Source organism: Pipistrellus kuhlii, unplaced genomic scaffold, assembly GCF_014108245.1.
Source record: "Pipistrellus kuhlii isolate mPipKuh1 unplaced genomic scaffold, mPipKuh1.p scaffold_m20_p_5, whole genome shotgun sequence".
NCBI classification, from domain to species: domain Eukaryota; kingdom Metazoa; phylum Chordata; class Mammalia; order Chiroptera; family Vespertilionidae; genus Pipistrellus; species Pipistrellus kuhlii.
The window spans coordinates 46820033-46892121 of NW_023425551.1; the positions used below are offsets into that span (position 1 = coordinate 46820033).

Genomic DNA, 72089 nt, shown 5'->3' on the forward strand with positions numbered 1-72089 from the left:
CTGCTGCCCTATCTGTACAAATATGACTGCTGGTCCTTGATGAATGACTGATTCTGATTGTTTTATACTTACCAGGAATCCCTCCAACTGTCATGGACCCCCTCAATTACAAAGGGGTTGGCTCTACCTTCCTCAAACAATAGTTTTTAAAATAGAAAAGAAGTAATGAGGACAGATGACAAAATTCTAACAAGCAAAGCAATAGTTAGAATTTAATATCATAAAAAAATTATCTTTCTATTATTCAATTCTAGTTTAATTCTGTTTGGTCTGAGAACATACTTGGTCTAATTTCAACTTTGTTAAATTTGTTGATGCTTTGACCTATGGTCCAGAACATAGCAAATCTTGGTGAATATTCTTAGTGTAATTGACTATATGTATTTTGCTCATGTTGATGGAGTGTTTTATAATAGTCAATTAAGTCAAGCTAGTCTTCAGTGTTGTTCAGATCTTCTATATTCTTACTAATTTTCTATCAACTTGTTATATTAATTACTGGAAAAGAACTGTTAAATCTTCTGCTATATTCATAAATTTATTGATTTCTACTTTCAGCTATATCAGTTTTTGTTTTACAGATTTTAAAACTATTATATACCTAAACATTTATCATTATTAATGAATTGACCCTTTTAAAATTATTTCTTAATGAATTGATGCTTTTAAAATGATTTCTCTTTATCACTGGTAATATTATTTGTAATTAAAGCTACTTTGATATTAATATAGCAATTTCAGCTTCCTTTCTATTAGATGTTGTGTGGTGTATTGTTTTTATTCTTTCACTTTGCACCTTTGTTTTTTATTAAGTTTTTTATAAACTGCATAGAATTAGTCTTTTTTTTTTCCAGTTTGAGAATCCCTATCTTTTCATTGGTATGATTATATGGCTTATATTTGGTAGAACCTTTGATGTAGTTGGATTAAAATTTGACATCTTAGTACCATTTTTTATTTTTATTTTTATTTTTTTGGTTTTTATTTTCTTTTTTCTCTATTCCTTTATATTGATCATTTTAAAGATTCCCTTTTCTTTCAACTATTAACGTATTAACTACACCTCTTTGAAGGTTTTATATGCTTTAATAGTTTCCATTGGGTTTTAAATTCAGATGTTTAGCTAAACAAAGAGTCCACTCTCAACTATATTAAGTTTTACATGTGCTCCCAAAATTTTGTGTTATTTTTGTCACACGTTTCACTTTTATATATTTACTTTTATACATTTTGCACAGTACATTGCCACTGCTCTTGTTTTAAATCACCATTTACCTCTTACAGGAAAATAAATTATATTTTTCATCATTTATTTAATTTTTAACACTCTTCTTAATTTACATCCAAATTTCTACCGAGTGTCACATTCCTTCTTCCTGAACAGCATTCCTTGGGATTCATCTCAGCCCAGATCTACTGACAATAAATAGAAAAGTCATTATTTCCCTTTTTTATATGAAAGACTTATTTGTTTATATAGAATTTTGATAGGATGTTTTCCCCCCCATTCAACATTCTTAAAATGTATCTCTTTTTGCCTTCTAGTTTGTATTATGTCTGACCAGAAATCTGCTCTTATTCTTAAATTTGTTCCTCTGTAGGTTGTCTTTTGTTTCTCTAGCTTCCTGAAAGATTTCTTCATTGTCCTTTGTTTCCAGTAGTTTGAATATATTAAATTCATATTTGAATATTTTGTGTATCTGTGTATTTGCTTTTATCCTGCTTCATTTTCTCTGAACTTCTTGGATCTGTCAATTAGAATCTTTGATTAATTTTAGAAAATTCTTGGCCATTATTTCTTAAATATTCTTCTGCCCCATACACTCTCTTCTCTTCTGGGATTCCAATTACATTTGTTAGACTTGCAATTTTGCCCTATTGGTTTTGAATGATCTGTTCTGTTTCTCCCTCCCTCCTCTTTCTCTTCCTGTTTCCTTTGGATTATTAAATTATATAATACTATCAAATCAAAAAGTAAAAACATGGTTTTTATATGGATTGCCAAAATATCTTACCAAAATATAATATTAAACAATGTCAACAACAAAATATTAGTAAACTGGCTTTGTTAAAACTTCATCAATATTGATTATCATTCATTTTAATGCATTTATTTATCAGATATAAACAGTTATATCATTATTAAATTTTTGTTTTATTGAGCCAAATTCTAAATCTCTTTTATTTACTAATGGCATTTCCTTTTATATAAATGGTCTTTTGCACATCTATTCACTGAGTGGGTCTTAATGTTTGTCTTAACATTATTATATACTCTATATAATTTAAATAGTAACCTTTTGTCATATTTGTTAAAAATTATGTTCATTTGGTTAAATATTATTCTTTACTTTTCTATTTTAGAAAATATTTTTAAGGAAGTCTTTCATTTTATAGGATCAAATTTATTGACATTTATTTTTAAATGTATTCTATTGCTTTCAGTTTGATAAGTTACTTTTCTAGAAATTTGATATTTAGTGTTATCTATTGCTTATTTTTTCTGTGTGTGCTTGAATTATTTAGTCATTAATTCACTATATATTTGATACTGTGCAGCAGACACATTGAGCACCATTTTGGGGAGATACCACAGGAAAAAAGATAAGCATGGTCCCTTCCCGGAGGGGCAGATAACTGATCATTGTAAATGCCTGCAGAACACTAAATGTTATTGTCCTATAGGCATTATCTCATCATGCCCTGATTTAATAAAATAATTTTCTCCCTAACATTGACTTTACTTTTTTGAGTCTGATATCAGTTAAAAATACCATTACTCACAATGAAACTATCCGACTCCTCCCTGTCATTTATCCTGCATATACAACCAATCCTGCCAAGTCTTCCTATTTATTTAAAAACATATCTTACAAGCATGTTCCTCCCTCCTAGCCGACATCTTGGGTCCTGTTCTTATCTATTACGGAGCTGATTGCAGTACATACTAGTCTGCAGTAGATTCCTAACTTTTGATTTCTATTCTCTTCCCTATTCAAGATATCTTTCACAGTATTGTCTGATTTATTTCCCTAAGAGTAGAGATCTTGTCATATATTTGTTCTGCTTAGAAATACACAAATAAACAAACAACATACTTGAATGGCTCCCAATTGCCCACAAAGACTAAACTTTTAAAGAAAACACTTAAGGTTCTTCTAAAATGTGGATTCAATTTCCCTTTCCAGCCATGTGTCCCAGCCTCCCTGCGCTACTTCCCCAGTATGAACTTTCACTCCACTGTGGCCCTTCTGAGCTATGTCCCTGTGTGAAGTGATTTGTCAACATTTCTTACGGAGGGGTTAGGGATGTGGGGCAGTATTTTTATCAGGACCTAGCTCCGATGGCATTTTCCCACCTCTCCTAACAATCCTGCCCCCAAACCAGACAACGTGATAGCTCCCTCTTTCACTCTCCTAGGATACTTTGTTGATGTCACCAACAATGGGTTTTAAACAACTGGAGAGTAAGGGTTATATTGATTCATCTGTGTATACCTGGCGTCTAGCTCAGTGCTTGGCACATTAGTAAGAGCTTAATAAATAGAGATGAAATTGATCTAATCCACTTTAATATGTTTGGCTTCTACATTGCAGCCATCTGGAAGCAGAAAAAAATTTAAAGAAAAATTGTCCTAACTTCTATACACAGGCACACTGGAGTCGCAAGACCTGAAGCTGACAAAGAAAACAATCTTACAAGCTCAGTCCTCAGAAGCAGGTGATTGTGGATTGCAGCACAAATAATCATAGCTCTTCATTGTGAAGCTTGTTCATCATAAAATATTAAAGCATACTTTAAATCTTCTGCTCAAGGATTAGAAAAATAAGCTATGTTCTGTTAAATATATACTTTAATGAAAATATCAGGATTTTAAAATTGTACTAATATTGCTTAGGATTGGGTTTAACAAATAAGTGAAATACCAAAATAGCCGTGGCTTTGAATATGGAATCTTGTTTTCCCCCCACATACCCATTCTGACATGGCATCCTGCCGTGGCACATGGAGTCCACAGTGAAAAGGACCGAGGTTCATCTGTCCTACTGCTGTGATTTCAGGGCCTCCTTTTCCAAGGCAGCAAAGCACATCAGTGTGGGAGCCTTAGCAGTTATGAGCACATTCTAAGCCTTTCCCTTTCAGGCATCCTAGAAGGTGCTGTATCATTCCTCCTTACATTTTATTGTCTAGAACTTAGGAAATGATCACACTTAGTTGCAAGGAGGTTGGGTAATGTAGTTTCTATTCTAGGCATTATCAGTCCAGTTAAAGATTGTGAGTCCTAATAACTAAGAAGAAGAAATGAAAGTTGCAAGACAACCAGAGAATTTTTTTTTATATATATTGTATAATTCTTTATTGTTGAAAGTATTACATATGTTCCCTTTTCTCACCCAATGACCCCTTTCAGCCTGCCCCTGCCCTCCAACCAGAGACTTCTTAACCAATATTTTAAGCTTCTTTTTCTGAAGCGATGTGTGGTTTCATAATCTCATCTATACTAATAAAAGGGTAATATGCAAATTGGACAGGATGCCCTCACAGTAATGACCAAACAGCAGGCTGCATAGGGTGACAAGGTCGGCTGGGGGGTTAGTGAGGGATGACCAAATGACTGAACAGCAGGCTGCATGGGGTGACCAGGCTGGCAGGGGGCGCAGTTGAGTGTGACCAGGCTAGCAAGGGAGCAATAAGGGGAGACAGGCCAGCAGCAGGGGGAGGGGAACAGTTAGGGGTGACCAGGCCGGCAACCAGTTTGGCAAACAAGGCAGTAAGGGGCAACCAGGCTGGCAGGGAGGAGCGAGTTGGGAGTGACCAAGCCAGCAAGAGGGGGGTCAGTTAGGAGTGAACAGTTTGGCAAAGGGGGCAGTAAGAAGCAACCAGGCTGGCAGGAGGGGGCAGTTGGGGACAACCAGGTCTGCAGAGGGGTTAATTGGGGTGACCAGATTGGCAAAAGGGGCTGTGAGCATGTACCCCAACCAGGGGTATATTATGAAGCATGTACCCCAACGAGGCCAGTTGGATAGGGAAGTTGGGGGCAGCCAGGCCGGCAGTGGGGGGGAGGGGGGACAGTCAAGGGCGATCAGGCCAGCGGGCAGAGGCAGTTGGGGGTAATCAGGCAGGCAGGCAGGTGAGCAATTAGGAGCCAGTGGTCTGAAATTGTGAGAGGGATGCCCTAGGGATCCCGGATCAGAGAGGGTGCAGGCTGGGCTGAGGGGGAACACCTCACAAATTTTGTGTTCTGGGCCTCTAGTTCTCTAATAATGGCCTATAAAGAAAGCATTGCCATATTTAAAAGATCTGTGCCTCTTCCGCATCAACATTCAACTGCTGAAGTAGAAAACAACTTTGAGAACATCCTTCAGTGACAGTCCGTAAACTGCTTAGTATTAATCCATAAAGAGGTAAGATAAAAAATGGAGAATAAATACTTGAAACTTATAGTAATTTGACATTTCTGTGACATTAAACCTATGATTAGTAAATTCATCTTATTGCTGTGTATAGTCCAGCTTGCTTGACATCTCATTCACTTGGTAGGTCACATATGGCACAAGCTGAGAATATGTCATATATACCACGACTGTGTGTCAGTCCAAAATGGATTGGAAAATTTTAAAACTAGTCCTTTATAGATACTTCAAGAAGCATGGGTCTACATCAATTTAAGGGAAGCACTTGGACCAGAACTTGGGGTTCCTGACTTCTGATCCAGCATCAACTCCCTTGGTCCTTCAGCTGCCATTGATGCTATCAACCTACATCTCTGATCACCTGAGGGGGCTCCAGAACCATTTTTAACAAGAGCTCTAAACTCACTGTGTGTATTCTGAAATCTGATTGGCCATTATGGGCCTAGACTCATCTACACCTGGGTTCCATGGGCCATTTCACCTCCTGCATTTGCCTCTCTTATCCTCAACATCATTCTGGATCCTGCTCCAAACTGCATAAACTATAACCCTAACTCTCATCCAGCTTTGAAAATTTCCATTGCCTCACCTGGCTGGTGTGGCTCAGTGGTTGAGCATCAACCCAGCAACCAAGAGGTTACCAGTTTGATTCCCGGTCAGGGCACATGCCCAGATTTTGGGCTCAGTCTCTAGTAGGGGGCATTCAAGAGGCAGCCAAATCATTATTCTTTCTCATCATTGATGTTTCTATCTCTCTCTTCCTCTCACTCTAAAAATGTCCATTGCCTAAATGGCACCACTGCAATGTTCCCCTTTCTCAAAACACACACACACACACACACACACACACACACACACACACACACAGATGGAGAAAGCAGTTTAGACCCAACCCATTCCCATCTAAAGCAACAGTCAGCAACAGTCATCCTTTACTGGTCTGACAAAGCGTTGAATGATCAATTCAAAGTTATTATTGAATTTTGTGATTGTTCGCACCAGTAGTTTTTAGTGATTTGATAGGAAAGCTCAATTATCAAATTCCCATGTGATTCACATTTCAAATGCTGAAGCAATTACCCAGAACTCAACATTTAAGATGTGAATGGCTGAGCTTTCCTTTAAACACATTTTCTGCCTTTTCTATTTCTTCAGTGTATACCCAGCCCCTGTCTGTCCTTCTACTGGTGAAAAAACTCTTTACAAATTCTCTTTCACCTGGTGAAAGACATATGTCTCATGGTTTGCTGCAATTGGCAATTTAACAAATTGATTTTCAGAGAACTAACCTGAAGCCACCAAGTTCTACCTCCTACTGTAGTTAAATTATGTTTCCATTTACATAGCAAATGATCTTAGCAGCTGGAAGCAAATTCTTTTTTGGAGGGTGGGGGGTGGGGGACAGTCACTATCAAAATTACCAGTTTTATATATACTTAAAGTACCAAATAACATACAAAAAAGCAATCACCTCCATACCACCTCTACCAAAAGTGTCATTTCCTATTGGATTCTTTACTTGTACTGCAACAAAGAGTCACAGCAGTGTGTGCCTGGATGCCCAGGTGGGAGGCAGATAATGCTGATAGTAGAGAGGAGAGAGAATAAAATAAGGCCTCTCTTCACCTTTACCTTTATGAAGCATGTACCCAAATTAAAGCACTTTCAAATATGCTGTCCCATCAAACCACATAATCAGCTAATGTATTTAGGTCCATACCACTCTTTTTCTGTTGAGGGAATGAAGGCTCATAAAAAGTAAAGAACTTCCTCCCAGGTCACACAGACAGTAAGCTTACAGGAAGCAAATTCTCAACTCTTATTCCTTCATTTGGCCCTGACTTCTCCTTAGGTTTTTAAAAATATTTCTGCCTAAAGGAATATCGACCAAATATTTTTACCTAATTGTCCTTTAGATATTATCACTGATTTTACTCTGACCATTCTTTCCCTGCCCTATTAATATACAATAGTTAATTTGTTTTTTGAATTTTCACACAGTTCATTCAGTTATAAATTCTTCTCTGTTGTTGTTAATCCTCACTCAAGGATATTTTCCCATTGATTTTTAGAGACAGTGAAAGGAAGAGTGGGAGAGAGAGAGAAACATCAATGTGACAGAGACAATAGATTGGTTGCCTCCTGCATGTGCCCTGAGACCTTCAACCCAGGTACGTGTCCTTGACCCTCCGGTGCACGGGCCGATGACATACCCACCGGCCAGGACTCAGCTTTAAATTCTTGAAGGTGAAGGCCAGGTCTTCTCTGTGGTCAGAATAGTTTATAGCATATGTCTCCTGGCATTCAATGTATCCCCATTGAGCTCCTCTCTTTGCCTGGAGCCTTTCTTGGGCTCTTTGAATATGGCCAAGGAACATTAACCAATCGTGCAGTTTCTAAGATTCTGGCAAGACTTCTAAAACCTTCTCACACACAAGTGCAGGAATGAGAATAATATGCCCTGCTGTTTTGAACACTAAATGTAACTGTTCTAAGAACAGACAACACAAAGGTTTTTCTAGTCTCTTTGAAGACTAGAAATGCAGATCAATGAGCAGTGTCCATCATCTTTCCTAGCAACTTAAGATTTTGAGTGCTTTTCTCTTAACTATACTTCTCATCTGGAAAATTTGGGTGTACTGGTGTTGAAACAACTATCCTAAATGGTATTACAATATACTGTTCAGTGAGAAGGTAAAATGCAAAAGCGTGTTGGGAAAAGAAGTTAACAGGAAGGCTGCAACCACTTTAGAAGTGTAAAACTCCTTCCACAGGGATATCGGGACACTAAAACTTCCATCAAAGCACATGAAAATGACATCAGTGGTCTGTTATTCCCTCATAAATGGGCCAGACCTGGGCAAAGATATTCAAGCAACATCAGCCTCTGTCAAACACATAAAGTTTGACATCTGTTAAACCATTAAAGATACAAATAAAATGTTAACAAAGACAGAGAAGGAAAGGAGAGTGCTGATAGCAGGTATTAAGACTAAAAGTGAAAGGCCAGATAAGACATGATTAATTCCTGGATTTTGGAATATCACTATAGCTTGTTGGCTAAACCTTCCCAAGTTCCAAGTCACTGAAAATGACTTGTAATGAAAACACTATGGAAATCTGTAATAGATGCATTTAGGGTTTTAACACTGGATGACTGTTTCCACAATGAGTGGATATCCTTTGGCTCTTCACATCCTCATCTTTCTCCAGACACCATGTTTCCATCCCAGGAACTGTAATTCTCCCTGACCTACAAGAGAACTTTGTTTTTGACCCAACTCCATAAGAGCAAAAACGAAATATCAAAATACCAGCCTACAACACTCATCTTAGTTTGTATACCTGACTAAACAGTAGATTCTATTTTCTCTGTCCTTTGAGTCTGAGGCATGCTAGCTTTGGAAATTCCCTTATACAGAAGAGAAGTGTTTCCCTTCAATATTTGTGACAGAGGAAAAGCTAGGTAATCATCAAATAGTTTTGTTTTTATTTCCTGGGGGGGAACAAGAAAAGAAATACTATATTTCCAATTCCTCTGCAGGTATGTAGAGCATTGGGATTGATTTCTGGTCAATAATAGAATGTGAACAGAAAAGTCTCAAGTGTCACTCCCAGGCTGGGTTATTTAGAATGGGTGTGCTCTCCCCAGACATTCTCTCTTCCCATTTTATAGCAAACTTGGAAGCAGGGCCTCCAACGTGCAAGACACAGGCATGTGTGCAGCTAAACAGGAAGTTAAAGTGACATGGAGACAGTATCAGTAGTCAAAGCAACAAGCAAGCCTAGCAACTTGTTGGCATCCAGCAATAGTAGCAGAAGCTCCAGAAGCACCAGTCTGCCAGGGAGGAAGTGCAGGGATCTGTGCCAGCTGTCCAGCCTGAGGCCTGGATGGGCCACAACATAAAGGCCTGCTTGGAGGAGCTCCAGTTTAAGTGAACAGAGAGGACTGAGCTAGAGGCAGAGTTGTAGGCCCAGTGACCCAACTTACTAGTATAGCAGAAACAAGGTAATGCCTTTTTATGAGAATTTACTGTATCCTTCTCCCACCAGGACTATTCTAGAAGACAGCATAATGTTTCTGCCTACAAACTTATTCCAAAATCCATTAAAGCCAGGAGAGAAATTCGGATGCATACACGTTCAAACAGTATAACTATCTTCTCATTCCTTTCCATCTCCCTTTCCCTGAGAGAGATTCAGGGAGTTGTCAAACATGGCCAAGCAAACCAAAGCAGGCCTCTCTGAACCTTTTACCCAACTCCAGGTGAGCTCCATTGCTGGCTACAGAGAACACTGGTCAATACCTACTGTTGACCTTCATTAGATGGGGAAAATTACATTAGAAAAAGCCATCATAAAGCCTGCTTTCCTCCTGCCACATCTGATGCATTTGGTAAGGAAAGAAGCTGGGTATTTGCTCAGGATCATTTGGCTATACCCCACACACAACAAGCACAAGTATAACTGTGTGCATCCTGGCTGACATGGAGACAAGACAGCGGGACTTGACACAGCAGGCCTATGTGTATCAGTCCCATGAAATGGCACAGTGTTAGCCTGCCCTCTTTGTACACCAAACTAATGAATGCTATAAATAACAGGTCAAATTTGATTCACTCAAAAATGTTGGGGTAAAGTGGTGCAAAACACACTATGTCTTTCAGTAACACCAATGTAGACACCATGCCTGCATTTGTGGGGCTTGTGATCTAACAGAGAAGATATGAAATCATTTCTAGCCTTGCTGGCATGGCTCAGTGATGAACATCAACCTATGAGCCAGGAAGTCACCATTCCATCTTAGTTAATCCCCAGTGCAAGGCATGCAGGAGGCAGCCAATCAATGATTCTGATCATTAATGTTTCTAGCTCTCCCTCTCCCTTCCTCTCTGAAATCAATACAGATATATTTTTTAAGAATAGTTTCTAATAATTTTAATGTAAGGTAAGATGTATCACAGCCCTAATATAGGAAGAAATAAAATGCCATGAGGGCTAACTCAGAGAAGGATGAGATTACATTCAGCTGGAAAATGGATTGAGGGTCATAAAATATTGGTGCTCTGTGGCAGGCATCATTGGGATCATCTCATCTAAATACTTTAGGTAGAATCTAAAGATGTTAGGTGGTTGCACAAGATATGGAGTCAACAATTGAACCAACAAAGCCCTGAGTTTCTTCTGACTCCAAGCCTTTGCCTATCCTGCTGTGCTATGCTGCTTCTTGGCAGCTTAGTCATGGGAAGCCTCACCTGAAACAAAGTATCTGCTGTTCTAAATTCTTCCCATTAATGCATAAACATCATAAAGTTTATGACCTTGGGAAGCTTACAATCTAGTATAACAGGTCAAACATGTAAATATCCATCTCCATGTTTCTCTAAGATATAACTAACATTGGAAAATATAGAGACTTAGCTACACTAGATTGATGTTTAATCCATTATCAACCCACAACATTTAGTAGGAGAAGAAGGGTGAGAATTCAGTGGAAAATGATAGCTGAAAGATGGACTTCTAGGAGGGACAAAAGAAGACTTCTAGGAGGCCAGTTACCTTAGGTGGTGAAACCAGGACAAGAACTTGTCTCTATAAAACCTAGAACCACTACTGGGTTCTTTGCAAGTACTTAGTTTAAACGCTCTACACAATAGGTGGCTGGGCAAGGAAAGTGTCACCTTGTATTTAGCTCCTGCCTCAAATCCTCAATATTTATGAGAAGATTGATTTTCTGTAGTGACCTACAAAACTGTAGTGTTCCTGACACGCTCAAAAATAATAGACAGAGATATATCTGCTGCCTCTTAGAACTCATTCATGCCTTGATTCATCTCAATATCAAGGTGTCACCTTCGCTGGTGACTAGGGATGGGACTGCTATACAAAACACCCATGGAGACCTGCAGTCTTGGGCACTGACCTACTGGTTCACAGAAAGGCCCATCTTACCAATACCCTCTTCTGCCTCCAGAAACTTTACTACTTTGGGCAAGTAGGGAAAATAAGTGAGCTTAGAGAGATCTTGTTCATCTAACTGTACTGATAGGTTTTCAAGTCCAAACTTTGGCATTCTCATTTGCTCTGAGGCCCAAAAGTACAAGTGCCCTTGAATGCTGCATGGCTGTGGAAAAGAAGAAAGAAATCTAACATTTGTGTTATTTTAATAACAACAAAAACAACAATAATAGCCGAACACTTAGAAAAAGTTTCTTAGCTTCAGGCTCTGGAATATCCTCTCTATAAGCCTATGGGATAGATTGTCTCCATTTTATAAAGAAAACTAAGTGTCAGAGGCAGAGATTAAGTGCCTGGCCAAGGGTTATAGCATAATGATAAGTAGAAAAGCCAGCAATAAATTCAGGTCTCTGATTCCAGAATTCTCTCTGAACTACCTCTATGAGAGAAGCAGCTCCAGTCTAACTATTGTATAACAAAGTAAAAATATCCCAAGAAGAATATGTAAGTATATTGAGACTTGGCAGAGAGGGGGCAATTGGTCTCCCAAATACAGCAGCATGTAAAACACACCATTGCTGCTGCTGCTATCATCATTATCATCATCGTCATCACCTTAGGGAATGTATTGCTTACTGTATGAAACTAATATGATTTCTCTGTACTAGATGAGGATCATATTTCACCTTTTACTCTTGCTGCTAGGAAGCTCGGAGACAAATTTAAAGTTTCTCTTCAATAACTGTCTAATACTCCACATGCACATCAGAGTCCATTTTTTTCTTCCCATCTTGACTCTGGATTGTGATTTTTTTTTTTTACCCCATCCTCATCTTTTACTCACCATTTCATATGTATTTATTGTATGTATTCTCATGAGACTGCACAAAACTTTGGTGGGATAAAGTAAGGTATACATGATATTCATTTTAAAATAACTTACCTAGGTAGAGCTTTCATCTGTAGCATCACACGGATTCTTTATCCCTTTGAATTCTGTTGCTTAAAAAAAAAAAAAATCTGAAGAAAAATCAAGACACCATCTGGCTGCCTTTAGAAAGGCAGAGGTAATTCAGGTCTTTGATCTATTGCACATGAACTGGGAGACGGAGACGGAGAGAGGACCAAATCTCCCTGACACAGACAATCATTTGCTTTATTAAACAAGTGTCTTGTATTACACACAGGGAGTAGTGCATTATGTGGATGCACCAGGAAAAAAATATATGATGAAAAGTAGATACTGAGCATACTTTAGGTTTTGAAATATTAACGTCACAGCTGTTTCTAATAATTTTTTTCTAACTCAACCTTATTTCCACAACATGTACTAATGTAACTGTAACTGCCCCAAAATGTTTTTCATTTTTTTAAAAATAAAATTTTCTAGAAAATAACTTTGCGACTGAGAGCCTAACCATCTTAGATCATGACCCCATATACAGGTTATTTTGCATTGATTTTTTTTTTTTTTTTTTTTGGTCTACTATGATTCAAGATGGGAACAGATTGAAACAGATGACCTACTGATAAACTTGTGAAAGGTACCTTTCTAGTCAACAACAAATCAAAGCAAAGAGAACCTCACTGATGAGAAAAGTCAAGAAAGTTATTAGGCAAAGTGTCCTGGGATTTTAAATGGAGCAATGGGGGAGAAACGTATTAAACCATTATTTGGGGTGATGATTATGGCAATTGGGAAAACTGAAGTATTTTTTTGTTTGAGGGTTAGTTTACTTTGGGGTTAAGGAATACTTGATTGCAAAGAAAACACATATTACTATTCCTTTCAGGTTCCTCCTTCTAATTACCTTTTATTTCTAATTGTCGCTCTCCCTCCATGGGGATGCCTCCTCTTCCAGATAGTTTTATAATAAGTTTTACAAAGTGTTGGGAGACTTCTTCCTTTATAGACTCTGCAGAGGCTTCACAGAGAGCTTCACAGAGAGGCCGATGTCTTCCCTGGGCCGGTACTGCATGGCTCAGGGTTGGCTCCACGGTGCCCGCAGATCTCCACAATCTATTGAGTACAAGGCTTTCCTTTCAGCCTGGGTTCCTATGATGCTCAGCTCCTGCTCTGGCCCCGGGTTCTGGAGTCTCCCATCCTTGCTGCCCCGCGGCGAGGTGGAGGGATGGGCAACAAACCCAATACAGGGTGCGGAGCCGGCCCAGCGGAGGGGAGAACCGGCGAGGCCATTCCGCCTTAAGCCGCGCTGGGGCCGGCCGCTCGCGGTCCCCATGGGGGCCCCGTGTCTCCCCAGTGTCTCCACCCAGGGCCTGGCCTTTCTGGTCGTCCGCGGCTTGGCGGGCTGAGCGGAACCTAAACGCCCACGAGTTCCCTTCATTGGGGAGGTTTTCGCAGGCCAAGGCCTGAATTACCCCCCAACTTCCGCCCCCAAATCTGGACGGTCAGTGAACAGTCACACAGAGGGATGGTGGTCTCCATCAGCCCCTACTTCCCCCACCGGAATACAACCCCACCACCACCCGGCGGGCGGGCGAGCAGGGCGGGCAAGGACTACGATCCCAGATGCCAGGCGGCGGTGGTTCAGGTCAGAACGTGGGCAGGATCACGAAATAAACACGCAGGAAACAGCGTCTTGAGCGAGCTCCGTTCGCCTCCGCAGTCCCCGGATCCTAAACCGAGCGGGAGGAGGCGGGCGCGGGCTGGGGCCAGAGGCCCGGGTGCGTTTCTTTCCAATTTCCCTTGCTTCCCGCAGAAAAGCAGGGCCTGCGCGCCTCCTCCCCTCCGGGAACTATAGCTCCCCGCCTGGGCTTTTTTACTCATTTGAACCTATTTTTTAAAGAAAATTTTAAAAATATTTTTTATTGATTTTTTTTTACAGAGAGGAAGAGAGAGGGATAGAGTTAGAAACATCGATGAGAGAGAATCATAGATCAGCTGCCTCTTGCACTCTCCCCCCCCCCCCCCCCCCACTGGGGATGGGCCCGAAACCAAGATACATGCCCTTGGCCGGAATCGAATCCGGGACCCCTCAGTGCGCAGGCCGATGCTCTATCCACTGAGCCAAACCGGTTTCGGCTTTAAAGGAATTTTTTAATTAAAATACAGATAAGACGATAATAGCCTTATCTCCCCGAAACTCCATTCCCTCCCCGCTCTCAGGTGGCCACCGAGATGGACATCTCTCCAGAGGAGCGTCTGCACCTGGGCGCGCGCACACACGGCACACACGTCGCGCTCGCAGAGTCTAAGGTCACGGTCGCCTCCCGGGATGCGGCCCAGAACGGCGTGTGCGCGGCGGTGCCGTCTTTATGAGTCCGGGCTGTTTCTGGTGGCTTCTATGGCCGAGGAGCCCGGCGCCAAGCGCTGCGAGCGACGCGGAGTGGCGGGGCTGCGTGCGTCCCGCTCGGCCGGCCCGGGGAGGCGCGGGCGCCCCCCCCCTGATCGGTAACCCTCCACGGGGTCGGCACGGCCGGGGGCAGAGAGGCCTTTTCTGGACAGACGCCCTGGGAGGGGATGTATTTAGTCTTCGCACTTACTGCGCACTTACACCAAAAGGGCTGTTCTTTGCGCTTACCAACAAAAACCCCAGGCTCAGCGGCCCCGCTACCCAATGGCTGCGGAGCCGGAGTCAGACCGCACCTGGCCGCGGCTGGAGACCGGCCCCGAGGCCCGCCACCCCCCGCCCCGCCCTGCGAGACCCGCAGGTCCCGGAGGCGCCGCGAAGGCCAATCCCTTCGGGGAGGCGGGTTCCGATGTGGGGCCGGTGACAGGGGAAGCGACTGTGCCGGCGGGCTCCGGGCTCCGGGCTCCGGGCGGCCACAGCGCCGCCGCAGAAAGCTTCCCAGGGCGCCTTTCTTGATTTCCCGTAAAAAGGATTTAATTCTTAATAGCTGAGACGAATCTCCCTTTCAAGTGACTTGAGCAATCAACCCCCGCTGCACACATCCTCCCCCCACTCCCCCGCCCCCCAAGTTTGCCCTTCTTTGATTTCATTCACACATCTCGCTGGAGAATTCTTGACTGTGGATTAGGGGGTCGCTTAGGCATGGCCAAACCTTTCTCCCCAAGCATGACCCTTCCTTGGATGACTCTGAACCTGGGACTTAGTCCGATCCCCGATCGGATCCCCTCGGCCAATCCCCTACCCCTCCGGGCTGGCGAGCCCAGCCGCTGCGGCACATCCCCGGCTGCCTCCGGCGCGCGACTCTGAGCGCGCAGCTTCCCGAAGCCGCCGCAATGCTGATTTATGCTCCAGCAGCTCTCCAGAACCCCAACGCTTTGGCTAGGTTAATTTTTGTCAATTGTTCCTCGTCACACTAAGATAGTTTGCAGCTTGGGGCGGGTTTTATTTATCACCCCGAACATTTGAAATACAGTCAGACATAAAAATAACTGACTCTGGGACTCTGGCGCAATATTGGAGCCATAGGGGAATAATTTGGCTAACCGACTTGGACGTTTCACCTTCTAAACAGAAATGCAACTCTCAGTCAAATTGTAAATCAGATTGTCTTCGAGAATGGAAAAAAAAAAAAAAAGAAAGAAAGAAAAAGAAAAAGAAAGAAAAGGCACCAAAACCAACGGAAACAAAATGAAAGAAAAACGCAGATATTGACCAAAACAAATTGAGCTCCAGAAACCCAGCCTGGATTTTAATTTTAGGCTTGTGACAACGTAGAGAATGAAAATTCCTAAACCTAAATGTTTTACCAGTCGGCTCCGCCCCAGGGATTCTAGGGTGCCCTTGGAAACCGGACTGATTTATTTATTTCTTTTTATTCTTATTGCTGTTTTTGTTATTAAATAATAATGAATAGTAAATGCTATTTTAGGGTTCCCCCTTGAGAAGCTCTAGTTATAAATGTTAATGAGGGGGGAGCAGAAAGGTCAGGGTGGGAGCTCTGGAAGTGATCTAAAACATGGAAAAGAAGGAAATCAGAAGTTTCCCTGGCATTTTCCTTGTTCTCAGATTTCTGTGAATAGATAATAAAATAATAATAATAATAAAAGAATAAGATAGTCTTATCTGTGCCTCAGGCATCCCTCTCCACCACCTATCCAGAGGCCCGCAATAATGAAAGCTCGGTTTCTTACAGACCCACGTAGACCCAGTGGTCAAAGGCTTGGCCAGGACTTGCCTTCAGTAAGGCAGGAACTGGAGAAAAGAAAATCCACACAGGGGACCACTCAGCAACTGATCACAAGTGGAACTCAAAGCACAACTAAATAAAACATGTCTGGAAAGGGCGCATCTGTTATTAGTTCACATACCCCTTCTCCCAAAGTAAATTATATCCCAGTATAACAAAGCCGAGATAAGCCTTGTGCACTTTTCTGAGCTACCACAGTGGAAATCAGAGGTTGGTTTTCTTGATATGAACCTACAGCGACCTTACCTGTAGGCACCTGTCCCACTCAGGGCATTGAAACAAGTACATATTTGTTTAAACTCCTTTTTGACCAGGACCATTCACATAACTTGCTTCTAACATTTCTCCAAATAAACTGGAACAAGAGAGCTGTGACTCTTAAAACCCACAAATTAAAATTAAATTTAAAGATACCACAGGGGGCTTCAGGTAGAAAATTAGAGGGATTACTTTTAAATAACTTGGAGGTTTAAGGGAAGATACTCTGGTATTTGATAGTACTTGGTATCCATTGATAATAATGAATGTGTAATATTAAATTATGATTGCATTCAAAACATGGTTTCAGGGTACTAAATGAAACAAGATTAAATCTAATATTTTAATGGGGGTATGAAAAAAAAGTAGTGGGACATTTTGTCACGAACAAACTGAACTGGTGAGGTTTTAACATCTGCCTAGTCCAAATCTTCCTTTGGTGGTTTTTACATGGGCCCCAAGCTGGCTTTGCTCAAGTTGACATCTCTGCTTCTTCTCGGGAACTCACTAAATGCAGCACTTTCTGCTGATGGGCAACTCCTGTGTTGTGAGTAATCCTTTGCCAATAGATGGTCTGTTGTCCTTTACAGTATAACCAGCTGGGAAATTAAAAATGTTTGCTTCTCCACATATTTATTTGTATTTGTTGTTGTTTTTTCCCCTCTTTATTTATGACACATACAGATGAGTGCATTCTCTTAGAATCCCAAACCACAAATATCTCCAAAAAAAAGTATATTTCAAAAATTAAATCTACAGATGTAATACATACTGTGAACCCTATAAAATGCGTTTACAATGCTGACTTAAAGAAAGAAATTTATAACTTTCATATGTACCTTCCTTGTGCAATAGGCAACTGCCATATGTTTCCGACTTCCATAATTCAGTTTTTCTTGGACATCTGTAGCAGGTAGTGAGTGCTTCTTAAAGTACATTTTATGTAATTTGAGAAGGAACCCGCACCAAAGACTAAAGGTTAACATAAAAAGCACAGGTCTTTCTAGAAATGCTAGTTATTCTAAATTTACATCACCAATTATGCATAGATTGAGATAGCTTTTTCCCCCTCCCCTTTCTTCAGGTGACTGAATTTGGAAATTCGATAATTCAAAAATGTAGTATTGTTATGCTGAAGATTCTTTACAAGCAACATATCCAAAATGTCTAAAAGTGTTGGTAGAGTAGTTATTATTATTACCATTCTTTGGTCTTTTGCTTGAAGGTTCCCATTTGGCTCTTCTTGAAAACTAGGTTGGAACTATATTCCTGTAAGATTATTTTGAGACAAAGTTTAGAACTTTCATATAGAAAAAGAGGAAAATCCCCTAAGTCTTTCAACTTTTCACTTAACCTTGTTTATGATACATTTCTCAAAGGATGGGAAAGTTTCCACAATAAAAAGTGAAAAAGAAAACCAAGCCAAAAGTCATGTAGAAAAGTTATAGTTTGTTGTCAATAATGTTGTCCAAGTGTTTAGATTCAGGGTTGATTCCCAATGCTAATGTATTTTTCAATTAGCTCCCTTCTTTCTGTGCAGTTACAGTTCTAGCTTTAAATTAATCTGTTAAAAGTCCTTTCATTCTGCTGAAACTGAAATGCCTCATCTGTCAGTACAAAAATATGAATAAATTCCAGCCACATTCTTCATTGTTTATACTTTCAGCAGATTATATAAATGTGCACAGAATTTCCACTGTTTAAGAACTGTTGGTATCTACAGATGTGAAATACGAGAACAGGGCCCAATTTACAGCCAATTAGAGGGTGTAATGATTTTTATAAAAAGCTAAACTCCACCATACCTAGTGATTCTTAAGCGGAGTCTAACTAGGGGCACTTAGTTGCATTTTCAATTCATTTTATTAAACCACTAGACTCAATATCTTGAATATAGGGGAAAACAGCATGAGCTATTGAAATCAAAGAATATGAAGCTGCATATTTTAATATCAATGTAAACATCATATAATATAGCACAAACTATTCAGCTGCTCATTAACTAGTTTGAGAATATTATTTAACTTCTCCATGAATTGTCCCTGTGATTTATGTCCAAGTCGATTTATGCAACATTGGTATCAGCAATGTCCACCTACTCATCTTTGGGTGTTCATTTACATCTGCTGTTAATTTCATTACCCCCTTCAAGGCATCAAGTCGGATCAGGTATTAGTGAGAGCCACAGGTGTGGACTTCTTGGACATTTTTATTGCTAACCTCTAAGCGGGTAGGGCTGTGGGAGGAACGTAGGTAAGTGAATGAGGAACTGAAGGCTTCGGATTTTCACGCACAGGGTGAAAAATAACTGTGATATTATCTGAACTCCGGAGGCAGCGCAGATACTGCTGGAAATTGGACATGAGCAGGGAAAATCATTCGCTCAGCCTAGTGGGGTTTCTTTTGGACAGATTACAGGTTCCTTCCTTACTTCCTCACCGCCCCCAGACTTGGCCAGTTAGAGGCTCCTTCCCTCGCTCCCTTCCTTTCTCTTCCTCCAGTTGGAGCCTTTAAAGGCTGGGAGGAGAGAAGGAGGAAGGCAGGCTCATTTTCAAAGTGGCTCTCCTTTAGCTCTCCCCAAACCCCGCACCTCCCCAAAATCCCGGTGTGAAATGGGCACTGATTGAAAAACCAACACCAGAAGAGAATCTCTTTGGGCCAAAACTGAGTCTGGGCATATGGCACTCCGAAGGGCTCTTCCGTGGTCCACCAGAGAGTGGCAGGGCTCGGGCTCGGTTGCAGCGGATAGGAATCTGGAAGAGACTGATTGTTGGAGGTGGATAATAAGTGGATAATCAACAGTCACCAACACCTGGGAGGTGCTCACGTTGGTGTGTGCAAATGCTCAACAGCAGCCAGCAGCCAGAACTTCGGTTTGGGATCGCCCTCTCCACCGGGCCTGGGCTTGCAGCTGCAGCCAGCAACCAGGCAGGGAGGAGGCCCAGGAGAGCGCAGGCGTCCAGCCCCCCCCCCCCCCCCGCCCCCCGCCGCCGATTTACTCCTGTCGCTTTTGTAAATTTATACAGGTTATAATTTATTATTTTTATTAACCCAGATCAGAGGGAGCTGTGAGAGGAAGACTATGTGAGAACCATAGGAAGAGAACCGGCAAGGGAAGGGGAAGGCAGGGAGGAGAGGGAGCCTAAGCTGGCATGTGTAGCACTGCCCTGAGACTCAGCGCGGAGTGGGCTATCAATAGGATAGAGCTCCTTCCCAGATTAAATTCCAAATAACGCGGCCACACAGGTACCCCTCTCAGTGCTTGGACAGGGTCCTTGCTCACCTCCAGTCTCCCATCTTATTCTGTATTTCTCCCTCTCTTATTACCTTTTAGCTAATAAGAAACGGCTTTTATTTTTTGGGCGTGGGATGAAGTCCCAATCTTGCCTGTTTGGAAATTTCGGGACAACTTGATGCGCTTCAAGTTCGGGGGCCGAAAATAGTCTCTCATGTTTGCCAGGTCTTGAATCTGGGGAATCAGACCTAAAGGTTAAAAACGTTCAAGGCGATTGTCAGGTATATAAGGGGGGGAAAACCTATCTGGAGAATGAAATCCCGACGCCGATGATTTTAGATTTAGAAACAAACAATTTTAAAGAAAATACAAGTAGCCTATGTAAGATAACATGAAGCAGGAAGCTCGCTCGCTCTCTGTCTGAGAAAGCAAATGGGGAGGTGACAGAGAATGCACTTAAAAAAAATCTTTCGAAATTGCCCAATTTTAAACTGCACCAAGAAAGATAAAGAAGAGGAACCGGGGATGCTTAAAAACAAAAATAAACAAACAAAAAAATTCCCCCCACCCTCTCCTTGCTGCCCCAGTTAGTTATCTGGCTGGACATGGATTCCACTAGGTGCCATTCTCCCCGTCTGGGCACGCAAGGCTTTTCTGCCTGTCAGTCCTTTTCGCCCAAGTAGCTGAGACAGACACACTTCGCTAATGTTCTTTCCTGGGTGACTTTTATTTGAAATGGAGCTGGGCTAGTCTTGCCAGAGGCCTGACAGTTTAATTTAGTTTTAATCATTTCCTTAAAGTAGCTCATATTGAGAAAAGACTTTCCCAAAGTGACGGGAGGCGCACGCTCGCTGGTACTCACGCCCTCACTCAAGGTGACACGCGCGCAGGTGCACACGGGCGCCCACACACGTGGACACATGGACACGTGCAAACGCACGCAAGAGCCCAGCTTTTGTCCCGCCAGTTGGCGCCCTGGCTCCGCTTCCTTTGCTCTCTTCACTCGCCATGGCTCGGCCCTTGCACCAGTGCCACGCTTTTGAGAAAACGCCTTGTTAAGTCTATCTCCGCCCGCTTGCCATCCCAGACCTCCCTTCCCTCCCGCTCCGGGAGAGGTTTGACGCCCCCTCTGCGGGAGCGAAGATGGGGTTGCAGGGAGGTCTGAGACCCGCCGCTTCACGGAATAGGGGGCAGCTGGTCCTGCTGGGTCCCGGACCCGGAGCTTAATGCAAGGCCGACCCGACAGCGGCGAGCGACGGGGCGTCTACGTCCCTCAGGTTTCGCCAAGTTCAGCCAGGACCTGGAAGAAGGGAAACCACGCCTTCGCCCTGCCCCCGCGCCGGTGCACACCTGGATCATGTCTAAGGAACACCTTCCGTCAGACATCGCGGCTGTCTGTCTGTGAGGCGTGGCTTTCCAGCTGGTCTTCTATGTGGACACCGTTTCCCCGGTGTTCGCGCGTCCCGGGGTCTGCGCCCTGGCTGCCTCGGATAAAAGCGAAAGAAGCGGCTAAGGCACAGAGCAGGTCTGGGGCCTGAGTGTTCCTGAGAGCATCCTGCGGGCTCCTGCAGCCCCTTCTTTATCCTCTGAGCCGCGGGGAATACAAATACCAAAAGACAAGAACCTATCTACCCAGCTGGCTTCGCCCCTGGAAATCGTGCTGGTCCCTCTCGGACTCGGGTTTCCTTTTCCCCCTACCATGGGGCCGAGTAGGCCTGAGGGGGCCCTGGCGACTCCACCCTTGGACCTCAGCGCCTCCAACTCTCCGAGGCCCCAAAGGAAGATGGGAAGAGCCTGGGTCGCCCAGAGCTTGGGCCTAGAGCGGGGCCATTCGCCCTCACGGGCTGCGGATGCGGCCGCGGACGCCTTAGCCCCGTACAGCTCCTGGGGAGCCCTCTCTGCTCCGTGGGCTGCAGCCTTCCTCCCCGACTTCCAACCCACTCCCATCCCAGGCCCAAGCCCTCCCGGCGTCCTCCTCCGGCCAGGCTTCGGAAACCCAGGCTAACTTTTAACACCCGCCTAGAGCGCCGCCGGGCAAGAAGACGCTGTTGTCCTCTGCAAGGCTTTTTTTTTCTTTTTCTTTTTTTAAACAAATGCAAAAACAGTTGAATCCTCTTCTCAAATCTTAAACCGGGCCTCTTCCTTGCGATTGTCACTGAGTCGTTTTTGACTCGAGGCTGTGGGGCCCCGCCGGGCGCAGAGTAGGTGATGCTCCCGGGCACCTCCTGCTCAGGCTCCCGCTCTCCTGGTTGCCTCTCCCGGTTGCGTTCCTTGAGCTTCCCAAGAAAGATCAAAGTGGCAAAACGACTCCCTGAGTCACTCCACTGAGAGCTGAGAGAGAAGGCAGAGATAATAGGGCAGCAAACGTTTGTGGAGGTTAAATGGAGCAAGGGGAGGGAAAACAACCCTTCCTCTATGTTATATCCAGTGTTTGAGAGTATTATGCATCATTAATTTTATTCCACAAGAGATTTACTCTACTTACATCAAACCCTTTTCTTTGGTTAATCCTGACAAAAAGTCGTGTTGAAACTACAAAACAATTTTACAGGTCTATGTTCAGCATTATTTGTTTTTTTAAAAAAAACACTCTTCTTTTATAAAAATTTTGTTTTAAAGAAATAAGTTTGCTCTTTCAAAGCCTGAAGAGGGAAAATGGCAAATTGTCTAAAGCAGGACAAAAATGAAGCCAGGTTAAATCACAGACACATTTAAAAACTCTGCAATGGGAAATCTGATTGCATTTTAAAAGTCATTCCACTTTGCAAAGTGTTTAAGGGTTTTAAAACTAAGTCCTTATCATTAGAGACATACAGAATTTAAATCTCACGTCCTACGTTTTTAATGATCACGCTTATAAGAAGAGGGAGACTCCTACTTTTACCCACCAGTTCATATGAGGGACTGAGCTTATTTTGTTCTCATAAATAATATAGGATTTAAATACATCTCCCACTCCCTCCCCAAGAAATATCCACCAAGGAAAACATAAACTGGAATGTTTAAATGAGAAGAGATAAGCCTGGTGGATGTGAATTCTCCCTACTCCTGGAAATGTCCAGCTTTGTAGAGATATGACGTGATAAGGGAGTGTGAGGTTTCTTAAACTATCCCTGATAGTTTAACTTGGTGATCATCTCGGTTTCATATCAGAAACCTCAGCGGTTCCAGGTCCCGGGGAGGAAAAGCTGGAGACCGGGGCTTGGACGGGGCTGGTTGCAAGCAGACTGACCAGATCCAGCTCCCAGGGGTTGGCACGTCCGAGCCAGACGGCGGCGCTTTTCACTCGAGGTTTTTTGCAACCTTGTAAGGAAGTGGGCGCGGGCTGCGCGGGGCCGGCGCCTCCCGATTGGCCGGCCTCCCCGGTGATGGACAGGGCCCCGCACTCCGCCCCCGCCGCTTTATTGACACTAATGAGCAAGTTCTTCCCACCGCTCTCCCGGCTGGAAGTGCTGACAGATCAAGGCAACAAATTTCAATTACAATCCCTAATTTGTGTCCGCAGAGTGTTTTTTACCCCTGGTAGTCCTCCTTGGCGCATCATTTGAGGCAGATCTTGGAAAAAGCAGGAAGAGGTGGAAGGGGTGGGAGCGAGAAGGAGTGCATCAGGGAGAGCGAGCTCGAGAGACCGAGGAGGAGAGGAAACTTGGCGGGCGCGCCGCCGGTTCCTCGGATCCCAACAACACGAGCGAGAAAGAAGGAAACGCCAAATTTGTTTTTGTTTTTTTCTTTTCTTTTCTTTCTTTCTTTTTTTTTTTTGCCCGCGGCGGGGAAGGGGGCGGTCAGTGTGCTCGGCCTGCGGGAGGCCTCCGCCGTTGTTCAGATTTTTGGCGGCGGTGGGAGGGAAGGAGAGCGGGTGAGCGTGTGTGCGCCCGCGCGAGTGTATATGAGCGAGGGGCGAGCGGGCGGCGGGCGGCGGGGATGGCCGAGAAGCGGAGGGGCTCGCCGTGCAGCATGCTGAGCCTCAAGGCGCACGCCTTCTCCGTGGAGGCGCTCATCGGCGCGGAGAAGCAGCAGCAGCAGCTCCAGAAGAAGCGGCGGAAGCTGGGCGCCGAGGAGGCAGCCGCGGCGGCGGAGGACGGAGGCTGCGGCCGCGGTGGTGGCGGCGGCGAAAAGGGCTCCCCCGAGGGAGACGAAGGCAATGCTCTGTCGCCGCCGCCGCCGGCTGCCGGGGCGGCCTCCGGGCCCGCCCGCAGCTGCGCTGACCTGGAGCTGAACTGCAGCGCCCGCGGAGGAGCCGCGGGTGAGTCGGCCCTTCCCCACCCAACTTCTCGGCGCGGCGTGGCGCGTCCCCTCCGGGTCCCGCCCGCCCCCACGGCCGCGGGGAACCCCAAATCTGCGAGTTGTGGGCGTGCGCGAGCGCAGGGTTCCTGCGCGCCCGAGGCCACTCCAGCCACTTAACGCACTCGCCGTGGGTGTCGGGGCGCGAAGCCCGCCGCCGCCTGGGTCGATCTCGCCGCCCCCGGACGGCTCACCCCGCGTCCGGCCTCGCCGCTCAGCTCAGGCTGCCGCCCGCCAGGCGGTCCGCGCCCTCGGCGGCCGCTGCTGCTGTCGGCGACGCTCCGCCGTGCAGACCTGCGCTTTGGGCATCTGCCTCCCTGGGGGTGCCTGCCCATGGGTGCTCTTGTTTTCTTTCCTAGCTTTTAGCAGCTTCGAGGTGGAGGGAGCGACGGTATCATCCCCCCAAACCGGAACGAATGCCCCAAACCAGGAAGAGGGCGGTGTATCTGCAAACTGAATGGTTTCCCCGAGGGGTAGCCTAACCTTCCCGGGCCCTTCCTCTCTGGACTCCCGCTGCCAAGCATGGCAAGGGCCGTGGGCTTGCTCTTCGCGCTCTTCTCCTGCCCTGCGCTAGCTGTTTGGCTAGCAAGCTCTGGGCGGCCGGGGAATGTGGCAAGAGCGGAGCAAGAACTATTTCGAAATGTTTCTGGAGGATGATGCCTCCGCCCCAGCCCGAAGCCGGGCGCTTTCGGACGCCTGTTGCAAAGCAAGGCCCCGGCGCTCACCTCCAGGGTCCCGGGCACCCGGCGCTTTGGCGGGGTGCGCGCGCGGGGGGCGCCGGGGATGTCGGGGTTTGCAACTGGGGATCTAAACCCCGGAGTCCATCTCAGGCTCCGCTGGGCACGCATCCCAGACCCCGGTGGCCGCGCGAAGCTTCTTTTGGGGCCTTGGCGGGGCGGACAGAGGTGGGGTGGCCTCGGCCCGCGCGCCTCTCAGGGACTTGGAGGTCAAGAGGGTCCCACAAGAGCGTCCCCTTTGGCGGACAGTGCGGGTGTTGGACAGTAGACCTATTTGTTAGAAGGACCCGACGACGAAGGGAAGGTTTCCCCTTTTCTCCTGGTCCTTCACCTCTCGCCAGCCTCCCTCCCGAGGTCCATCTCCCCATCAAGATTCCTCCGCTCTGGGCCCTCACCGGTTGCCCCTCTCTGCTCTTTGCTGCCCAGGAGGCTGTGAGGATGGCTTCCTGCAGGGCTCTTCCCCACTGGCGTCCCCGGGAGGCTCCCGAAAAGGCTCCCCGGCTCCCGCCCTGGCCAGGCCCGGGACCCCGCTGCCATCGCTGCAGGCCCCGAGGGTGGATCTGCAGGGAGCTGAGCTCTGGAAGCGCTTCCACGAGATCGGCACGGAGATGATCATCACCAAGGCGGGCAGGTAAAGAATGGCCCCTCATGGCACCCCCTGGGTGGGTTAGGAAGTGGGGGTGAGGGGTGTCTCTGGTAAGCATTTCCGTGTAGAGGGGACTAGGCCCTGGGTAGTGGTTCACTTTTGAGACTGGCTTTCCCTACCTACCCAGTCAGCGAGGGGCACAGTCCGGCCGCCCTCTTGCTGGATGCTTGAGGAAATTAAGGTTCGCCGCCAACATGCTAGCGGTTCTATGGATACGCGGCATGCAGGGGAGTTACAGATCCGCGATCATATTTACATCTGTCCAGACTTTTGATTTAGGCTCTAGTTATCGCTTCTGGGACTGTGGGACAGATTACCCCCCCCCCCTTGTCTTTTAACAAGCACAGTTTACCCTTTAGCAAACTAATTTGCTTTTTTCAGATTAGAAATTTACCCGTTGGTTGTTCATCAAAAGATTTCCTTGCAATGTGAGAACGTGGTGGTGTGTTGTGCTATTTTGATATTAGACTACGATGAAAAGTTACTGGAATCGCTAGTAATATATGCTTACTCCTTGAGACATCGGTACCCTTGATTTTGAAAAACCACTTTTGTAGATCCGAAGTTACTCGCAGCTAACATTTCCCCCCCCAATGGTACCCAACACGTTAATCTAAATTTGCTGAAGAACTCTAAAAAAATTTTTGTAAGAAGTTATATCCGTTTTTTTGTTGTTGTTATTGTTGAAAGTGAAATTTGCACAATCCTCAGTAAAATAAATGGATTTTGGGGCCAGATCATAGTAATTTGAAGGAGGCACAGAAATATTTGCATTTTAAAGTTTCAGTTCATTTAGTGCAGTGAAATCTATGAATAATATCTTCCTTAAAAGCACACACCACTCTTTCAGGGAGTACACATGGCAAAAACCTGGATAGCATAAAAGTATCCAAACTTATTAGAAATTACAAAAACATATTTTATTGAATCCATATGCTACCTTCTACATTTTCACAGAGCTATTAGTAATGATCCAAATTCCGTTTTCAACAACACAAAGCAACAGTTGTCTTATAAAGGATGTAGTTAAAGACCTTTACTCTTTATCTTACAGGTGCACTGAAATAACACTGAAACAACCAGCATATTAAACTGCTCTCATGCCTAGTTAGGAATAATGGACTTTCTTTTTTTGTGCAAGTGGTCTTTAATGGCATTGTTATAGGGAAAAAATTGGTAAATATCAGTACTAAAATTCGTGGTATAAGGTAAATTAGCAAAAATTAGATTAACTGGAAGGATCCTAGACATACATCATTAGATGAAAGGTTTTTTTTTTTTTTTAAAGAACTGCTCTATTCATTTTTTAATATACAATAATGTGTTGTATGCCTTGCTGCTGTGACATTTTAAAAAGATAGGTACATTTAGTTTAGCATCTCCTGTGATGCATCTGTGGGAAGCCAAGAGAAATTCAGATTTTCATTTTTCTTAATGAGCAATGTTTTGAGTAAGCATGGTTAAAGGAAAAAGCATTTTCAGGTTATGGTAGGGGAAGGAGTGATTTGGTAAATATACGTTGTGCTTAGTTTCTGCTTTCAATAAAGAAGTTTTACTATACCTTTCAAATTTGGAGCAACTTTTGCACTTCACCTTTACCATGCTGCAGACAGGAAGTCCTGTCTCAATAAAGAACATATTGTTTGGTTATAGCATGGCACATTGGCTCCTTGTGGTTTTTTATAACCCCTTTAAAATTTCACATTATAATACCTTTTATCACTTTCAGAAATTCAAAATTTCTATTTCTACCATTTGGGACATTTTATTATCTGTATTATTAAAGTAAATTTGCTTATTGATTTTTTTTAAAAGTGCTTTCTTTAGTGCCTTGACTCCTTCAATGTATAAAACTATTTTGCTCTTAGCTATACTGACATTTTAGTAAACACAGAGGCAAGTATAAGGTACAACTAATTACATTTAAAAGCCTCAGTTTTGCTATGTCCCCCTGTTCTGATTCTTTGAATTAAATTACCAGAGTGAATGGTATAAATTTGTTCATGAGAAAAATACAGATTCTGGGGATTTCTTTTGCTTATTCATTGTTCATGTGTTATCACAAGCAAAACCCAAACCAAAACCCCTTTTCCTCACTTCCCTTATAAATAGGCGCATGTTTCCAGCAATGAGAGTGAAGATCTCAGGATTAGATCCTCACCAGCAATATTACATTGCCATGGATATTGTGCCAGTGGACAACAAGAGATACAGGTATAGTGATCGGTTGGCTAGAGGAGAATAGGAAAACACGGAGATTTTGCAGGCTATGTCTGTTTGATTTGTGACTATGATGTTTGTTTCCAAAAGCCTGTGGAATTCCCAGAACCATAATCCATTACCTTTCAGATTTAATAGCCCAGAGGATGCCTTCTTTTAGAGTAAATGTGGAAACTTAATTTTTGTTTTGCTTTTTATAGATACAGAACTGTCTTTTAAGTACTGAGGACTTTCAATAGGAGCTAGTTTAGCGATGTTAAACCAAGTGTGTTTTTTATATTGATTCACATTTTTTATTAGAAGTTTGAGAAGAAATGTTAAATTTGTACATCTATGCAATATTTAATGAAGTGTTTTTTTTTCTTTGTGATTTTTATCTTTAAATAAATTCACTTTATCTGATTACATTAAAAATTGTACCTGCTTGGAGGCTTTTCATCTTTGAGGAAGTGATTGAAGATTTTTTTTATAATTTAGAAAAATAAAAACTCATTATGCATTACGATATTGACATCTTTAAATTGGTAATGAATTAATTACATTAGTGGTTTTTTGTTTTTTTTTTTTGCTTGGTAGTTAAAAAAATCTATAGGATTTTGAAAGAGAATATATTTATGCAGGCATCAAGTAAAGTTGGAAAAGATACACATTCTTCAGTATCAAACCAACCTTTCCTCTTTTTCTCCTGAAAGTAAACAAATCAGTAATTTTTAATGATTATGCTTTTTATTTTTCTGTTAAAAATGCTAACATAAAAAAGGAGATTTTTGAATGAGAGACCAGAAATTATTGCTCAAATTTTGTTGTTGTTTGTTTCTGTCTTTTTTTCTTTTATATAAATACCTAGAACATTCAATAAGTTATTAAATGAAATCAGAATTGGTTTTTATCTTTTAAAATTTAGGAGTTGCTTTTTGGAAACAGGTTTATGGTGTCAAAGTATACAGTTTAATTAGTACAGGCACATATGGAATACTAAAAAATGGGTAATAAAAGGGATAGTTTAATTGTTTGTGTTTGTGTATATGTTATATTGCTTTTAATTAACTCATTAGGACATTTTAATAAATTATCTACGGAATGACAGAAGCTAGAAGGCTTTGAAGTTTATTTTTAAAATATACTTGGTTTAAAATTCATATTTGATGTGGGTTTTGTGCTGAGAAAGATAATGTAGTTCTCAATAAGCTTATAAATTATTTCCTTTCTCAACTAAGTTTATCTCATATTTCTTTTTTCAGATCTCTTCCATATATTTTGGATGGTTTGTTTTACATAACTGATTCTTATTATTTTTACATAAAATGCAAGCACAATTTCAAGTGTTAGTATTAAGATACCAAATTTTAAATGATCAAATTGTAAAACATAAATTTGCTTTCACTTGTATTGCTTCCCAAGAAACTTGTTTTTAGCATTTGTATTTAGAATGCTGCACAAAGAATATGTAGCATGTAACACTTCATCTCTTAGTGGATGTGGATTTTTTAACTACTCACTATGTATACTTTTTCAAGGTTTTGATAGAGAATATTACTCTTTATTTTGGTAATAACTCTTTACCCATAGTGCAGGTTTTTAAATTTTTTTGTTTGTTATTGTTTTTGCATTTCCAAGATTTGCATTTGATTTCCCATCTTTTTCAGCACTAATAGAAAAACATTTTCTGGCTTATTCTCTGCTACCAGAGAGTGGTATTTGATCAAGTTAAACACAGTTGTGACTAATTAGAATGTAAAATTAACATTCACAAAAGCCTGTGTGTTTAGGAACTTATTTATTGAAATTACATTATACCAAATAAAGGAAGTTTTTAAAAAAATTGTTCTTAATTATGTGACTTTTTTTTTCCAAGAAAAGGAATTAAAGAATAGAAGGCATATTGAGCTCAAAATAGAGTGAAATAAGTGACCGTAATTGAAACAAGGTCTCACCAGAGATGATATGAAAATGTTTCATCCTATAAAAAAAAATCACATACTACACAGGTAGATTTCTCTGAGACTATTTGTAAATTGTATGTTATATTTTAAAACACAAATGGAAGAAAAACAACAAAGTATGCACAGTAATTTTACTTTCTATATCTTTCTAAGTTAGTCATCGACATACTAGTTCCTAGTTTTTGAATTAGTGTGTTTTAAGTTAACACAAATAATAATCTGAATGTAGGATTACTTGAAACATTGGAATTTAAATGTTTTATTTTTAGAGTCACTATTTTTGATACATATAAACAAACATTATAGAACATTTTGTCTCTTAATTAAAAGAGTAATATTAATTAGATGTCCCATAATTTTCAAAGTTTGATGCATATTTTATTTATTTTATTTTTAAAATATATTTTCTTGATTTTTTTCAGAGAGAAAGGGATAGAGAGTTAGAAACATTGATGAGAGAGAAACATCCATCAGCTGCCTCCTGCACATTCCCTCCTGGGTACCTGCTCGCAACCAAGGTATATGCCCTTGACCAGAATCAAACCTAGGACCCTTGAGTCCACAAGCTGACGCTCTATCCACTGAGCCAAACCAGTTAGGGCTGATGCATATTTTAATTAGTGGTAGTTAATAATTATTTGCAGCATTTTCTTACAACAGGAAAAAAAAAAGAAATATGTAGGAGATAAAATTCTACATTTTATGATTATACAAATTAAAAATTAAACTGAATACTTTATCCTTAATTTATAGTGTGATAGAGTTAGAAAAAATAATTCTAAATGATGTTAGAACTTTTTGCTATGAAAATAAAAGTCACTGAAACTTCTGACAATTTTTTTTTGCCTTTCTGCCATCTATCTTATCAACTTGTACATAAGCCTATAAAAGGGAATAATAAAGAAGCAGGACACTTTTAGGTATAACTCTTAAGTATTTTTGAAATTTACTTAAAAGTGAGCTTTGACAACTTATTAATTTTTCACATCAGTTGACTATCCAGATGAAAAATATCTAACATGAATAAGTGTAATTCGTAAGTGTTAGGATACTTGCATTTTTTGGTGGTGACCATATGCATATTCTCACTAAACTCTTAATACATCACCTTGAGTGGTCAGTAGGCCACTGCCTGCCTCAGGGAGTTTTTTTTTAAAGTTGTCGAAATCTCATTTTAAATGCCTTGGATGTAAACAGCAAATTATTGTATTTTAGACTTAAAAATTTTTGTCTAATTCTGCTGAGTTAGAAATTCTAAGAAAGCAATAGTTCACATGCTATGCCTTGTCACTGCCTTTTAGGTATGTTTACCACAGCTCTAAATGGATGGTGGCTGGAAACGCTGACTCCCCTGTGCCACCCCGGGTGTATATTCATCCAGACTCGCCTGCCTCTGGGGAGACATGGATGAGACAAGTGATCAGCTTCGATAAGCTAAAGCTCACCAACAATGAACTGGATGACCAAGGCCATGTGAGTAGATGGCCTCTAAAATTCGCCACCATTGGATGGCGCACCCATACACATACTGTGCTGGACTGAAGGAAATGAACTTTTCTAAGATCATAGTATTACTCTTCTGGTGGATCAGCATATGCGTAAGCTGTGCAAAATCCAGGCGGTATTTGCATCAGAGACTGTGCCTGTGGCTATCGTATACTATGCAGCATTCAATATATTAAAACAAGATACTATTAATACATTTGTATTAGAACGAAAGAACCCCAGGCAGACTATTTAGCCAAAACATTTGTTTGAAATCCCATGAGGTCCTAATTATTATACTCTGAATATGAATACAGTTGGTTTAACTGGAATAATGATTTATTGTGTCCCCCTGCATCCAGTTCTTTTCCCAGCTGAGGCTCATTGCTTCTCATAATGTCCCATCTGCAAACGCCCAATTGTTTTGTAATGACATCTAATGTGTCAAAATAGTAATTCCTTTTAGTCTTAAAACTGCTGAAATATGGCATGTAAGTCAAAGCCAGCCATCCCAATAATATAGTCATTTTAGCACCTTATTAATTTTTATGTGATATTGTTTATAAGCAAGATTTCTACATTATTATTTTAATAAATAAGTAACTCTGGATATATGCTGATTTCAATTGAAAGATAGCTCTTTCTATTAGGTTTATGTTATTTGAGAGGGGATTGATTGATGCAGAATTAAAATGCCTTTTGATTAGTATTTCATACACAAAATGATGAACCAACTAGTTCATTTCTAAAAGGAGTGACATAAAGATAGCATATTTATGAGCAAATTTCTTAATGCATAAGTGCAAACTGTCATAAACTAGTACTCTGTTTCCCCGAAAATAAGACAGTGTCTTATATTAATTTTGTCTCCCAAAGTTGCGCTAGGTCTTATTTTCAGGGGATGTCTTATCTTTCAGTGTGCTAGGTCTTATTTTCGGAGGATGTCTTATTTTTGGGGAAACACGGTAATACTGTGATGACAGGATATGATTTACAAGTTGCTAGACAATAACTTAAGCAGTGGACCTTAATGAAAGGATTCAAGTACAAATTTCATTGTGGTACAAAGGCAGTATCTAGCTTTTAAGACACATCTGTCTCATTTTGTTGGTGCTTTTGTTTATTGCCTTTTATGATTTAAAACAGAAATAGAAAGGTAGCATGGTTGATTCATTTCTGAATCCAACGTCATGCCCTATATTTTAGTGCATTAATTAATTCCTCTTCTTTTTATTTTTTATTTACACAGTCAAGATATGCCAATTATTTTTCACTTGACTTCAGTCTCACTTAGGGAGCTGACTGATATGTTGCCAGCAAGTCCATTGAAAGATCTTATTTTTTTTTTTTTTGGAATAGGAAATTAAAAATAAATGCCATTATGTGTTACTTGTTTTAAAAAGCTTAAACATGCTCTAAATTTCTTAGTTCAACAGTTTAAGAATATATCTTTTAAAAAGATAATTGGATCTAAAAGCGACATACTGTCATAGATAAGGTACAAACCCCTTTTAATAATTTAATAATTTAAATTATTTTACAATTCTGATGCTTTCAAATCAGATTAGTGGCTTTATATCTAATATTCACCAGCTGTAATACTAGATATAGATCTATTAATTTATATGTTTCTTTTTAATTTTGTAACTTTACTAGACTTTAAAACAATATTCTCCAGAGAAACAGAACTAATAGGATTATATAAATGTGTGTGTATATATAGAGATTTATTTTAAGGAATTGGCTTATGCCATTTTGGAGGCTGGTAGGTTTGAAATCTGCAGGGTACATTGGCAGACTAGAGACCCAGGGAAGAACTGATGATGTAATTCTTGTCTTAAGGCAATCTGAAGAATTCCCTCTTCCTTAGAGACTTCAGTCTTTTTCTCTTAATAGCCTTCAACTGATTGGATAAGGCCAACCTACAATATTGAGGCAATCTGCTTTACTCAAAGTCTACTGATTAAAATGTTAAATTCATCTAAAAAATACCTTCATGGCAACATCCAAAAAGGTGTTTGACCAAATATATAGGTACCGTAGCCTAGCCAAGTTGAAACATAAAATTAATTATCACACAGTATTTGTTTAAAATACAAAACATTACAGCTGAAACCAGTTTGGCTCAATGGATAGAGTGTCAGCCTGCGGACTGAAAGGTCCTGGGTTTGATTCTGGTCAAGGGCATGTACCTTGGTTGTGGGCACATCCCCACGCAAGAGGCAGCTGTCATTGATGTTTCTAACTCTCTGTCCCTCTCTCTTCCTCTATGTAAAAAAATTAATAAAATATATTTTAAAATACAAAACATTACAAATTGAAACTCAGTTGTTTATAATATTTCACTATTAGGAAAAACAAAAACATAGCAGAAAATAGGCAAAATAGTCAGATAAGTGTATCATCTACCAGTGAAATTTTTCTTGTGAAGTTGTGGTAGATATAATACTTTAATAAAGGGAGACAATATGTGTGAGGAACAAGGAAAGAAAGATATATATTTATGCATTTTGGGAGCAAGGAAATTGCCTTGGCAAATGGTAAAAATGTATTGAATCAGTTGATACTAGAAGAGAATGTTGGTTGGAAAATGCTCTTTTCATAAAAACATATTTTTTGAAGGCTTTGTAAGGTCTATATATATAAAAGCCTAAGTATCCATCTGACTGACCATCCTACTGGTAGTTATAGTGCAAATTGACCACTAGGGGGCAGATGCTCAACACAGGAATTACCTTGACACACACTGGCCATTTAAAAAGAAACAGCACCACAGACCTGGCAACAACAAACCAACACTCAGCTTTCCCCAAGTGGGACACAGATCCTGCCACCACCCTGGAGCAACAGCCCACCAAATTGCAGCCCACACTGCCCATGGCTCAAAATGCAGCCAGCCCACAGCCCAGCCCAGCCTGGAAATTGTCACTGTGGGCGTGGTGTAATGACATGTAGCAATGCCCTGCTTCCTCTCCCTAGCAAGTAGCCTCCTTGGAGTTTCTTCAGCTCAAGGACACAACTTGCTTTATAGCCTGGTGCAAACATTTTACATTTTAACCAAATGTCTGTGAAGCGTTTTCCTGTGCCTCATCTCATTTGATCCTCACAGAAGGTCTGTAATAGGTAGATAGGAGATGCAACAGAATTCTATTTTCTTTTCATTAGCCGGAAAATGGAGATTTAGAAAGCTTACAAACTTGACTTCTGTAAAGAAGTAAGAAATGGTGGAACTTGAAAATGATTGCACGTTTTCTCACTGCTCACTTCAAACACTGCTGCAGTTAAATATTTTATTCTGTGATCTACATGCTTTGTGTTGATATTTACTGCTGTGTTGCTGACAATTACCTGAAAGAGAAGTTGGGGTGCTTCACTGGGCTGGAAAAATCAGAAAGCATGTCTAATTAAGCAAGTTAATCTATATATATAAAAGGCTAAGTTGACTTGCACATTCGAGGTTCATATATAGTGAACTTGGTTGATACTTCTATTTCAGAGAAAGGGCAAATCGTGATATTAAAATGTTTCTTCTAATTAGTTTCCTTTCAATGTGCACAAACACTGGGCCAATGGTGTAAGATAAGAAGCCATAGTCTTGGAGCCTAGATGGGGAGAGAAGACCCACACACAAATAATCATGCTGTCAGCTCAGAGAAGTTCAGATGTGTCCTTATACCGCCAGGAGAGACTGAGGAGGCTTCCTGAAGAGAGTGTCTGTTGTGTTTATTTACCCAGTTTTAATGGCCCCAAATGAGTTTAGGTTAGAGATTAGGAATTTGTTTCTTATTCTACTGTTGATGTGACTCTAGCATCATTATGGTAGGACTTTCTAATTCAGAAGTCCCTGTCCTCCTGCAGAGAACTCTCTGCCCTTGTATGGTGGTGAGGAAGTGATACTAATCGCTACCTAATCTAGCTAAAGACTCAAGTGAGAAGTAATTTTCTAATTGGCTTTTTTTTTTTCCTTCTAAATTGCTTTCTGTCCTCCCAGTTCCCAGTTTTATTCTACTAAAGATGTACAAGTGTTCAACACAGTGACCTGAGAACTCCTTGTCGACCTGACACTTTTAGTAAACCAATAGTTACTGTAGGAATCAAATTCGCACAAGGCTGTGACTGGACCTAGGTTTACCTGAGATCTGAGATTAGGTGTCATTGTGGTTTTCCCAAAGTGACTTTTCATCTTTCCAATTGTTTAGAGAGGACCATTGGTAAGAATCTAGAGTGGAAACGTCTCACTGCTCCACAGCTAGTCTTTGAATGTTGTGAAGACTTTATAATCCCTACTTGCTCTTCAGGGAATCTGTAGCCAGCTTTATGTTGGATTGTATATAAACCAAGACTGGTCTACCGCTGTACAGATGTTTAGCATGCTTGGGTGGGGTTATTTCTTTCTTATCATGTGCATGATTCCCTATTCTCCTGAAATTTGCTGTGTAGAGGGAAACGTTTAGATGAGCATTTTCCTGAAGAATTAGAAGACATTTAACAGGTGGATCTTAAACCTCATTAGAAGACATTTAACAGGTACACCTTCCTGCTTTGGCAGGAAGTATGGCCAGGTTGCCACAGCCAGGATACCTGTGAAAGGGTCTGTTTTCCAGCTGCTGAGGATTCAATGATATAGAGGACCCCTACCTCTACGTTTGTCCTCACTATCTTCTCATTTCTGCTTGAGAATGCGGTGAGAAAGCAAGGTATTATAGGGGGAGATTTCTAAGATCTTGATGGAAAGAACTGGTAACAGCTTAGAGATCCAAAGCGTTCATGTCAGTGGGCAAGTCCCTTTGGCTCTCTGAGGCTTAGTTTTCTCATGGGTTATGTTGGAAGCAGAGAATTTTGAGTGAATTAAATGAGCTGGTGAACTTGAAAGTATATATTTCTAAGGAGTGCTTTAGATACAGCTTCAGGCCTGAAACAAAACCAAGGTCGCCTTGTTGTGGAGCTGGCAACTTGGGGTAACGGCATTGACCCCAGCATTTAAAGTGAGCCATTACTTGGGATCACCAAAAATGCAGAGAGCCAGGTTTTTGTTATCTCCCTTCATTGGTACTTTGCTTGACTTATATCAACACTGAATTTAGGTCATCTAGAAAATTTCCAGAGTCAGCAGGTAGTATTTTCCGATTGAGCTGTTTTATAAGGTACAGCGTGGCATGTCTGTCAAACCATAGGCACTTTCATCCCATCAGATCAGAAATAAGTAATATCATGCTTCTTTTGACTCATGCCTTGTGTGTTTAAAATGGGGGGGGGGGGGATGTGTATGAACCTGAGAAGCTGCACTCTGTATTATGGAGATAGGCCCACATGATACCTGTACTAGGTAATGCCAAAAAGAAAAATCCTCCAGCTAAATAGAACAGAGAGCATGGAACATGCAGGTCATATATAATTATTTGAGTTTCAGTGATGGGCATTATCATTGTGTTCTCCTTGTTTATGAGGCCAGTGGTTCTCCTTGCTCTACTTGTTCTATTAAATAAGCAAATTATTAATGACTGCTCATTATTATAAATTTGATAGTTCATTAAAGATCAAATAATGCTATGTTATAAAGAAGAACTGGGGCTTGTTTAGCATTCTCTAAAATTTTCCAGGGATATATTAAATTCCTATAGATAATATTTAAAATTATTTTGCTTAATTAATCTTGAGATTTTTATTGGCAGTTGTCCTTTGATGTGCAAACATAGGCATAGATCAGCTATTTCTGTACCCTTCTTCAGTATACCTCACCTACATCATTTTGATGACTTAGGATAGGATATAGACAAATGAAGTTAAAATGTAGATAGTTATATGAAGAAATCTTCTTGAGAGAACAAAGACTTCATAAAACAGGAACCTTCTTTTCATTGGCCGGTAAACAGAAACTTAAATCAGTTTTCATTTCTTTCATTTCAAGTCAGTTCACTGTAGTCTTCTGAAATTAATTATGCACTTGTTAGTTTTTTTTTTTTTATGTGAAGTAGCTTTCTCCAGTTTTTCTTCTACTCTGGAAGTTGCCAATTATTAGAATTAAGTGTTGCTCCTGAAATTTTCAGATTTTTACTTGACTCATAGACATACATTTTCTCCTTTATTTTATAATTTCTTTTATTTTAAAAATTTCTGGTGGAAAATTGATTTTGTGAGCCCCTAATGGGTTACTGAAAATTGTCTTTTGTTAGACTTGGAAAGAGACTTTCCCAGAGGTTGAGGGGTGTCCCTAGGTGATGCTGAGGGCTGCCATCGCTTCTTCTCCTTTTCTCATACTTATGCTGCCCCCACCCCCTCAGGCATGTCTGTCATCCAGACATTTCCTCCCCTAATAGAAAGGAAATTTTAGGGTAAAAATACAAAACAAAAAACAAAACAAAAATTAACCACTGTGTTGGTTACTCCCAGAGTATAAAGACTTCCTCTTGTGGCAGCAATACACTGTCCCAGGGGAGGGCTCTTTGTGTTTGGGCTAGCCAAAGCTTCTGAATTTGGCTCATTAAACCTATTGAATCCTGAAAACCATGAGGTAGGTCAACCACTGTATTTTTCCAAGACTTTTGTTTAAGCATTTCCCCTCCAAACTCCAACACCCCCGAACCTGAATTCAAATTGTATAGTTTAGGGAAGATAGAGGCTTGTTAACTAAACCCATTAATGAATATAGAATCCCAGCAGCAATTACCTCTTGGGTAAGGCTATTTCTTTACCCCACTTCCTCAACCTTGAAAGCAAGCATATAAAGAAGAAGAAAAAAAATTCACCCATAAACCCATCATTCAGAGATGATCACTGTTCATATCTTGGTGTGGGTCCTTTTTACTGTCTATTTTTATATAGTTTTGATTAGTTTATAAACAATGTGGGTCCTTTTTTATCATTTAAGATTTGAAAGGAAACATTTTATTATGTGGTTTAAAGTGTCCTAAACTGTATTAGTAATAGCTGAATAGAACCATATCCAGTTGTGTTGTCTTTCATTAACCTAACCAATCCACTTATGTGAGTGCTTTATAGTTTTTCTACTGTTGTAAAGAACACATTGCACATCTTTATACATGAAATGCTTTTCTGAATCTTGAATATTTCCTTAGGACAAATTCTCATAAGTGGAATCCCTGGGTAGAAGGTAGTTGGAGTATATTATTAGATTCCTCCAGCAGAGTCTGAGAACACCAGTTGTTCTATCCCCCAGTATCTGGGTTTTGAAAGCCTTGCTGTGATGTAGGAATGGACACCGGGCTCTCTATACAAACCAGAGACTTCGTGAACCACACACAAGGCAGACCTTGGGGTATCCTTAAACGTCCCTTTGTCTTTGAATAGACATGTTGCAGTCATTAGTAGGGGAAGAATGTTCTCTGAAGAAAACCCTGGTGTGAAATATTTGTTTTTTTAGGGGATGGGTATGGTGGAATTTAAATAATCATTTCAATCTCATTTTCAGTTTTATTGGTTTCAATTCTATGTTCCAATTTGGCTCATTAGAAGTAAAATACATATGAATTTATTTTTGTATTTCTAGAAACAGAAAATTTGATGTTAAATACACTGGATTTCACCAAAATAATAATTTTTTTGGTATTTTTATGCACATTTAACAGATGACATCCTAGCTCTCCTACTCCAATTTTGATATACTTTATTAAATTGGCTTTTCTGCATCCTTGGAAATTTTAATTTCCAACTGTGATTTATTTTACATATTAAATATTTAGTCATGGTGTTGAGATTGGGCAGAAGTTCCTGACAAACTTGGCTTTTCTTTCCTTGAAATAGATTATTCTTCATTCTATGCACAAATACCAACCCCGTGTCCATGTCATCCGCAAAGACTGTGGAGATGACCTTTCTCCCATCAAGCCCGTGCCTTCTGGGGAAGGAGTGAAAGCCTTCTCCTTTCCCGAAACTGTGTTCACCACCGTCACAGCCTATCAGAATCAGCAGGTATTGTTCCTAGAATTGGTATCTTTCTACCCTTTCATTTCAATTGTAAATAGAAAGCTAGCTATCCTTTTACTGTACCTATACATTATGAATTGCTATAAAGCATTTGTCATAGTTGATGTCCAGGGTGTGTGTGTGTGTGTGTGTGTGTGTGTATAGTAGTAAAAGTTCTTTATCCATGATTCCTCAAATAAGGCTACTCTACTGAGGATTTTTTTAAGACAAGAATGTGTCTCATGACTGACAGTGTAGGTTTACTTTCCATTTTGTGATATTGAATCATGATATCATAGTAAAATTAGGAAGTGTACGTATTGTCTAGGAAATAGACATGTGGAATATGAAAAATGAATTATATCACAGAGCATGAGATTTGGTAGTTCACCTTATTTTAAAACTACAACCCATGTATAATGAGGAATATTTTAGGAGCATTTAATTTTTATAGTTATTTGGGAATATATACAAATAGGGCAGTTTCTTTCAAGATGCATTTTAATTGTGATAGAAGGTGATGCATATGTTTATAGACTGAGAGATCAGCAATTGTGGAGTAATCCTTTCCTAAATTTGGGAATAAGCTGATAAATGAAATAGTTCTTGTCTGTATGGGTAAGCATACATGTATTTTATTTTTATTTATTTTGTTTTTTTATTATTGTTTTTTATTTTTTTATTTTTATTTTTTAACTTGTATCTTCCTTTTTATTTATTTTATTTTTTATTTTTTAAATATATTTTATTGATTTTTTTGCCCCCCTCCCTCCCTCCCATAAATACCCTCCCTCCCCAGAGTTTTATGTCCATTGGTTGTACTTATATGCAAGTACACAAGTCCTTCGGTTGATCTATTATCTCCCCCAGATCTTCCTCCCCTCCTCACTGTACTATGCTGCCATAAAAAAGAAGGAATTCTCATCATTTGCAGCAACCTGGATGGAATTGGAGAACATCATGCTGAGTGAAATAAGCCAATCAATGAAAGAGAAACACCACATGACCTCACTCATTTGTGGATGATAAAGAACATTATAAACTGATGAACCAAGAGACAGATATAGAGACAGAAAAGCAACAGGCAGACTGTCATATTTTTTAAAAAATATTTTATTGATTTTTTACAGAGAGGAAAAGAGAGGGATAGAGAGTTAGAAACATCGATGAGAGAGAACCATCAATCACCTGCCTCCTGTATACCCCAATTGGGGATGTGCCCCAAACCAAGGTACATGCCCTTGACTGGAATCGAACCTAAGACCCTTCAGTCTGCAGACCGATACTCTATCCACTGAGCCAAACCGGTTTCGGCCATACATGTATTTTTAAGGCTGTGTTAAGTAGGTGGAGAATTCAATTAAACCAATAATTTAATCCATGCAATTCTGGTCAGTTTTTATAAGAAATAGGGATGTAGTTGAGGCTGATGTGGCTTGTGTTACATTTTAAAAAAGAATTTCAGTTGTCAGCAGGATTATTTTAGATCTCCATTTCTCTTTCAATTTCTATACATCTATTAAAAGCTTAAAGCTTTATAATCTCTCTGTTGTGGTTTCTGTTGTTTTAAAGCTCCCGAGGAGATGTGGATCCTGTCCTGTGTGACTTCCTTTAAGTCTGAGAGGCTCATCCACTCTCATCCCTGTGCAGGAACCAGTCCCACTGTGGAGGCTCCCCTGCCCTCTCACACTCTCATTGTCAGGCCTTTCTTGCAGGCTCTTTGGAAGGAACAGGAAATTAACCCTTAGAAGAGCTAGAGACAATTAGGAAGATATTCTGAAGATATGTTAGGTGCAGAAAATGAATATTTTTTAAAGGAAAAATATAATGCATGTGGAGAAAAGAGCAGAGTCATTTCATTTTCTTTCTCTGTTTCTGTTTCTTCCTCAAACACACAAAGATTAGCCGAGTTAAATGTTTTGTGTGTATTTTTCTCCCAGCCTCTGTGATACAATATATGAGAAACAGTGAGCTCTTAGTATATGTTGGTGTCTAATAGCACTTAACAAACGCTGACAAATAGATTGAGAGTGGAAAAATTAAAAGAAGGGAAATTGATAATGATAAAATGCAATCATGTTTATTTTTAAACTTCCTAGCTGCTAGTATTTTGAAGAATTTATGGAAAATTGGTAAGCAGCCTAGCCTGGTGGTTAACAGCATCGGCTCTAAAGCCTGGGGTCCCAGCCCAGTTCTACCACCAAGAAACCTTATGATCACAGGATACTTAAGCCTCAGTTTAAAAGAAAACATAAAATTGGGATAATAACTACATATGAGTTGCTATGAGAATTAAACATAATAATATGCATAAAACTCTTCATATAGCCTACATGGTATACACTCAATAGATGTGATGTCAGTAATAAAAATAACGATGATGTTATTGTGCTATATATCTGCATTTGTTAAGACATGGTACCATTATATAAAGACATGGTACCATTATATAAATACTGTTTTAAATGTATACTTAAATTATTTAGTGTTTTTAAAACATTTAATGAACACAGAATTGAGCTATAATGAATTATAAAGAATTCCTTCAATGAGAGAGTGGCAGACACAATAAATTAATTAGCAAATCCTTGCATTATATAATTTATAATATAGTTTTATAGACATTCTGAAAGCCTTTCATATGGAACTCATATGTCTCAGGTGTTACATAGCTGATTGGAGGCTGGCTGAGAGCACACACAGAACTATATAGGGACATTGAAGATGACTTTCCAAAGATGCCTTTCTTTGCCTTAGTGTCATCCAACAGTGTGTGTTTGTCCTCAACCAAAACTGTACAGTCAGAACTATGTTCATTAACTTTGTATATTCTGCTAAACCAAGGAACAGAGGAAACAAAGCATGATGTGCTTCTTAGAAAATAGGCTGTAAATTCCTCTGGATAAAGTGGAGGTCTGGAAAAAAATAGATGAGATGCTGGTTACTAGTGTTAATTGCAAGATGATACCACAAAAAGTACTTTTAATGGAGATGACTAGACTATTTGTAAACATCCCCCACCCTCCCAAATCTTGGGGTCTGAGCGGGCAAAAAGCTGGTTATGAGTCAACAAGTTATAGAACTGTAGTTAAAATGAAAACATCATTTATTTCTACTACATGAATAAGATGTAATCCCATTAGAACTTTCAAATAGTGGCTTCTGCTGGTTATGTACTCTGGTGAGTTCAGGACTCCATATATAAAATTTTCCAATGAGAGTCATAAAGATGGTTCAAGGAGAGACAGAAAAATAGAGAGGCAGAAAAGTTAATGGGATTTATATTACCTAACTCTGAAGAAGAGAAGAATATGCAGGAGCTCAACAACATACAGGCATACACAGGGCCCTTACATTGAAGTTGGAGGTGAGCTGTTTCCCATCACTACCATTGTCAGAGAAGCAGAATTAAACTGGATCACAGTTAAAGGGAAGAACTTTAGTTCAGAGAGACTGGAAAACAAAGGGCAAGTTATCTCCTTTTCTAGGCACATTAACAGCAAAACAAACTTTATTCACAGTGCTTGAATTAGGGGTGGGGAATGTCTTTCTCACGGGTGATTTCTGAAATTTTCTTCTAGCTTTGCTGCTAAGATAATAAAAATACATGGGAAATGAGAGAGGAACACAATAGAATCATCTGACATTTAATTTCAGAATTACTTGTAGTTCTGCCCTCCTTTTTCATTTTTAATAACCTTATTTGGCATTTATAATAAGATTCAATGTGATTTTTTTTTCTCTTTCTTTCTTCACTCTGCAGATTACTCGCTTGAAGATAGATAGGAATCCATTTGCCAAAGGCTTCCGAGACTCTGGGCGTAACAGGTAGGTCTTAGTGAAGGACATTGTGGCTGTGGTAAATATATTGGATTGTTTTTATTGTTGTCTTTCCATGACAAAATAATTACATTTACTGACATGGTTAGGAAACCATTTCTGATGAGGGTTTCAATGTGTTAATACTATTGAGCCTTGTTTATAAGTTACTTTTTGGGTGCAGTGTTGTGACCTACCCATTCTTAAATGTGTGATGCCGGAGTGAAAATGGGCGATCTTGGCATGGATAGCACATGCTCCTCTGAAGGGGCCTTAAGGAAGGCTGCCCTTACCGGCCCAGGGGCTTCCATATCCAAGTCAGTATCCTCTCTGCGTCTGCTCTTGGTTTACAATCTGCTTAGTGATGTCACAGCTATCTATTGATTCTGCCTTTGGAATATGGCAGGTCTCTTGTTCCCTCCGATTTCCAACTGCTATATGAAACTGCTCCCCATTGCCAAGAGAGCTGATATTCTTTAGTTTCCAAATTTGTCTTGGCTCTGCTGACAGCCACACACTTGTTTATTTTTTCTGTGTCGTGTTTTATGGTGTTTGTACTAAGTGGGAGAGCTACAATAATGAATTCCACTCTATTACTTTTATCAAAAAGCAGATCACCCTAGTCTGTGTGCCAAGAGCTTTTGAATTTATTGATATGATTTTATTCCAGTACAGTTCAGTGCAACGTTTTCTAAAATAACTGTTGATAGTAGTAGAGAGTAATAACAGACTAACGTTCTCCAGATGCCTTTTCAGGGTAAGGCTTTGAGTTAAATGTTTTTAAACGCATTTTGTTTTTCAAAAGGTATTTGAGAAATTTTTATTACTTTACTCCAGAAATTATTCCACTACTCTTTGAAAACTTGGTATTGACAGATTGTGTCTACATGAAGTCAAAATCCCCAATTATCTTATTTTTAGGGACAATTTCATTTAAAATTGTAGAAAGAAGACACTCAGGGAGTAGCCCAGATTTTTAGTTCTTTCAGCTGATTAATTGGGCAAGGCAGGTGTAAAGACATTTTCTCAGAACACACTCAAGTGCTTGCAGACTTGATTTCATCTTTCTATGCAATTGCGTCATTTAAACACCATGCAATATGGGGACTAAAAGGCAACTAAAGTGCTACTTGGAGAGCAGCTTTTAACTTGGTGCAGGGAGATCAAGAAGACTAATAATAGGGCTTCCCTCTGAAATTCGTCACTGTGTGGAAAGATTTGCATGTGTTCCTACGCTCTGATGTGGCTGTATTAAAATTATTCTGTGTTTTTCGATGTCTGTTTCAATGTGGAGAACAACTTTGCTTGGCTTTTGTCATGTTCCATTAGCTCCTAGTGAACTTGGCTTTCCAGAGGAGTTTCTGAAAGTTGAATAGTTTAGAAAGGAAGATGGCTACTGGTATGACTGAAGGGAGCCTTTGGGAGGTCTCCTTTTCTAATTTGACAAATACTTTGGTAGAATCTTCTTGTGGTTTTGGTTCGAGCAGAACAGTATTCATCTAGTTAAGAGTCTTGCATATATTTCAGTTTTGTAATTAATTGTTTTTAAAAGCAGAGAACGCATTTATTAAAATTCACTGAAACTTCAGGAGGGCAGCACTGAGGACTGGAGAGTACACAGCCAGGAACCATGTCCACGTTCTCCAGTAGGCAAACTCTAAGCAAGACCTCACTGCTGTGACCTTACACGGTCGGTTCATTCTTGAAGCAGTAAACTTAAAAATATTTTCAAAGGCATATTTTGGGTAGATTATGATAGTGAATAAACCTACATGTAGAAATGAGATGATAGGCTGCATATGATAAGTTTTCAGAAAGATTTCTATAAACATCAGCATAACGCAAAGGCATCTTTTTTTGTTTTGTTATTGTTTTAAATTTGCTCAGTGAAAAAATCAGTGGCTTTGGTGAAAGCCAACTATTAAGTCTATTGTTTGGTGAGGTCAAACCCTAGGCTTAAGACAGATATTTTCCTTCCCTTTGGTTGTTTCAGGAGTACAGAGGCCAGGCATCCATGGTGCTTATTACTAGTTCTTTCTTGACTCTAAAACTTTTAGAGTTTTTAATGGGTATACATAAAATAATGAATTATGTGTTAACACTTTTTAAATTTTGCTAAAACTTTATTTTGCTTCCAATGTTTAAACAATAGTTTAGTATAGGGCAAACATGTTGAGCCTATACATAGCTTTCTTGGTAGTGAAATGAATAGTTTCACTTTTCTTCTCAGTAAAATTATTTCTTCTGCTTCTCATACTTAAGCTCTTCATTGCTCATTTTTGAAATGTTAAATATCTATAAACCAATATTTCCTACTTAAAAATATTTGATTTTAACATTTTCCATTGATAAATGCAAAAGGCACTTATCAGTTTTAAAGCTTTCTAATTTATGTATTGTTTTCCCTTTTAAGAAAAGAACCTGAGTTATATTTAACAATTGGAGGGTACATTGGTGCTGAGAGCTTTAGGGAGGAGTGATTATATATAATATATTAGAGAAGAAAGCCTATGAGAAAAAGTTCAATATATTTCTTTACTATCCCTGGTTCTGTTGCTGTTGTTACTAATTTTTAATGCAAATTTTATTTTTATTTCCCCCACATATGAAATAAACAAATTAAGCAAGATAAGAAATAAACATGGACTTGTGATTTTTTAAACTTTATAAAACAATTTGCTTTAATTAAAATTATCCCTTCCTAGCTATTTACGGTTGTACAGCCTATTTTATAGGAATCAGTAGCTTCAATCCTTAAAAGCTTTCCTGCAAGACATTTGCTACGTGAAAGAGAATTTATGTGCTGAGAATAGTTTCATTCTTCAGTTAGGCCTTAGGTTTGACCCTATAAAATTTTTTACTCAGGAAGGTACAAAAATTTCTTCTCTTTAAATACTTCAGGAAAAACATAACCATTTTACTAAATAAACTTGGCCATTTGATAGCATAAATTAGGGTGGTGATAAAATGTGGAAATTGTTCAAAGGCATCTTGTATAAATTATCACCTTGGCTACACTCCTGCAGGAGGTGCCTTTTATCTTTTCTTTAACTAGACAGGAAAAGTCTCCATTACTGGAGAAAATGAAGGCTTTAAAAAAAAAAAAAGTCCAGATTCAGCTAATAAATATTTTATAACTGTTTCCTGCAAAATATTTCAAATCCTTTCTGGAACTTGTAGTGTGAAACAGCAGCCTCGAGAAAAATATCAATAGCTCCAAATGAGATCACTTGTAGATATGTCACCTTCAGAACCTCTTTAAAACTTAGGAGGTCAGTGTTTGGGATGATCAATAACTTCTCCCTTCCCCCCCAAGAATTTCTTAGTCTATGGATTTGTATTTGAAGCATAATAAAGTGTACGCTGCTAATGCAAGTAATGCAGTAATGCTCATCTCTATAGTTAAAATATTTTTAAGTCTGGTGGCTTCTCATTAATTATCTCTCAGTGAATCTCCTTTGAGACCACTTCATGACCACTTTGGTATCTTTAATATTTAAAACTATGATTACTGAAACTCATCTATGTGCTAATAAAAAAGCAGCTTTATACAAACCTGTGTCCTAACTTTCAAAAAAAGCTTGTTTTTAGGAAGTCATACAAATTCAGTATTTGTTTAAACTAAATATAGAGTAATCAGCTAACTAGCACCTAGCATTTGATAGTAGAGTATTAAGTGACAGGCAGACTACATACAGGCTGCAAACTCCCCCCCTAATTCATACTTCAATGTACACAGAATGCTGCTCAGTAGAGTGGTCTTGGGTTTGGCTTGTGGTTCAGCCACAGATATGATGTCTGGTTTGGGAAAAATCACTTTAATAGCAAACAACGTTCGAGCCAGGACAGGATTCAAAGCTTTTGTATTCTAATCCTCACTTTGTGGGAAGCTGACATCCAGTGAGGTTAGTGTAATTGCTTAAGGTCACATGGTGAGTTTTAGTGTTTCAGTCTCAATTCACTTCTCCTGACCCTCAACCTAGGCCCTTATCACTGCTCTCTGGCACCCTGATTACAGCTGGAGCCAGAGTCCGCCCTTCTCTCTCAGTGCAGTCCAGGTGAGGTCCATGCAGGCCCGCTCTGTGCCCGGTACTGGCACCTGTGTGGCCCTGGTGATGGCTCTTACAAGTGTTCCCAGAGCAAAATCCCCTGAACCTGTGACCTTAGAGATGAGTCTGGTCCATGTGTGTCTCCTATGAGGATGGTTCATGTATGCGAGCCTGTGCATGTACCACACCACCACCCATCCACACACACACAGCTGGCTTCCATCACTAAGATGAAGTAGTAATGCTCCTATGGAGTCATGACAGAAATCAACAAATTAATGAGTCTGTACCCTGACCACTCCAAAGAAGCAAATTCAATGTGCAAAACCTTAATGGATAATGGCAGGTTATGTGAAATTATTTTATCTGCACACATCACTTACCACTTTTATTGTCTGAAGGGAGGGAGTGTCCTTTAGGCTTATTTCATAGATCCTGACTTAAAGATGCAGGGAAGGCAGATGAGGTAGCACACTGAGTCTAAGCTATTAGAGATGGCCCTATCTTTAATATCTACATTAAACACAGATGACATATGTATATCACATAAAACTGTTTCTAACAATCACAAGAGAGGTCTGAGTATTTGTTTGACACTCACTACAGTAGAGCTATATGTTTCATGAAAAGCACAATGTTATTACATTAATAAATTGCTTAGGGCTGAGGTGGTTGAGGGAAAAGTGGCCAGGTCTTGAGAATGGGCTAGTTAAATGAAGGGCCTCGTTTCCAGAACCTAGAGGACTTAGTTATACGATATAAGGAGGGGAAGACTCTGAATCACTTAAGGTAGGAGATACATACACATATATCTGTAGTTAGAGTAGTTGCTCTTGTTTTAAAATATGCATATATCATGTAAATAGTCCATAATCAACTTGTTCTGTCTTTAAGTGTTCATCCTTTAAGGGTATGTAGGAATTTAAAAATAATGTTTGATGCTAATGCCAGCTCTGTATGCCCTACCGCCCTGTGAGACCACCTTCCTATGATCCTCCTGCATCGTGTGCTGAGATGCCAGTGCTACCCCTCAGACCTCCTGTTGCTGGGCTGAGAACCCACACTGGCTGCCCCAGATGTGATGGAGATCAAGTCCCTGAGAGGGAAATCAGTTTTCTTTGGATGAGTGCTCCTCTAAGCTGGCTGCTGAGGCAACGAGTGATGGACAGAAATGTCTCTTAGGAAAGAGGTGGCTGCACAGGGCATGCTCTGTGGCAGAGACTTCCTCACCAGAGAGAGGAAGTAATGTAACAGGGAAAGGGGGGGTTGGTTCCAGATCACAGCATAGCCTTGGAGTCACATCAGCTAGGATGGCTGGTCTTCACCTCAACTTAGCCCAAGGGGCAGCCTTTTATCCTCCAACGTCGGCTTAATTGTCTAACATTAACAAGACTTCTTGGGTGGTCATCCTCTTGCACGCTAGTGACGGAATGGTAGCCCATCTCTGAAGCATTTCTTTCTGCCTGTGCCAAGCTTCTCACTTGCCAAAGTCCCTACCACGCTATTTTCTGAGCTGCTTATTCCCGAGGAAGACTCCAGTGCTCCTAACTTAGCTTCTTTTGTCCATCCCCATCCTGATCCTTCCATTTAGAATGGGTTTGGAAGCCCTTGTGGAGTCGTATGCATTCTGGAGACCTTCACTACGGACTCTCACCTTTGAAGATATTCCTGGAATTCCCAAGCAAGGTAAATCACAGAGTCTTCCAGTCAAATAAACAGCCAGTTCCTGCCTAGAAGCTCAGGAGCTGAAAAATGAGCAAGTCATTATTCACTGTGGCGACCTCATCACCAGCATCCTCCCGTTACAGGATCCAACTCTCGCTGTGTGGTATGGTGATGGACCAGACAAAACAGCAGTTGTGGTCTTAGGTTAAGTCTTCGATGTCTTAGGCTGTTTACATATTTCATGACCTTCACCTCACCTTAAATCTCTTATTAAAATTAGAGGTGGACTAGGGGGCTCTGGTGCCAGGTACACCGCACTAGAAAGTGCCATTGCTGGTTCTAGTTCAACTTTCCTTGCCAGCGTCTTTCTCTTCTTCCTTCACCAGAGTTGGCTGTAGGCAGGGTTTATGATGAGAAAGCCAGGCACACTGGGGAAGACTTCCCTGGGCTCACTCCTGAGCATTTCTCCCAAGCTCAAGGGTAGTGTTTCCTTAGAAGAAGTGGGCTGGATAGGAATGACACTTCCATGCGCTTCCTTCTCTGCCTGAGGTAGGTAGGACTCAGGCTGTTTACTCCTGATTCTGCCCAGATCCCCAGGGAGAAGTTAGTGTGCTTTGTTTTAGATAATTATCATTGGTTGAATTGGACTTTTAGGTTATTTTGAGAAGCTATATAAAACACTGTTGCTTGTGCAATGACTGTTTTACAACCTGTCCAGTCCATTGGAATTCTTCTCTCCCCTTAAGTTCTGTCAAGTTTGCAAACACCAATGTGCCAGCAAATCCAGAGAGGAGATTCAGTCACCATCACCATTATTGATTGGACGTAGGGTTCACCATCCTCTCTATGTCTCAGGACTATTTGTTTGCTGGCCATCTGTTCTTGTGTTAGCATGTGATTCTCCAACCTGTTCCTGGTTGGAAATGGAAAAGTGTAAAGTTCTGCATAGTACAGTCTTTGACACACTCAAACATTCAGAGGCCAGCTGCAGATGTGTTTGAGGCAAGATGTGCTCTATTCTTGGAATTCCTTCTTTTTCTTGCAAGCAAATATATTGATCCAGAGCAAGCTCTGCTGAAAGAAAAGGTAAAAGCTTGGTTGAAGAGAGCCAATTGTTATACTTTTGGAACAAGACACATAGTAAGATTAAATTTATACTTTATAAAATTGCTTGGGAAAGTCATTATTTATAATATTATAATAAATGAGAAAACTAATTGAGGAAAAAAATGTGAAAATTCTGTGTGGTTGTGTCCTAATATTTCTGAAATAATAATAATTAAAAAAAATACATACTTCCCTGGGGAAGTAACTTGCCATGAAAATATTGAGAGGATCTGTGTTTAAAATATTTCATCAGAGTTCAATCACATTGTAGTTCTCTGGGAGCTGAAACCACCTCCTTTTCATCTTTGTAGCACCCCTTGTAACAAGCAGGGCCTAGCTCCTGTTCATAAAATTGAAAAGAAAAGATGGCTGTGGAGTTACTGCTCTTCACATTTCCCCTTCTCTTGTAGGAACTGCAAGCTCCTCCACCTTGCTCCAAGGCTCTGGGAATGGCGTTGCTGCCACCCACCCTCATCTTTTGTCTGGTTCCCCTTGCTCCTCCCCTGCCTTCCACCTGGGGCCCAATACCAGCCAGCTGTGCAGTCTGGCCCCGGCTGACTACTCCGCCTGCACCCGGTCGGGCCTCACCCTCAACCGATACAGCACATCCCTGGCAGAGACCTACAACAGGCTCACCAACCAGACCAGCGAGACCTTCGCCCCGCCCAGGACTCCCTCCTACGTGGGCGTGAGCAGCAGCGCCTCCGTGAACATGTCGATGGGCGGCGCTGACGGGGACACCTTCAGCTGCCCGCAGACCAGCCTGTCCATGCAGATCTCGGGGATGTCCCCTCAGCTCCAGTACATCATGCCTTCACCCTCCAGCAACGCCTTTGCTGCTAACCAGACCCACCAGGGCTCCTATAACACATTCAGGTTACACAGCCCCTGTGCCTTGTATGGATACAACTTCTCCACGTCCCCCAAACTGGCTGCCAGTCCTGAGAAAATCGTTTCTTCCCAAGGAAGCTTCTTGGGGTCCTCACCCAGTGGGACCATGACTGATCGGCAGATGTTGCCCCCTGTGGAAGGAGTGCACCTGCTTAGCAGTGGGGGCCAGCAGAGTTTCTTTGACTCTAGGACCCTAGGAAGTTTAACTCTGTCATCATCTCAAGTGTCTGCGCATATGGTCTGATGAAATCCTTAAGTCCAATGATACATTAGAATTGATCTAATGTATTTTCTGTCTTTGTTTTCTCTTTTTTTCTTTTTTCTTTTTTTTTTTTAAAAAAAGCAATATGAAAAGAAACTATGAGTAGCTTGTAAAATGTACATATAATAGAAAATGAATGCTCACTGAGTTTTTTTGTTTGTTTTTTTTTACTTATGGTGAGATTGTAATTATCTATGGTATATATGTATACTGTACATAGCATGTAGAGTTTTGAAGTCTACGAAACCACATCATCTTTCTGCCCTCCCTCCCGACTTTATCCAGTTGCACAGAGTATTGACATAAATGTAGTATGTTTAACCAGAGTTCTCAGACTCTTTCAAAAACCAAACAGCAAACTTAAAACTTGGCAATGATACGAACCAGACTAAGACTTATAACAGTTATTCAGAAAAATGCTCTATGCCATTTCATACTTGAGTGTTGATAACCAGCAGTAACCAGCACACAGAATCTTGTGATTGCTGTTATTGTTGGGCACAGGGTGAGAAACTAAAATGCAAAAGCCAGTTGAAGTCTCAGTGTTCGTTCTGAAGTATTTATAATTGTGGAGAATTAGCTTTTGTGTTCTTGTTTGCTTATCACAGATAGTATATGACTGTGATTCTGTAAAAATCCATAACCCATAAAAAATATTTCCCTAAAGAAGGTGGAAGAGAGGCTTGTGATTTTTTTTTTTTTAATCTTTGGGCATATAAGACGTGTATATTCATTTGCAGAGAATAAATTTCCATTATTTTTTATTTTTTGCTGAGTTTATTTAGCAGACCATTAAAGAATGTGCTGTAAACATTTTTAAGTTCCAGTTTTCTCTGGGGAAGGGATATGTAAGTGGAATGACAAAGAGAAAACAAATCCATCTCAAATTCTTTGATTCCAGTAAGAAATACCTATCTTTTTAAATCAAGAGGAATAATATTGTCAATTATCCCTTAGATTTTTATAGTGTGGTTTTTCATTCAGGATATTTTCTTCCATCTAGCTGAGAGATTCCTGACCCATAGTCTATCAACAAGGAAAAAGGCATTTATGCTGCTTATTTATGTCTTGTAACTCCTACAAATTGAAACCTCTCCCCTTCTTAACCTTGTCTCTCTGTCTGAGTTTCAAAACAGATAGATTCTGGGCTTTGCTGGTGTTAAGTAACCGTACGGGATTTCAGGGGGTTATCGCCAGCAATCTGTCTTTTGGGGGCTGCGGTGCAAAGGCCAAAGCCGGAACTCTAGAGGCCCTCCTGGAGGACTGAGGAGGAAGACACCAATTATGATAAAGGAGCCATAAAACTTTTAACCTCAACAGCATCTTTAACTTTGAAAAAAATGAAAACAGCATTACCTTTTTAAAAATTCCTAAAATAACATATACGTGGTTTAAAATTTCAAAACAAGTAACCTTGATAGCTCATTATGAGATGAATAGGAAAGGCTACAAATGCATGGCGAGACACATTACCATATGTCTGTTTGAAAAACTAAAACAGTGTATCTGTCCCTGGACTCATTGCTGTTCATATATTTTCCAAGAGAAAGCAGTGTGATTGCCTTCAGTGGTAAACAGAGTTGCTTTAACTCATCCCCAGTTTAGATGGGGAAAGAGTGTGGCTCCTGATGACCTTTAGAGCAGCACAGCTGTTAGGTGTTTCGGGGATTAACTATCTCAACAGGATTTGCACAGGATGTGACTCTGTTTATAGCTATTGATAAGTTTCTTCATACATTCTGTAACAGTTCATCAAATTAATTCTGATTTTTAAATTTAAGATCAGCATGAAGGGACATGAAATATTTCCAATAGGTAGACCTATATGAGATATTTGTGTATGGTATTAATAGATGGATAAAAGACTTGGGAGAAGTCCTATGAGTACATCCCAGCCTTGGTGCTTGGTATAATTCAAGGAGGACAAGAGTTTTCCATCTTCAGAAAAGCATGGAAGTAATGATCTATACACATATGCATTAATAAGGAAAGCATTTTCTTTTTTGCTGTTGGTGGTTTGAGATGAAACCTTAATACGAGTATTATTAATCTTTTTTTTAATTTAGCAATATTGTACAAATGCTGTTTCCTTTTGATTATTCTGTAAATATTAATCACATGTCACTTCAATGTCTAAGCTTTTTATCATTATATTAAATGACCTACATGCATTGATAATTATAATTATATATCTGTATTTTATTTTAAAAAGTGCTTAAAAATTATATATTAAAGTGTGTTACTAAACCCTTTTATGATGTTATAGGGTCATCATTTAAAATGTTGATACGTGTCGCTCCAAGAATAAGCACACACATAGCATACGCCAAACACAAATTGTGTAGCTTTCCATTGGAAGGCATGGAGGAATGACCTTTTTTTCCCTTTTCCTTTTTCATGTGTTAAACACAATTTCTTGGTGCTCTGACCATGCCATTGAAGGTGAAGGCCTGACGGAGGTTGAACACATGCAGATTCACATTGAGGAAGGCAGTCTGGTATGTTTTGTTTCAGGTCCAGGGGAGAAGGGCAAAGATACAAGAATGAGCTGCTTGTCCCACTGACCAGTGATGACAGATCACTTCTAGACCTTCTGACGAGAAAACATTCCAAGGGACACTGTGATGAGATGAGGCTGCTGCTATCGCAACCAGCCACATTTTGAAAATTAACACTCGCTTCCATACAAGCTCCCTCCCAGAGGTCAGCAGCTTTTCACAAGTGTGGCACCCAGTTGCTGACCCCTATTTCTGGAATGTAGGGGGTCAGGAGACTTCAGTGGCCCCCAGAGGAGGTTGGGGCACAGAGTTGCTGATATAGCAAAGGATCACTATTTACATTAATTTACACTCAATACATTAGTTAAGGAAAATTTTGAACAAAAGGAACCTCACTTTAAAACTGAATTCCTCTTGAGACATCACTCCTCATATTTAGACCTATCAGCAACTTACACTTTAACTTGAAGTAGATAAAAGAGAAGCTTTATAGGTAGCTGGAGGTTTTTTTTAGGATAAAAGAGTAATATTTGGAATAGGGTAATTCTGGGAAGGTCTGAATAGGGGGAAGAAGGTGTAAGAAGAGGGATTTCTAGCCAAACTGGATATAAAGCCATTAAAAGTAATAATTTCATGAGCTTCTTTCAGGAGTTATGGTAGAGTCGGAGGATGCTACTTTAACGAGCTAATTGGATAAGTCTGTAAAGAATCTTTCATTTCAAATAAAACCATGCTGAGTTTTCTCCTGGGATATTTATGGACCATCTCCATGGACATTTTCTTAAACCTTCCACTGGAAAGAAAATAATTTTATTAAATTACTAGAGGCCTGGTACATGAAAATTCAGCACTGGAGGAGGGCCCCTCAGCCTGGCCTATCCTTTATGGGCGGGAGCTAACCCAGTAATCAGGGGAAGGCGACACTCTCATTACACCTCTGCTGCTGCCACTGCTGGCAGCACAAGCCTCTGCTGGCCCTGGTTATCTGCACATCAGACCAGCCTTGGGAGGCTGGGCAGCCACCATCTGAGGCTTGCCTGCATCTTGGGCCAGCATTGGGCGACTGGGGGGCTGAGGAGACTGGAGGACTCTGGAAGCAGGTGCAAGGAGCGGCCAGACCCATGTGGGGGCAGGCCAATCTATGCTGCATGCCTGCCACCCCAGCAGGGGGAAAGGGGGTCTGAGGAGACTGGGCACTGCCATTTTTGAGGGCATGGTGGTCAATTAGCATATTTCCTCCTTATTGGCTGTGGACACTGCCAGTTTTGTGAGAGTGTGACAGTCAATTAGCAAATTCTCTCTTTATTAGATAGGATTACCACATTGTGTTTTAATCTTGTTGATTACTGTTCTTTATAAGAGGTTCTTAGATAAGCTGAGAGTGAACAGTTAATAATGTAGACATGCATGATTGCAGCCTTCTAGCAGCTCAAGCTTAAAAACATTGTAAGTGCTGTAATTGAACAAATAACAAATATATAAACTTAGTTTCCATCTATTGTACATGCTGATAGACTTTCAAATCATAAAGAAATTTTGGTATGGAGAGAACATAATTTCCTTAGGAATTAGGACACTTGGTTTCAAACCATGGATTTCCCAATATGATTTTGGACAAAAGCTTAGCCACATTAGGTCTCAGGTTTTTTTGTGTGTATAAAAGGAGTAGCTGGGATGAAAATCTTTATTATTTCTTTCAGCTTCAAATTCATGAGTCCTAAGTATAAAAATAACATTCAGCTTAATAGTAGGAAAATAATTTTATTAAAATATACCTTGTGGAATATAGAATGTATGTTATTTACAAAGAATATAATACCATGAGGCTTATTTTATTTATTTTTATTTATTTGTTAGTTTTTTGTTAATCCTCGCCTGTGCATGTTTTTTTCCATTGATTTTTAGAGAGTGGAAGGGAGGGGGAGAGACAGTGAGAGAAACATTGGTTATCTCCTGCACGTGCCTGCAAGCAAGGTATGCCCTTGACAGGAATCAAATCTGAGACCCTTCAGTCCATGGGCTGATGCTCTAACCATTACTCTAACCTAGCTAGGACACCACAAAGCTTATTTTGAATGTACTGGCCTACTTATTTATTTATTTGTTTTTAAAGGAATGACATTTTATTTAAATATATTTTATTGATTTTACACAGAGGGGAATTGAGAGGGATAGTTAGAAACGTCGATGAGAGAGAAACATCGACCAGCTGCCTCTTGCACACCCCCACTGGGAATGTGCCCGCAACCAAGGTACATGCCCTTGACCGGAATCGAATCCGGGACCTTTCAGTCCGCAGGCAGACGCTCTATCCACTGAGCCAAACCGGTCTCAGCTGTACTGGCCTACTTATAATTGATCTTTTAAATGGAACTGTGTATTATTTAATTACAATATGTAAAACATATTGTATTTTAGTATTTAAAGGGAGCTGAACTTAATATATTTCCTTCCTTTAGTGAATGAGAAAAGATTAATAAAATTGTTTTCATGATGCTCTTAATTGCATAGCATAAAATTACTTTACTTTGGAATAAGTATGGCATCTAGTAAAATATCTAGAGATAATTCCAAGTTCATTAAAAAATTCATTTAAATCTTCATCAAGAAAACACTTGTGTTTGTCATTTCAAAAGGTTTTTATTCATGCTAAAACTCAGATACAATAAAATGTAATAATTGATTACTCTGCATTTCTTTGAGTTTATACAAAGCTGGATCAATATATACATTCCATGTCCCGTTTTAAATTATATTAATTTGGTCAATAGAAAAACTCAAGACCAGTAAATTTTTCTAAATTACAGCTTTATTGAGATATAACTCACAAACCATGCAATTCACTTATTTATAGTGAACAATTCAATGGTTTTTAGTATAGTCAGAGTTGTACAACCATTGCTATAATCAATTCTAGAACATTTTCATCACCCTGCAAAAAATTTCATTTTCTCTCCACTCTGCTTTAATCCAAATCTTAGGCAATCACTGGTTTACTTTTTGTCTAGATTTACCTATTCTGGACATCTCATGAAAATGGAATCATACATTATGCGGTTCTTTGTAAGTGGCTTCCTTCACTTAGCACAGTTTTTAAATGTTCACACATTGTAGAATTTAACAGTATTTAGTTTCTTTTTATCATTGAATAATATTTGATTTTAGGTATATAACACATTTTATTTACCCATTTATCAACTGATCAACATTTGGGTTGTTTCATTTTTTTTTGGCCGTCATGAATAATGCTGCTGAAAACATTGGTGTACAAGTTTTGTGTGGACATATGTTTTCATTTCTCTTGGATATATGCTTAGAAATGACATTTCTGGGTTCTTTCATAATGTTTGTGGAAATTACAGGCTGTTTTCCAAAATGATAGTACCATTCTACATCCTTACCTGCAACGTGTGAGGGCTCAGATTTCTCCATGTCCTTACTAACAGTTGTTACTATTAGTCCTTTTTATTCTAGCCATCTTAGTGGGTCTGAGGTGGTATTTCACTGTGGTTTTGATTTGCATTTTCCTGATGATATTATTTTTCTGATGATGCAGAGCATCTTTTCCTGTGCTTCATTGGCCATTTGTATATCTTTTATAGAGGAATATCTATTGTAATTAGATCCTTCACCCATTTTTCTTTGGGTTGTCTTTATCATGGAGGTATGAGTTCTTTATGTATTCTAGATAAAAGTCTCATCAGATATGATTTGCATAACATCTTCTCCCATTAGGTGGCCTGTCATTTTATTGATGATTTCCTTTGCATCACCAAAGTTTATAATTTTAAAGAGATCCAATTTATCTATTTCTTTTGTGGCTTGTGCTTTTGGTATGAGGGTCAAGACAGTTCTATGGACTTTTTGAGTTTGACTTTTCATTTTTAGTAGAAGTACTAACAACAGAAGTGCACTTTTAAAGTGATTTTCAGGTGTATAAGTTTAATAGTATTTGATAAATTACCCCTCTTCCCAACACACCTGAAATGTTCTTGGGTAAATAATTATACATTTTCCAGTGTCTTGAAAGGAAGGTAAAAGGATCTGAAAGCATTCTCAAATTTTTATTACCATAGGAAAAGTTGGTACTTTCAATATTTATTCAATCAAGAAATATTTATTGAGAATCTATTTGCTTGGCGTTACTTTAGACACTTGGGGTACAGGAGTGAGAAAAACTTTTGGTGTCTTTAAATGCCTTATAAAAGTTGAAATGCTGTTTTCCAGGAAAAAAACCTTCGTACTATAATATATCACAGTTGGCAATGAAAAAGTGTTGCCTCTCGGCTTCTCTGAGTTGGTGCCCTCACCCTTATTACGATGTTACACATCCCAGATGGTCACTGCAAAATGCTTGCTCCTGTGCCAAGATACAACAGGGATGCATTATCGCCTTAACTCTGAGTTTGCTTTGTGGTTTTTTTTGGAAACCCTAACATCATTTAAATGCAATTTTCTCAATTTGGCTCTGTTTACGGAACTGTAATAAGATATTTCTCTATTAATAGCAGGAAGGAAAACCTTGCTTGTTTAGGGTTTTGGAAAACTCATGCACATTTTTGTTAAAGGTATTTGGTGAAATGGATTGCAGAGATTTGCAGATTCTGGTTTATTAATTTGCCTAAATGCATTTCAGGGTAAAATTAGTTGAATGGTATGTTTTAAAAAACAAAATAGCAGCTCTCACTCAGCAACAATAAAGACAGGCATTTCTGTCAAGGGACTTTGCATAGTTCCAGTAGTCCCTTGCCTCAGGGAAGCTTGGCTCAGAATGAATGAATATCACGGTGGGTTCCTTGTAGCTTCTGCCCATTTTATTTTCTGAATTTGATGACTTTGTTGTGTGGGGAAGACAGGATCCAGAAGCTATATACTAGTATATGTGAATGTCTGTCGTGTACTCAGTTTTACTTTGAGAATGGGAGGGCAGGGAAACAGAAATATAAAAATTTAGAGCTAGAAGACCTTGAGAGATCAAGTAGGAGAGTTGTTTGGAGAAGTGGAGAAGTAAATGACAGTCAGAGGTAACAATTTTGACTCATCTACAAGCTTCAGACATGATATTCAGCAAGTTCCATGATAGTTTCCACTAATCACATCAAACCTTTTCAAGTTTCCTTGTCTTTGCTTTTTCCTCAGGTCTGAATGTCCTTCAAACCTACATTCTCATCTTTTTGAGGACTTAACTCAAATCTTTCACAGTTTTTATCTCTTCCATCTTCCTTTCCCCAGTGAAATACATTCTCCCTCTAAAATGTTGTCACAGCACTCTGTATATGCCTGTCTTGAAAGAAATATATCGCAATATAAACTTTTCATGTAAGTCAACCAGCCCAGCTATAATAGGAGACCCATAGGGAGGGAGCTGTATCTTGTTTATGTTTGCCACAGCATATGATAAAGATAAAAAGTGATTCTTGATTTAACATGAGTTGCACTGGTTTTTCAAGTTCTTCATTTCTGTAAGCCTGGTATATTTGCGATTCTGCTTTACTACAAAAGACTGGGGAGTGTTTCTTGTGAAACCTCTAGAGCAGTGGTTCTCAACCTTTCTAATGCTGCGACCCTTTAATACAGTTCCTCATGTTGTGGTGACCCCCAACCATAAAATTATTTTCCTTGCTACTTCTTAACTGTAATTTGCTACCGTTATGAATTGTAATGTAAATATCTGTGCTTTCTGATGGTCTTAGGCAACCCTGCCAGTGGTTCACAGCCTGTGGGTTGTGATTCTACAGTTATGAAATAGCAATAAAAATAATTTTATGGTTGGGGGTCACCACAACATGAGGATATGTATTAAAGGGTCACAGCATTAGAAAGGTTGAGAACCACTGCTCTAGAGGATGACATTGAAAGCGTAAGCCTGATACACTAATGAGCCTGATGCACAAATGCAACTGGTTTGGGTCTTATCTGTCATCTAACTAGCAAGCAAGTAATTCTTCTGACATCCTCCTATCAACATTATTTAGTAAATCTCTATGGCTATATCTATTAGACCTTAAGTAAGAAAAAAGGGATGAGTATTCTATATACAGGCAAGGGGAATATTTCATCATTTCTATAATTGAATGTTGCTCACCTATAAAAACCCAAGTGATTCATATTTTATTTTTTGTTTTGTTTTTCTGTGTGTGAGGTGGGGGGAGGTGTGAGATAGAAACATCTACCAGTTGCCTCCTGTATTCGCTCTGACTGGTGACCAAACTCACAACGTAGGTATGGACCCTGACTGTAAATCGAGCCCACAACCTTTTGGTATACGGGATGATGCTCCAACCAACTGACCCACCCAGCCAGGGCCCAAGTGATTCATATTTTAAAACAATCATTACAAAAAGGAAGTACATAAAGTTTATCCAAGCACCGCCTGGTTAGAAGGGAGAGCAGGGGAGAACTTACTATTTACCAAAGACAAGGAAGTCCTTTAGGAGTGTACTATTGGGGCCCAAAATAAACTGAGGGCACATGCTCTTCCATACTCTCAGTTTGTATATTTACCTTCACATAGAATTTTTTGGAATCAAAGATGTTCAGTGTTTAAACCACTAAGGAAGAAAACATGATGCTAATTATACTTGAGGCAAGGCTTTGTGCACCATTCTGTGCAACACGTGAGCCAATCACACAAGTCTTTCATTGCTTTGCAATTTCTTCTGCATTTCTGATTGCATTGTTTGGTATGCAGTAGGCTGTCCTTTTGCACATGTCTCCAACCATCTATATGGGGACTTCTTTTACTTGTTGGGTCCCATAAAAACATTTGGTTATTGCTCATAAGAAAAGGTGGAACTGATGTCATTCCTCTAATGATGACCTCACTGATGTCAGATTTATGCTCCAACTTTTCTCTCCATGTCTTTATATCTGCACAATAGCCTTTTTGTCTCAATGCTGCATCCTGATGTAATCTTCTTAAACACATTTTATTTTGTGGTTAAACTCAACCCCTATTGTACTGACAGGGCAAAAAACGCAAAGGCGGTGATTAAAATAGGGCCAGCATGACTGAATGGGCACACAGCGTGCAGGAGACAATGACATCATCATAGATGCTGCCTGTGTACTGCAGTGACTGTGAGATGTCATTGACTCTAAAGTGCATTTCTGTTTGGAAGATTTTAAAAATATAACCTTGCCGAAACCGGTTTGGCTCAGTGGATAGAGCATCGGCCTGCAAACTGAAAGGTCCCGGTTTCGATTTCGGTCAAGGGCATGTACCCTGGTTGTGGGCACATCCCCAGTAGGGGGTATGCAAGAGGCAGCTGATCAATGATTCTCTCTCATCGATGTTTCTAACTCTTTATCCCTCTCTCTTCCTCTCTGTAAAAGATCAATAAAAAATATTTTTAAAAAATAAAAAAATAAAAAAAATATAATCCTACATAGCCTCGGATCTTTAAAATATGGCATATTATAATTTATTTAAAATATTCTGTAGAATATTTGTGGAAAGATGTACCCCATTGAGAGTTAAATGGAAATGAAATGAAATGTGATATCTCATCTCAGTTTCCTTGTCCCCACTTGTTCTCCCTCCACTTTGCCTCTCAATCTCACCAAGACTTTCCTCTCCTCCTGAGAAAGTGGAGGATTTGAGGGTATCTTCGCAGGGTTGTCATGAACACAAACCTGTTGCCAGACTTTTGCTCAGCGAGAGAAGTACCTACAGTCAGTGCTGAACAGCTTTTCCTTCCTGCTCTGCGAACACTTGGCAGAAGCATTGATGACAGTTGCAAGAATGTGATGCACAGCAGTGTTCTTTACAGCAGTGTAATCTGTGTCATCAAATCCCCAGAAACCATGATTAATAGCAGCACTTGAGTGTGTTCTCAAGTTGTATATTTGGTAGTGATGAACTTTGATCTACGGTTTCACTTTAAAGATCGCTAAGACACAAACTTTGCCTGCAATCCTTCCATCTAATTGAAGCTCCCCATGGATACTGGATAGGGAAACATTTCATGCCATTGCTGTAAGCTGTGTGTTTATGACACCGTTGTGAGCACGCTGCTAATGGGAGCGGGGCGTGCCATGTCTAGGCACCGAGTAGTCAGTTGTCACACAGAGCACTCTCATCACCCAGAAGTGGCCAGTGCAAGGCTTTCATTAGGAACATGGAATGGAAAATGAACTCTGCAGGCATTTAGGAGTCAGTGACTTAGTCTCAGATAAAGTTGTTTTCTTGCATCTAGTGAGATGGGCTCAATCAGTATTTTCCCATTCTCCTCACCCCATCTTTCTCCCTCTCCATTTCAATGTAGAAACTACTCTTTACATTCTCTTTATAATTTATTTTTCTAGAGCATCGCTACTCATTAGAAATATAAAAAGAGCCACATAGGAATTTTTAATTTTCTGGTGACCAGATTAAAAAGAAACAGGGGAGCTGAAACCAGTTTGGCTCAGCGGTAGAGCGTCGGTCTGCAGACTGAAAGGTCCCAGGTTTGATTCGGGTCAAGGGCATGTACATTGGTTGCGGGCACATCCCCGGTAGGGGGTGTGCAAGAGGCAGCTGGTTGATGTTTCTCTCTCATCGACATTTCTATCTCTCTATCTCTCTCCCTTCCTCTCTGTAAAAAAATCAATAAAATATATTAAAAAATAAATAAATAAAAAGAAACAGGGGAGATTAATTTTAGTAAAATATTTTATTTAACCCAATATATCCTATCATAAATATCATAATTTCAACATGTAATTAATATAAAATTATTAATAGGAGATTTTATGTTTTGGAAGGACTAAGTCTTTGGACTCCATTGTCTATTTATGACAATAGCACGCCTCAACTTGGATGCTAAATTTTCCAACTTTTAGTGTAAAACAATAAAGTTGTGTTTACTGAAAAAATATTTTACATTGCTTGTTTTTAAATTTAAAGTTCAATTCATTAAGATTGAGCAAAATGAAAAATTTAGTTCTGCACTCACATTACTTAAAAATGCTCAATAGCCACCAGTGTCTAGAGGCTGCCATTCCTTTGATGCTCCATGAAAATGATTATTGGTTTATGACAAATAAGCATTAGGTATATCTGGTATTCTAGATTTGCATGCATTTTGGAAAGACGATATAATATGAGATTGGGTCTTTTATTTTTTTGGTCACTATAATAGAAGCAGAGGGGTCAAGATAGGGCAAGTGGTATGGAAACAAATGAAATTACTCAGAGAAATGTGGGCACGAGTGGGCTGGCCAGGGGAACTGTTCCCTACGACTGGTTCCCTACCCCTTGGACAGGAAGTTTTCCGGGATGGCCTGTCTTGGGCTTCTCCCTCTGCCACATGGTTTTAGATACAATCCAGGTTTTCTGAGAGTGTCTCACGCCAAGGTTTCCAGGCTGGCGGATACGATAGTAACTTCTTCTGATGAAATGGGACCAGCATGCGTGCTACAAGTTGATTAGTGATGTTCAAAGTACTAAACTGCTATCATCTGTAAATCGCAGGAACTGAGTCTCCAAAAAGAATGTTGAGCGAATGGAAATCCAATAAAAAGTAAAGTTGAGTTGTCATTAGAAAGGGGGTGTGTGGGAAGGGGATCCTATCAAAAAGGGGAAGCTGGACCTCTTATCTGTTCAGCTGACCCATCATAAACTTCAAAAAAATTCTTCTGGGCCCTGACACCCTCTTTCCTTCTGAAGTGAAAGTAGGTTGGATAAGGAGGATTATCGCTGTGGCTTCTAGAGATCATGCTTTCTTTCTGCTGTTACTGAATTCATAAGAAGAAAAGAAAACTGTGCTGTTCCCCAAATGACTCATTTATGGAGTCCACATTGGGATTATTCTGCAGGCCCTGAAGCCTGGGAACCTGAGCTGCTGTCCCAGGGACTGTCACTGTTAGAGACTGGAACAAATGGGACAGCTAAGATTATGGCCCTATAAAAGTTGTTCTTTAATTCCTCCTGCTCTGTTGGCATATCTGACTTGTGTGTGTGTGTGTGTGTGTGTGTGTGTGTGTGTGTGTGTGTGTTTCCACTCACAAAGAAGTGTGGTCATTAACCTTTTGAAAACAATGCTTTTTTTCTAAATCCTTCAAAATTTGGTCTTCATGTTGATTGTATGATAGGTAAGTCTCTGTTTGTGTGAGTAAACAGCCCAGGATTTCTTCTTAGCCCACTTCCTTTCTATCAGGCAATGAGGAGTCGGCTTTTTCGGGCGCTGTTAGCATCGGTGGTGTGAAATGGAGACAGGCAGAGCGCTGGGAGGTTTCCCTTTTTCTTTCTCCTTTATCCCCTTTCTCAAACTCTTTCCTAACATTGGCCTGAGGTTGTGAGTTGAATCCACTAAGGGCTATCACACTTGTGTTATTATGGGCTTTGGAGAGAGAGGGGGTGTGTGGGAGGGATTTCTCTAGGGAGGAGGATTCTCTTTGGAAATGGAACAGCTAATGCTAAGAATCACAACCGCTCTTTATTAGGCACTTACTATTTTTCAAATATTCTCTTAAGTCCGTTATCTACTTTAAGCAATGCAACCCATGTAACTGTGCCGGGAGGGAAGAAATATTTCCCATGTTATAGATGAGGAAACTGATACTCAGTGAGATTAAATAATTTACCAAAGTCACACAGTTAGTGAATGCTCAAACCAGTACTCACGCCGGGTCTGATTCACCTGCAGCCCACTTTACCAAGCGCTCAGTGTCAGTAGGCACTGCTAAGTGAGAGTCTTAGACTTCAGGTCCCTCAGCCCCAGTGCCTTCCTCTACCCAGCACTTCTCTCCAGGCTCCCTGCTTCCTCTGCCTTTTCTAATTTGCATGTACAACTTACCCTTTGGGTTTTGCTCCTGCTTGTGTGTTGGAGGTGGAAAGCGTCCAAGCTTAGAATACATTTAAAAACCAGGAAACGAAGCTTATCTTGATGAAAAGATACACACAAAATGTTGGAAAAGCAAGGGAGTCAGGAAGCAGTTCGGCCAAATGGGGCTGAGAAGAGAAGGTTGCAGAAATGAGAGGAACGTTTTGGTTTTCAATTCTGATGGTTTCAGTTCTAAAATAACACCTTTCATGTATGTGTATGTAGGGGACAGTGCTGTGTACATGCATATGTGTGTTTTAAAGACGCAAATATTTATATAATGCTTTCTACGTGCCAAGTAAAATTCTGAATGCATCCTGTGTATTTAACACATTTGCTCCTATCAACAGGCTCTGTGATGGGTTCTTATTCTTACTGCTAGTATCACCCCCATCTTAAAGGGGTGGATGCTGAGGATGAAAGAGAGGCTGCACAATGTGCCGAGGTCACACCATCTGTAAGAGGCAAGGTCGGGATTTGCACCCAAGGGTTCTGGCTTCAGAAAGCGGGTTCTTCAGCCCTGCCATCCCTGTCACGCCACCTGGTCTATGTTAGTGGACCTCAGGGTTTCCAAAGCACCTTGTAAATGCATCCCAAAGCATCTCGGCAGCAAGTGGGGCGCAGGGAGCTGGCAAGCAGCCAGTCTGCGGTTCAGTTCCGGGTCTTCTCTCTGCCCAGGACACTTTCTACTGTATGTAGCACATGGTAATTTCACCATAAGACTTGTTGAATAAATGTGTACTCTAGAAAGGGAAAGGGTTTTTTAAACATCGTGATACTGGGAATTGGGACTGGGATGCTGGGAATATATATTCTTAATTCTCAGTTGTAGGACACAGCCCTTCACTCCCTCACTGCACGTACACACACACACACACACACACACACACACACACACACACACTTACATACATACATAGACACACACACACATACTGCACTGTTTAGTTTCCAATTCGAACACTACCCAAAACCAACTGATAGGTGTCAAGTTCTTGCACAGATGCGTCCCTCGAGAGAATCTTGCTGAGAAAGAGTAAGTCTTTTTCATGGATTGGTGAGAGGTATTTCTCAATTTAAACCCTTTTCAGGATCACCTGCCCAGACCCCAGCGCAGACCCACTGAGCTAGCGAAGTGGATGGAGAGCGACCGTCCCAGAGTGTCCCTTGGATTCCCCCGCTGAGCAGGGCCCTCCGCAGTAACCGGGGAAGAAATGTGTGAGCCAAAACACATGAACTCTTGAATGCAGCCAGTTTCTTTCCCCGCAGCTCTGTAAAATCAAAGTTTGAGGCACCGCAGGAGCTCTTTTAAAATGTCCTGGCCGGCTTGCTGCAGCCCAGATGTTGTTCCAGTCGCCTCACTGCAAGCTCCAGTAATCGCATGACTTGCACCGCTCGGCTGCAGACCCGCTTGCCTCCGCTGGCACCGCTCCGTGGATGTTACAGATGCCACAACTCATTTCTTTGAAGTCGGTGTGTTTTTTAAAAAAACACCCCTTTCGACAGACTTGACCCAACTTCTCATTATATAAGCTGATCTGTTGGAACATCTGTCACCATCGCGGCTTCGGCCCCCATCCTCCACTGAAGTATAATAACTTGACATTAATAAATAATGAGGGGGTGGTGAGTTTAGCGCACGTATTATGAGGCATCGGGGCTACAATGGCGAGCTTTAATCTTTCAGGAAGACCGAAAGCCTAGATTAAGCAAACAAGGGAAACGCAGCGAGGGCCCAGATGAAAACTTCCAACTATTGCTTGAGTAAAAAAAAAAAAATTATAATGTATCTCCCATAATTGACTGTCTCTTAATAGTACAGATGGACACAAGGTTAATGGGAAGGACTGGAGCTTCCTTCATAGCTGGAGACACATTAACACAGTGTCTTCCATTCTCATCCTCATGGTTACTACACCTCCAAATGCCCTCTTCCGCCCAGAGAAACTATTTTCTTAGCAAAAAAAAATATTATAATTCATTCTCATTATGACCTGCACCCGGTACGATGCACTTAGCTAACACCAGCGCATGAGAATCTCGCTGGTGTTGTGAATGCTTGAGCACTCCTTATCCTTCTTGCGTACCTGCTATGTGAATACCTTCTGGGCATGTGCTAGTGACTGCCCCTTTGTGCACACAGAAAAGATGGCGAGTCTAGTTATGCTTTAGTGTGAAATCCACAGTTTGTGAAATTCAAATATATTTCCATTTATGAATGGCCCAAGTTAACCCACAATCAAGGCAAACACATGTAGTTAGAAATATGTCAAATGGGATATGGTTCCAGCTTTTATTCTTCAGGGCTCTCTCTCTCTCTCTCTCTCTCTCTCTCTCTCTCTCTCTCTCTCTCTCTCTCTCACACACACACACACACACACACACACACACACGCACACACCCATGCACGCTCTTACCCTATACTTATGTGTCCAGATCCTGCCTGTTTTTTTGCTTTATGAAAACTCTCTAATAACAGAAATAGCACCTGTCTGGTTTAGCCTGTACAGCTCCAACGTTGTGTCATGCATGTGGATGCTTCATAAATATTTAATGACAAAGGAAACAGTGCCTTAAGCGAGGATGGCAGCTATGACTCCCACTTCAGAGATGAGAGGAAGGAAGGGTAGAGATGAATGGTTTGGAGCCCATACCGTGAGTCAGTTACAAAATGCAGGTTGGAAGGTTGAATCCCTGGACTGGGCCTCTGTTTTCCAGATTTCTACAGAGAACCCATATCTTTGGTGTTGGATGAGAAGCATGCTAAAATTAAAACAAACACACAAACAACCCACAGATCTCTGGAAGCTTACATTATAAAAAGGAGGTGGTGCAGAAGCCAAAACTAAGAGTACTAAAAAGTGAGACCTGCCAACTCAGTAGATACTGGTGACCAAGTGGGAAAAGATGGGAAGTTTACCTGCTGGTGCCAGCCCCGGAGAGACCTCCCCTTAGTTCCTTTGAGGCACACTTTCACACAGTTCCCTGTGGTGATGCAAAAGCTTCCTTTCCTTCTCCCAGAAATAGTTCAGCGTAGCTTGCCAGAGTTCTTTGAGAATGCGACTCACTAGAGGCTGTAGACTGGGTCACTGAATCCACCTCCAGGAGTTCACCTGAAAGGGATTGTAGATAGTTTTTTAAATGCACCATACTTGCATTTATTTCCCATGTTATTGCAAGTTCTCAAGTAGAAATTGATTTATTTCAGTCTCTTCAGACTGATGCTGCATGTAATTTTTTCTTGACTCAACACAGAGGTATCAGTCCCGTTAAAGTGAAGACTCAAGCTGCTTGCTAAAATGCTAGGTAATTTTGATATACATTTATATCCCCCAAACTAAGTTTATTTTAATTGGAATAGTTGAGTTGTCAATGTTCTGGTAACTTACCCTATTTTGGTATAGCACCTTCTGTTTCTGAGCAATTCTTAATTTGGCCTCAGAACTCAGAAAAGAGAGCAAAAATAGTATAAAAGATATTTATATGTGGATGTAATAATTTGGGATAGTTTATATCCTACCTGTCTAGGGTTGATGTGTAACAAAATACAACATCATTTCATATGCTATGAGGCAGAACTTAGCCTTGCACCATTGACATTTTTGTCTAATTTCTGTTATGAAAATACATGTAATCACTTTACACTATTGGCTTTAGGCTCTTTAGTTGTCAACCCGATAACCATTATTTTTTTCTTTCTTCCTATCAGAACTTCAATTTTGTTTGGAGAATTATTTACCTTTCTTAACTACCTTGCAACTCTTGCAGACTATGTAATATATATATATATATAAAGTACTAAGTGACCAACCAGATGCCCATCTGACTGTCCCTACTGACTGGCTAGTACATATGATGCACACTGGCAATATATATATATATGCCTACATGACTGAAAGAGCAAACGACTGGTCAACCGATTGCTATGACATGCATTGACCACCAGACACTCAAAGCAGAAGCTGCCCCCTGGTGGTCAGTGTGCTCCCATGGCAAACTTCCCATGGTCTTTTCCCCTGGCTGGCCTCGCGCCTCTCCCCCACCATGGGCCCCAATAGGGACTGGGAGAGATGGCTCTGATTGGTCCCAATTACCGGCCAGGCTGAGGGACTCCACTCTCATGATTTTGTGCACCAGGCCTCTACTATAGATATAATCCTAGAGATGGAAGCGTCATTTTGTGAGCCTCAAAATCAAGGCACAGTAAAGATAAGTTGAAAACTGAGGATTTGAGCCTTGTATATGAGAGCATGAACTCTGGACATTTTTCAGTGGGTCAGGTAGAGCCACTGACAGGTTTGAGCATAAAAGTTGTAAAAGTGGCTTGTGGGGTCAGTTGTATGTAAGGAAGATTCTCTGTAGTAATGGAGGTTAGAGGCAGGCTGTGAGGAGGCTGGGCTTTAAAAAAAACAACAGTTCTCTGAAATAGATTACTGAACCATATTATAATTAACTACTGAGTCAGTTTTGGGATTCATTTGATGTGAAATTGAATGTTATTAGAATGTGGAATCTGACTTTTAGGTAGAGATGAATGATTTAGCTGAATAGCCAGTATACATGAATGTCCTGTTTTTCCTCTTTGCTTTTTCCTTCCTCTGCTCTCTCTACCATCCACTCTCACTCCCTTCCTCCATCCCTCTCAACCTCCCTCCCTTTTTCCTTTTAACCATTCCATTTGTGGCTTTATTCCAGTCCAAGAATGATCAACTTTAGAGAACTTAGAAGTTTCATCATGTATGCGTGCATGTATGTGTGTGTGTGAGTGTGTGTATGTCTATGTGTGCACACACACATTTAGCCATTTGTAGGGGTGTCGAACTCAATCAGAGAAGGGGCCAAAATCTAAAATCCAGCCTAAATCGCGGGCCGAATGGTTTACTGAACAGTCATAAACTGTCATTGTGATGGAAACGCAGCGGAGTGCAGTGATGACAGCGCGGTGCAGGCCACATTGCAAGGCCTGGCAGGACGGATTTGGCCCGCGGGCCTTGTGTTTGACACATGTGAACTAAGGTAAAATCAATGGAGAGGGCACATTGAAGGACTATTATCCAGAGTAATAGTGGCTTATGTGAAGTTTCTCATTAAATCAATTTGCAGCCTTCTTTGGCTGTATGATATTAGGAAACTCATTGTTAGAGGGAACCATAATCCCTCAGTGGTGAAAGTTTGGCAAGCTAACTGATAGATTTTTGTGTTCTACTTTCTAATGCTCCAATTTGGTCTGGAGTACATTTTTTTATGGGAAATAGCCTGGATGTGCATAAACTAAACTGAATACTACTTCCTGCCCTCCCTCCAGATTAAGGAAAATCAATTAAAAAATTTTTTTTTGTCTGCAGTATATTTGGAAGACATTCAGCTCCTTCTTGGTGAGCATTCAGCTGATTGCCATTTGGGACGTAGGGTTGGGAAGTGAGAATGTTTGCTATTGCCCTTTCTGTAGACAGTCAGAAACAAACAAACCAAGAAAATCTATAGGCTCCTAACAGATGGGTTTTAAAAAGTAGGTCATGTTTTGAGCCCACCAACTTTGATGACATCCTTGTAACAGAAACTGGATTCTTCAGTGTCAGGACAATACAAATGAGGTTCTAAAATGGTCTCTGGATCTGTTACAGCTTCCAAGTACAGCTGGGAAAAAAGTTGTGGAGGGAGGTCTCTAAGGAATCTGGAAAGTAAAAACCATGCCGGAAAGCCCTGGATTCATTGTTCTGTCTTCTTATTCCCCCTTGATGGAAGATATTGGGATAGACTCAGTCCTAAAGGAATTAAGATGATACACAGATTTTAGGAGGGGGCAGAGAGAGGTTGTGTGTATGTGTGTGTATCAAAGTGAGGATCAATTTTTTTTCTTTTTTAATGAGAAACTTAAAGCCTATGGAAGCTACATAACTAAGCAAAGCGGTTGCTGCTGCTTTTTTAACATGGTCTGTTTCTGGTAACTGAAAGCTATTAATAAAAGGTAAGGTGTGTGGCCTGTCAGGAGGGAAGAAATCCACCCATCTTCCCTTTGGCCTGGTGTGCAGCAGGAAACCATTTTTGATAATAGAATTATGTGCAGATTAAGTTAATGAGCTTGAAGCTCAGAGGAAAAGGATTATAGATCTGTGAGAACTCACAAGACTAAGATAAACTGCCTATTTTCAACTCTTACAGCGCTGAAGAGGAAAACAAAATACTTTCTTAGGTCCAAATATCTGTGGTTTCCCAGGCTTCACGCCTCATTGCTGTGTGAGAACAACAATTGGAAACCAGGAGGCACATTTATACATCAACACGGTTTTGCCTCCAGCAGAATGAAGGACGAAGCGGCCTCCCAGATTACCTCTTATTGATTGTTTGGCTGACCCAAACGCGAGTCCACCAGAAATCTGTTTCCTAAGCTTAACTCTCACAAAATGCTGCTGAGTTAGAAATACTTTTCCATTACTTTGTGTCTTTTCTAGAGAGGACTTGCTTTTTATCCCTTCCTCATGATCCATCAATGTCTGAGATACATAAATATATTTTCTTTATAGCTTTTTCATCTTGACTATAAGTTTTTTTTTGATTGATACAGAAATTTAGCATTACAGCCTATTTACCAGTCCCTATTAACACTTTTTGCCTATATGTTGATATTTGTATTATAAACTTTCAAAATTGATTCTTCAATAGAATAGGCTCACACTTATGAAGATGAATGATTTTGTGTCATCAATTCTATCATTCCCTTCCCAGTCAACCTGATAGATGTCTAGCATTTCATATCCATACTGGGTGAGGAAAGAAGGGGGCAAGACAATACAATACTACTACTAATGCTTACATTTAATTAAAAAATATATATATATGATGTTTGAATATACTGGAATTATTCTTAACTTCACCTTGCCTTTTTCCTTTTACATAAAATGCTTGTATGGGACAGAGGTTTATCTGGTTTACCTATTATTCAATTGAATAGACATAGAATGGCTCATCTTTGGTAATCCTAAAGTATTCCTGCAATTATGTTAATTGTTCTTGAACTACAGACGACAATAAAAATTATTAACATAAAGAGGTTAGCAAGAAAATCACTTGCCTAGCATACAGACAGCTTCTGGGCAAACTCAAATAATCTATCCATAGCACATATCTTGGGACTTTTTATTAAGAGAAAGAACTTAGAATGAGGGTGTGATGACTGATGCTCAACTTACTGGAGCATCATTCTGAAATAGCTCTTTAGGAAGAATAAAAATGTTATAAGACAACTAACTAATTTACCCCAACTTTCAATAGGAGATATGTATTTTGATTCTCAACTTCGTATAGATTCTTTCAGCTTTCCTATTCCTAGAAATACAAAATAGAAGTGACCTATTGTTTTGTTTTACCATAGTCAGTCACATTGTACTTCAATGCTGTCTATGTGGACAGGTCCTGTATTAGGTGAGATAAAGACACAAATGCACATACACATCAATATACAAACACACAGTTCAGTGGTTTCAACACACATAAAAATAGATTCATATTGAGTGGTGGAGTGTACCAAGGTCTGGACTGATCCAGAATGTAGGCTAATCAAAATGGTGCCTGTATGTTTCACCAAACTCCAAAAAGAGTGGAGTAAGAGAAATCTAAGAGATCTTTTAACCCAGTATTAATCAAAACATCTTAAAAACATAATATATATAATATTTAAAGCAAACCATAATTGGGAGAAAAACAGAATTAGTAAGAATTATGTTTAACAACCCACACACAACCAAATAACTGAAACAGAAGTCTCATAAAACAAT

The 72089-nt window shown here is 40.4% G+C and overlaps 1 protein-coding gene across 1 annotated transcript; it reads left to right on the forward strand.

Annotated features, from left to right (window-relative positions):
- The first annotated feature begins 23412 nt into the window (after window positions 1-23412).
- On the forward strand, window positions 23413-53263 carry TBX18 (T-box transcription factor 18). The gene is made up of 8 exons (XM_036414940.2): window positions 23413-24226; window positions 25428-25632; window positions 27760-27861; window positions 31112-31283; window positions 39057-39224; window positions 42982-43046; window positions 48678-48772; window positions 50269-53263. Exons 1-8 carry the CDS (start codon window positions 23905-23907, stop codon window positions 50991-50993), a joined length of 1854 nt encoding a protein of 617 aa, XP_036270833.1. The 5' UTR covers window positions 23413-23904; the 3' UTR covers window positions 50994-53263.
- The last annotated feature ends 18826 nt before the right edge of the window (window positions 53264-72089 follow it).

Coding starts and splice junctions, on each gene's coding strand:
- TBX18 (XM_036414940.2), top strand. CDS start 23,905: ATGGCCGAGAAGCGGAGGGGCTCGCCGTGCAGCATGCTGAGCCTCAAG. Junction 27,862..31,111: donor GTGGACAACAAGAGATACAG/GTATAGTGATCG, acceptor ACTGCCTTTTAG/GTATGTTTACCACAGCTCTA. Junction 43,047..48,677: donor CGAGACTCTGGGCGTAACAG/GTAGGTCTTAGT, acceptor CCTTCCATTTAG/AATGGGTTTGGAAGCCCTTG.